Below are 71,378 nucleotides of genomic sequence, written 5' to 3'. Positions count from 1 at the left end.
GGGCTCCGGAAGGAATTCCAGAAATCCAGAAGATTTTTGTTAATTAAGGTAACACTCCCATCCGCTATATACACCTACAGCGGGAGGGTGAGGGGGCGATCCGCTCAAAACTATCAATTAAAACCGGCCAAGCGCGGTATCCCATGGGAAACTTCTGGTCGTACCGGGATAATATATTACTATTGGGACGAGTGAAGCTTTCCAACAGTGAAATAATTTGTCATATCGGTTCAGTAAGTAGTTGTCGGGGCCCTTAGGGTACATAAAGCAAACGAACAAATAAATGATTTCTCTTTATTATTCATATTAGTATAGATAGAAGTATAAGTATAGATAAAAGGCAAACACAAGGCAACGAAAATAGTAATTACCTATTTACGCTTCAACAGCAACTTCTAGGAGCTTAGTGGCTAGGATCGAAATTCGTGAACGGCGAAGTCCTGGATTCAAATTAATCTGCTTTGAGATTGCTTTTTTATAAACTTTTGTAATATATCAATATATTGTAAATATTTCAATCCACCTTTTTACCTGTTGCAGATATCAAAATAGAGCCAAAATTTGCTTATTTTGTTCTAGTTTCTGATATTTTTTGTTATAGGGGCAACAAAACTACACCAACTATCACAGTTCATGAGATATAGCCCGGTGACAGGCGGACAGCGAAGTCTAAGAAAAAGGAACGTTCGTTCTGGGCGTTCCGAGAATGCCGGAGATAGGACTAGCCTGTCCTAGTGGCTGGGAGTGCGCCTGCTCGCGACGTGTTGCGAGTTCGACTACTTGCTCTGGTCTGTCCTTATTCACTTTGTTAATTTTTCTTCGGAACGGAAAGAAAGCTGTAAAATTGTACACCATCGAAATGTCGTCCATCTCACAGTCCACGTAGTGACTTTATATATTTTTTTATAAGAGGCGGATGTTAGAAACCTCTAGCCTAGATCTTGTTATGTTGCTAGGACCGTACAATAAGGAATAGAGGTGCCAAGCTAAGAATATTAAATACATTTAAATATCTGCCAGGAACTTACGTTTGCTAGAAAGCTCTTGACAGCATAAATAGGTATGTGCTTATGTAGATCTAATATAGTTATCGGTACGGATAATGAGCTCTCGGCGGAAGAGTGGGGATCGCTTTGCGCGGTACTGTAAAGGCAATAAATCAATCAATCACTTCTTTTGCCTTGCCGATGATTATAACAGACTGATATTTTAACAATCTTGCTCTGATAAAACCCCCATTAGTACTTACACTGAAAACTTTTAGCCGGCCGATAGTTTGATCAGGTATATAAATGTTTTTTAATTGTATGATAGATGAATATTAGTATGCACAATCACATAACAACGATCAGATCTAATAAAACTGTTGTTTTATTAATTCGGTCGACTTTTTTCGACATCTCGCAGTTCAGCCTAGGAAGCTGTTGACTGCTTAACCGGTCAAGTTCCTTGTGGATGCCAAAATTTAAGGTCTCCAGCCGGGGGTAGGCCAACAGTTTAATCTGCACTATTGAACTCAATTTTACTTAGATTGCAACCCAACCCTCTCAAAGTGTGGGATAAAGCAAGGCCTATAAGTTAAGGAAATTATGTATGCTCTCATAAAATAAGAATTATTTTGATTTTAAATATTTTTTTAATTTTCTTATAACTAGATCACATTTTGTACAGTTGGTGACTAGAGTGTTCACCACCAGCCGGAGCCGCCGTGTCCGCCGGAGGAGTAGCCCGAGGAGTAGCCGATGGAGCCGGAGGAGTAGCCGCCGCTGAGGGAGCCGCCGTACCCGCCGGAGACGGGCACGACCTGCTTGACGGTGACCACCTGCGGCTCGGAGACGATCTTGCGCACGTTGACCACCTGCGGCACGATGACCTCGCGCTGCACGTTCACCACCTTGTTGACGGCGACCACCTGGGCAGCGGGCGCGGAGTAGCCACCGGAGTAGCCGCCGGAGAGGCCGCCGGAGTAGCCGCCGGACAGGCCGCCGGAGTAGCCGCCCAGGGAGCCGCTCCAGCCGCTGCTGTAGCCGCGCTTCTCGCGCACCGCGGCGCTCGCCGCCACCGCCACCAGCGCGCACAGGACGATCTGGAACAGAGTTACATGCTGAGCACTGCACCGCACACTGCGCACCACACGCCACACACTCTACTCACGAAGGCTTTCATGTTGACTTGCTTGTTGCTGCGTCTGTGCTGCCGAGCGCTCGCCGCCGCGCTATATACTCGCGCGCAGCCGCGCTTGCGCAATGCGCCGCCGCGAGAGCACACGCAGCGCGTAAGGATTGCTCTGGGCGAGCTTCGGTTCAACGACACTTGCTCATTGATGACACTTGTGTATCGGGACTCAGTTACGTACAACGTGTCTGCCATTTGGTGTAGGGAGACATTGGGTGGTCTATTTTTAATTACTTTAATGATAGGTACCTAAATAAATAGGTGACAGGCTCTCTCGATAATTTTCCACCGTGAAGTAAGCTTTTTCATCAGGAAGTTAGAATTTTAAAGGCACTGGCAAAGGAGTGTTTTTCTTTTGCTCATTAATTGCCTAGCTACATCTTGTAAGACACATGTAAAATATTATGAAATGAAGTGGAACCTGTAGATAGACGAGCAGCTATTACGACAGACGTAACCGGAGGCGCGTCACTCTGACTCATCGCACGGACGCCCACGACTGAACTATATTACTGTGACGTCACAATATGTGTCGCATGCGTTGTTACTTTAAACTTAAGACTTGAACTTTTTTAGACATGAATTACAAAGAGAATATCAGATATCGTATGAGCTTAAATCTTTAAGTGTAAGGGCCTCTTTCACCATCTCAAAGTAAAGCGTTGATTAGTTACTTTCCAATTAACGTTAACTGGCAAGTAAAACTTACGAGTATCTTCTACCAATTTCACAAGCGAATAAAGCTTCGAGTAACTACTTGCCGGTTAAGTGAATGACGTAACAAATCATACGTTACATTCCTTCAAAATTACGTCAACGTTACTCGTCAAACGTCATTGACAGGTTAGCTGTCATTTCATTTCGTGTGGTGTTTTTGTTGGGGTATAATTTAGGCGATCACCAAAATATTTTTAAGACTCTAAGCTGAGGCACCAAATAAAATAAACAACTCCAAAAAAAAATAAATTGACTTTATTAAAAGGGCACTAAAGTATATAATATTATGATCCAAAAAAAAAAAAATAACATCAGAAAAATCGCAAATCTCGCACAAATATTATTTTTGGTTCCCAAAATGGATTAATGGTCAAAAAATTCTATCCAACTAAAAGATTAATATTACTACCAAAATCAAAGTTAGTGACGAAAACGAATCGCTGCAAAACCGACTCCACGTAGTCTTGTCTGCCCTACCCCTGGAGTGCTATTCAAATCCGCGTAGGCGCAGAGGGGCGAGGCGGCCTGCGAGCTGAGGCGCGACGATAAGCTCGCATGGGACCGCCGGAGCCCCGCAGTGCCGGAGCCGTGACAGAAGCCATGCTTGCTGCATGTTTCGTGCTTACATTTTACTACTGAGTTACACACAAATTCATATAACAATAAATAAGCGACGTACGTTTGGGAACCCCAGTATATTAATTGGTATTTGGGAAATATTCTAGCGATCGTTAGCTTTTTTAGTCTAACAAAAATGACCAAATTAGGAGTCATGGTATTACATAATTGGTAACATCTAAGTAGTGACAATATATAATATTTGGTCTAAAGTGTATTTTAAAGGCGTCCATATATTTTTTTAGTAGTCAATAATACGAAAAAATGGTTTTACCTAATAATATTTTTGGAAACGTTATTTGGTGACCATTTATCCATTTTGGTAACCGTTTAGAATTTTTTTGGTAGTAAAATAGGTACTTTTTTGGGTGGTGTTTAAACACAAGCCTTTTTGTTGTGTTTTTTTCGTTTGTCACTTCTTAAGTAGGATCCAGTTGCGAGATACGTCAATGTTAACAGTATGCTTGTTTTTGTTGAAACTGCTTGATTCTTGAAAACAAGACTTGTTTGTTAGATAAGTACTTCTAGGTACCTACTAATGTAGGTTATTGAGAGAACATCGTATTAAATTTTTACATGTAAGGTGTAGAATTAATAAAAATGATTTGATAGATTATCTGTTAGTAAAATCATTAAACTTATTTTATTTTTATGAAAAAAATGATACTCACCTTTGCGTTTTAGAAACTATTTTATGTTTTATTAAGTTATGCACTTGGTTGACTGCAAGCTTTGATAGACGAAATCTAGCCAAAAAATCAGTTTCATCTAAGTCCGTAAAATAATCAACACGGATTTTAAATACAAGCATCCTCGGTATCCGTTGCAAGGTTAAATACACGGATCCTCGGTATCCGTTGCAAGGGTAAATAATCAAATTCATCCGATTGATGATCAATTAAATCAAATAAATCCATTTTCAAACAACAGTTATACAAATTTTCAATAATCTAAACGCTGCGATATTTAACTGTCAAGTAAACACGCTAATCAGTAGAAGACGCGGCAAATAAGTTACTAGTCAGTTTAATCATATGATTAGTGCTACTCGAACATCGTGAAATTGACACGTGCAGTTACGGGTGACTTTAACTGGCGATTAGTCTACTCAATACTTTACTCGAGGGTGGTGAAAGAGGCCCTAAGAGTTGGGTAGGCAGGTATGCCTGTGGGTAGTTTGTTGACCTAAAACATCAAGACATGAGAAGAAGTGTATCTGAGATATTGTACAACAAGTGTATCAGATTGACTGGTAGTAATAAGCGGGGAAATTAAATGTTGCATGTAGTTGGCTGTTGTATTATATTATCAATGAACTCCGTCGGTGTCGGGTGGCAATTACGCAATTAAGCAGAGTTTAATCTAGAGTACAAGCAATTAGTACAAGTCTGAGTATGTTTTTTATTTGTTGCTGAGCGGCGCGGGCGCAGTTGATCAACAGGAGCAACTTACAGGTTGTATTACTTGTATTGCACATGCGCTATGTGTGGTCTCATTTGCAAATATACTGCTCTATTGCATCGGCCGGAATGCCTCCGAGTACAGGCCGACAATTGTGAAATTAATTATAAATAAATAATTTACGGCAAATCTTGATGCATTCCTGGAATTTAATGAGTAACTGTTAGTTGACTCAAATATATAATGATAATAAGAGGGTATTAAAGCAGGTTCGAAGGTTTCCTCGCATCTCACAGTTAGTACATAATGTTTGGTTGTATCACTCGAGGAAGAGAAAGGTTCTGGTAGACGTAGTTAGTGCGTCATCAGTACAGTGATTTTTTCGCTAATGTTTACATTCCCACAGAGGCCTGAATCAGTTCAGTATCAGATTCACCTTCGTCTGTGAGATATACAGCTGTGTGGCAAAGAGGTAGTATGTAGTGTATATTGTCGAGATATTTCGGTTATATCGATTATATTATAATTTACTCTAAATTGCAATTTCAATATTGCTCGTTTTCGAATATTGCTCATTCAATATGTGGATAATTAGTGCACAAAGCTTTTGCCTTTAGCTTTTCATAAACAACAAAAAATCGGCAAAATTAATTATGATGTATAAAAAATATTAATTATACTGTTTAAACATACATGAATTTAAATTAGTATAAATGTAGTGCATCTTTAATGTGGTTTTAAATTGATCTTGTTTTTATATTTAGACCTTGGCGCTCGCGGATAAAAAATATTAAAATACAAAAGCCTCGATCGGTTTGCATACGAGTAACATCGGAGTAGCTAGCCCAAGAACCAGTTTTAATATTAACAACGTTTATTTCAGCACCTTTTCTATAAATAATGAAAATGTTTATTCTGAGTATGTATTTAAATAGGAATCTTATAAGCCCTGGCGCCAGAGAATTAAAGTTTTTTAATACATGTGTGGTGTGATGAAATAGCCATGCATGGGAAGTTCCTATTTTGCAATAATTTGACTATTGTCCAGAAGCTTGTCATCCGCATAGAGAAGGCACGTCACATTCTATCGCATCTGGGTTCACCTACTGTGAACCGACCCCAGCCTAGTTAAAAACAAAGCTTCTAGCTATCTTAACAAATGCATTACAAAAATAATCATGTTAAATTAATCGCATAATTTAAATGAACTCACCTCGTTCGTATGCCCCTCAAATTTTTAAAATTATTATAATATTTTTACATTAATGGGTTTCTAAAGGACTGAATAGCGACCGAAGAATAGAATGAACTCCTCATCTTCCGCACACATAAGCTGGATGATAGAAGTGCAGTGTGCATTCAATATCACACATGTGTGCGTGACCTCTGCGCACGCGACCACGTCACGCGCGAGTTGAAGTTCGTGCGCTTGACCGCCGCCCACGCCGCCCGCGCGCGTAGTGAGGCTTTTACTGAGATAATTGTTTTCAGTAATCATCAATCGGAATCAGTAGGAAATCAGGTAGGGTAGATAATTAGTAGTAAATGAAAATGGGATTAAATAATTTTTTTGTATATTTTATTCATTATTAACATCAGCAATTTATAACCTAGGTATGTAGTAATCATTGCTTAATGTCAGAAAACAAAAAAATAGGTACTAAATAAAGATAAATCCAAATAAATACGAGTTGCATTCACCAGGCGCTGGCGTATGCGGCGCCGTGCTGCGCGGCGACCGAGTGTGCGCGCCGCACCGGCACCGCCAGCCACGGCGCGGTGCTGCTGGGCCAGTAGCTCGCCGCCGCGGCTGCATGCCTCACAGGCACGGACTGGCTCACGTCTGGCAAGTAGCTCGCAGAGGGCGCCGAGGAACTAATAGCTGATGCCGAATTACTAACGGCCGGGCTAGAGTAGCTCACAGTAGGCTTCGAGTACCTGACGATAGGCGCTGAGTGCCTGACCGCGGCCGCTGACTGGCTGACGGATGGCACTGAGTAGCGAACCACGGGCGACGAGGTACTCACAGTGGAAGTCGAGTAACTAACAGCCGGAGAAGAGTAGCTGACAGCGGGTGTTGAGTACCTCACAGCGGGTGCAGAGTAACTCGTTGTCAGCGGCGCATATCTCACCGAGGGAGAAGAGTAGCTGACAGCTGGTGCAGAGTGCCTGACAGCTGGCACTGTGTAACTTGTAGCATATCTTGCTACAGGAGCACTGTAGCTTATGGAAGGAGAAGAATAACTGACAGCGGGTACCGAGTTGCTGACAGCCAGTGAAGAGTAGCTGACAGCTGGTGAAGAGTGGCTCAAAGCTGGTGCAAAGTAACTGGTAGCGTACCTCCCTACAGGAGCACTGTAGCTTTTGGAAGGAGAAGAGTAGCTGACGGCAGGTGACGAGTAGCTGACAGCCGGCGCAGAATGCCTGACAGCTGGCACTGTATAACTTGTGGCGTATCTCGCTACAGGAGCACTATAGCTTATGGAAGGAGAAGAGTAACTGACAGCGGGCGCCGAGACGCTGATAGCAGGTGCAGAGTGCCTCACAGCTGATGCAGAGTAACTGGTAGCGTATCTCGCTACAGAAGCACTGTAGCTTATGGAAGGAAAAGAGTAGCTGACAGCTGGCGAAGACTGCCTCACAGTGGGTTTAGAAAACCGAACCGCTGTGTAACTTGGAGCCAGAGGTGCGTACCTCGTTGCAGGAGCGGAGTATATAACAGACGGCGTCGAGTAGGTAACAGCGGGGGTTGAGTAGTGAACCGCGGATACAGAGGAACTGACAGCTGGTGCCGAGTAACTCGTAGCCAAAGGCGCGTATCTCACGGAGGGAGAAGAGTAGCTAACAGAAGGTGCCGAGTGGCTGATAGCTGGTGCCAAATGACTGACAATGGGTGCCGAATAACTGACAGCGGGTGCCGAGTAACTGATGGCCGGCGCTGAGTAACTGATGGCCGGTGCTGAGTAACTTGAGACGGTAGAAGAGTAACTTGCAGCAGGAGTGGAGTAGCTCACTGCGGGTGCAGAGTAGCCAACAGCTGGGACCGAATTACTAGTTGCCGAGTAACTTGAACCCAGAGACGAGTAGGTTATTGCTGGGGTGGAGTAGCTGACCGCTGGCGCCGCGTGACTGACGGCGGGGGCAGGGGAGCTGACAGCGGGGACCGAGTAGTTCACAGCAGGAGCTGAGTAGCGCACAGCATTGGCGGCGGCGCCGTGCCCGTGGTGTCCGTGGTGTCCGTGCAGGAACCCTCGCTTCTCGCGCACGTGTCCCGCACTCGCCGCGCACGCCAGCACACACACCAGCACCTGTAACAGCTGCCGTTACTCCTCCATCCTCCACATCTCCCACACTCCTCATGTCACACACACTCACCAGGTTCCTCATCATGTTGTCTCTGTGCTGGTCGGCGCTCACTGATGCGTGCTGTCGTCACTACGCACGTATATATGTCACTCTTGTCGTCACGACCTCGTACCGCCCTACGATACGCATCATTATGCTGAATAATATCAAATTTTTAAATATTATTAGGTTTTTTAATTAAAGCTTTTATTTATGGGTTACATTATTATAATATCGGAAGCAAGTTAAAATACTTATAAAGATATGCTAACTGCTCCATAGCTTCTCTTCAGATTTGATTGTATACTGGTAAGCAACTGATCTGGTGGGAACAATCGTAACACAGCAGGTAACAAACAAGAAAAAGATATGTACGTCAAAAAGAAGTACATTGAACCTTGTTTTCATTTGAATTATCACTCTGCATGCACATAACAATAACACTAAACTTATTGGAAGCCGATCCCAACATAGTTTTCTGAAAAAGCTTGGAGGTTGATGATGGAGTGGATGATAAACTGCTTATTTCCATTTGTGTATTAGAGTTCTCAAGTTATTCTAGCATAAACATCGGTACCGGTTCCGTTATCGGTTAATACGGAGGTGACACAAATCTATGTATTATTTCGTGATGAATATATTAAAATATCGCCACAGTTCCGCGGCGTCCCAGAGGCGGAACAGAGGCGGGGACATCACAAGTTGCGTATAAAGTGCGTAGTGACGACAGCATGCATAAGTGAGCGCCGACCAGCACAGAGACAACATGATGAGGAGTCTGGTGAGTTCCTGTGATATGTACTTCAGGAGAAGCACGGCATATGCCACGAACCAGCCAGCGTCACATGTGCTCATAGTAATCACTGCTAGCTGTAAGCTAGTCGGCGCTATCAGTTCTTCTTCTTTAGCCTTTGACCTTTCCACCACGTCCAGTTAACCAGCTCCAGTCATCAGATTTTCTTTTCAGATTCATTACATGGACGGCGAACGCCAGCTCTTGAAGGACGAATTAAAAACTCGTTCATTGAATTTGATTACTTTTCTGTTTCGGTCTTAAAATTATTATTATTTGTTTCGATCAGCATCTGATTGAAAGGGAAAGGGCTATTTGATTGAATGACTAGCGTGTTCATTGAATAGCGACATAAACTTGAATAACTTACGGGCAACTCATCAAGTCGTTCAATGTAACGTTCAACGTCTTATTTATATTTACATACTAAAAATAGCTCAATCAGTATCGTGACAGTATCGTATAGGTTCTCGAAGATGTAGAGACGACCAGTAGTTTTTATTTTTAGGGTTAAGAACCCAAACAGGTAAAACGGGACTCTGTTACTAAGCTGTTCGTCAAGAACCGTGATAGATAGACAGTCAAAATCTCAGAAGATATAATATTATTGCCGCAATAATAGAAATAGAGGCTCCCATACAACAATCGTGATTTTTTAAGGATAAACAAAGTAACCCTTCGTGCGCGAGTCCGACTCGCACTTGGTCGGTTTATTTGAATCGGTAGGTGTCTTTAACAGTACTATGGCTATTAAAATATTTTATGAGGTAACAATAGTACAAAGCATCTATTATGCGTTATTATCACAAACTTTCGTGTATTGAGTCTATCATTTAAGAATGACTGAAGGTCGTCCCAAACATGCCGGATATTTGCATAGGAAACTCATTGAATACATACGAGTGTGTGTTTATGTAAACTCACTCACACTCATGTATACGTTTATAGGTTCTAGTCAAACATTTGCGCTAACGATTATGACTGTTGACAAATCATACATAAGCTGGTACTCGAACTTTAGAATTACTAAGGATTTCCCTTGTAAGACAGTGAGCACACACACTTTATAATATGTGTAGTTAGGTACTAATCATAACTGAATGTGGCAATGTCTATCCTGTTAATGATTTATCGATGAGATTTCATGAATAAAACATTTGTGTTCTTTATATCGTTTTTTTATTGTTAAAAATCAAGTCGGCAATTTAACATGCATATCACTGGCAACACTATTCTTTACAACAAATACTAACAGAATTAGGAAGTCTATGACGTCACTGTTGGATCACATCAACACCAGGAGTTGTCGCTGGAGGTGCCCGCGCCGCTGTATGCGCCGGAGTACGCGCTGGCGTATGTGCCGGAGTAGCCGGCAGCCTCGCCGGTGCCGTAGCCAGTGCCGTAGCCAGTGCCGTAGCCAGTGCCGTAACCACTGCCGTAGCCGCTGGATCCGGCATTGCTATAGCCTGTAGCACCTCCGCTGCCGTAGCCCGTGTACCCGGTGGCGGGCACCACTTGCTTCACGGTAATGACCTTGGGCTCCGTGATGATCTTGCGCACGTTGACCACCTGCGGCACGGTGACCTCGCGCTGCACGTTCACCACCTTGTTGACGGTCACTACCTGTGTGGCGGGCTCCGAGTAGCTGGACGCTGCGTACGAAGATGCAGGGTACGCAGCTGGTGCTGTGTAGGTAGGCGTGTAGGTCTGGGCTGGCTGAGAGGGGTACGTGTACTGCACGACGACAGGCGCGGGGTTGCTGTAGTACCCGTGGCCGGCGCCGTAGCCACTGCTGTGGGCAACTCCGTAGTTGCTATGGCTGCCACTGTAGCCGTAGTTCTTGCCGTTCCCGCCGCCGTAGCCGCTGCTGTAGCCGCTGCCGTGACCGCTGCCGTAGCCGGAGAACCCGCCCAAGAAGTCTAAACCTAACCCTTTGAAAAAGCTGCGCTTTTGTCTATGCTCCGCAGATGTGAGCGCCGCCAGGGCGCACAGGACTAGCTGAAAGCACGATATAAGTTGTAATACCGGTGATGTCCGTAAAGCAAAATGTATGTAGGTATTTTTATTTATTTATTTATTTACAAATTTTTGTACACACACATAATAAAGAAAGATGACAGGAAAGAAAGAATTTACAAAGGTAATGCTTATTTCTAAAGAAATCTCTTCCGGCATACCTAGGTATATGGTGAATGCTATGATGATTACTTACTATGTAATATAGTAATGCCGTTGAGGACGGTTACAAATTAAAAATTTCTAGATTCACACAGATTTAGATAGGATTAACACAAAAAGCTATTTGAAGGTGACCGGCGCATCCTTGACATTCAATAGTCACATAAAAACCCATTTGCATTAATTAGTATTTGGTCGCAGGCTAACACGCGCCCGTACGCTTCATATTGTGAGAGAAGGCTTGGAGATGGTGAGTGATGTGACAAGTGATTGATGAGTAGATACTACGTGGTACTTACTAGGGCTCTCATGTCGCGTGGTGGGCGGGTGACAAGTGATGCGCGGTCGAGGTCGCCGCGACATATATACGTGCTGGCGATGACGTCACTGGCTCGGGTGACACCGCGTCCAGCTCTGCAGGGCACAGGGAAATTACGACCAAGCTATTGTAATGTTAGCACAGAGCGCTGCGAGTGACGGATGCACCGACACCAGTGAGCAAACACGGCGCGTCGGATGCGCGACCAGCTCTCACACAGATGCTCCTTGACTCTTGACTTTTGCGTCGTGGCGCCGCTCTGTGTGACAATACTACATCCCGCCTAGTAATAGTGAATATCAAGAGAAAGTTACAATATCAATGCACTTACCTGATTCTAGTGTAATGCGTTTTTCCCTTCAGCAGGATTACTTACATGTTATTTCGAAGAGTCTTCGGATATGACTAAACTATTATATGTGCGTTCACCTTGGCGCTGCAGGTTACAAAATATTCTCGCAATTAGTACATCCCACTGTTTACCAATTGTGTTCAAATTGTGTAAATACTGCGTTTTATTTTAGCTGGCAAAGTGCGGTTTATTTAAATATTTTCAACCTTTGAAGAAATTCTAGGAACTATTCAAAGGATTCATTTATTCATCTCTACATTTTGTGTAGGGCCAATAGTCTCGCAGCCCCACAGTCCTTCATATTCAGATAAGTATCATTGTAATCCTGATGAATTGACGTCAATGGGACACTGCAACATTGTCGTGATCAGATCTGCCAGTATAAAGGTAACGCTGGTGAACGCTTTCTTCATAAAGGCTGAATTCCTGCGAGACACACTGCGGAACCCGTTTTCATTCTAACCGCAGTGTGACATTATGTTGCTAAGCGCGCTTCACCGTGCGCCCGCGCCGATGTGCAGCGCATTTCACTGGTGCCTGTAACCATTCACATATTGAAAAAAACGATAACTCATTTTAAAGTAATTTAGGTATGTATAAGTTGACCGACGAGTATTATCAACTTTAGTTGAACCTTAATTATCAGTTTTAGCGGCATTCTCTCATTTACCATTAATACGAATTTATACGAAAACTTAGCTTCCATTAGGTTGTGCAGAACATTTGAGTACGTTTAAGCTGTTAGTTACAACTAAATATTGAAATAGAAATATGGTTATAAGAGTATTAACTGCAGTTTACAATCATCCGTTGCCATAAGTTTAAGTAAACATCTTAACTAACTTACTTGGAATCATCATTATATGCACTAGTCACTTGGGAGCTATGAACAACTTCATCGGTATCGTATGAAGCACTTTAACGATGTGTCTACAACATAACTAACGTGAAACTTCAACTGTAGTTTTGAATCTGCATCGTTAACTTTTATAATAATATATTTTGCTGTGTACAAATGCCACTGATCTGTGGGACGAAATAAAGGATCTTTAACTTTGACTACAACAAATCTAAAACAGCTTCAGAACTTTTATGTGACCTGTGAATCACAATGCTGATAATACAGGACTCAGTCAGCTGAATATTTTGACCACACATAGTGCGTCTGGTGAAAGCTGATATTTTACCTCATTAGGTACCCATTGTGTTACGCATATGGATGCACTTCTATTCAACCGATGTAACTCTTTCAGAGTCTTTTTGTCAAAACATAAAGCCGGTAGGATTTCGTCAAGTATTGTGGAGTGCTCAAAAAATCTGAATAGCAAAAAGAAAGCCAAATCCTATTTATTTTGACAAGCAACTAATAATGATGTATTGTCTCATGTTTGAAAATAATTTAAAAACTGGCTGTAGATAGGTACTATGAAAGTACTCTAACATAATCACAAATAACGTGACTTTTATTGGCAAACAAATTTTCAAAATTGGTTTAAGCATATCCAGAGAATGCACCATCTTTTCTTTACCGTGGAATATCCCTACCAAGTCACAAACACATCAGCTTTGACTCTTTATGCCAAGTTTAGATAAACTCTTTTACTACTCTTTTTATTTTACTCTTTCTTTTAGATATGTTCCTCATCATTGGCCACAGAGCATCTTGGTCAGATGATTGTGGCAGTGCTTGTCTAAGCGGTTATTAGTGCCGCAAGCACTTTCTTTTGTGGCTCAATAAGCCAATAGCTGCACGACACTTCTTGCCGCATTTGATATGTTCCTATGTACATACTTACAGCTCGACCCAGTACTCTTGACCTACGAGTTATTGTGACATAACCACGGCCAAGCAATGTTGTTCAACTTCGCATAACTCGAGCGCATCAAAAGTGCAGTTTTGTTAAACGTTGAATATTTTTGTAACGGTGGCAAGATTTAAATCAACACTTCAAGCTTTAACCTAAGGTGCCTAATTTTTGAACAAATCGTGCGTTTTCGCACACGCTAGTATCTACTTAAATCAGCAGATGATCAAGTAACGCAGGTATGAGGTGTTGACTCTGGGCGTGTTATTTGCACGTACAAGCAAATACCGCGGCGCTGTCTGTAGCCTGTACTAGTGTTTTTTCCGTAGCCATGGCGACATCTCCTCTATTGGCGAGTTAACGCACGTCGCGCGCTGATGTCACGGCACGCGCGCGACGATTCTAATCGTTCATTAAGACGATAGGTGAAGGTAGTATTGTCTAGTATGCGATATGTAACTATTTGCTAGTATCAAACGATTTAGTCGTACAATATAGCCTATTTCGGTTGTAAGTTTTCAAGAACAGGCAAAATATTAAGCTAGTTTGGAGGACAGGTATTACTTACTTATAGATTTAAAAAAAAATGTTAGCGTTGTGTGTTTTATATCTAATAATTGCTCAAATGTTTGAGCCAGCGGATTTGTTGTTGTTTTAACTTCTATGAAATTCGCCGAAGCAACTGAAGGTTTTATGCGGAGAACCGCTACGGAACCCGTTCACCGCCGCAGGATCGCCGCATGCCGCAATGTTGTCTATGACTAGCCAAGTATATACCTAGTGTTGTTGCAAACTTCCTTTATCCAAAAAAGTTTTTCTCAAGTACGCCGTGTCGTAGTGGACTCGTCACCGGTTACCTCATAATGACATACCAGTATCCTAGAAAGATAAAGTGGAACACTTAAGATTTGGGCTCATTATGAAATACTACGTTTTGTGAGTTGAGCGGTGTTGTTTTGACGACATCTTAGAACATCACATCGCCATACAGATCATGCCGCGCCCTACATTTCGTAATTACCTACATGTTTTACAATGTAAGGAAGGTTTACTTGAGGAATTACTTAGAAAACAGCAACAACTTAAAAGTTACTCAGAGTAAGTAAGTATATAAACGCCAGTAAGCAGAACTTCTTCGCAGGCTAACATAAAGAATCACAATACTCCATTGAATCATAATAATACTCGATATAACTGTGCTCCAGTCTATTGAGCTATATTGCAATGTCTTCATCTCATTTGTCATTTACCTATAACTTTAACGATAATACACGGGCGTTAATAAGTCAAATAAACGGCCTCTGGCAAGCGCTGCCTCGAAACTGACTGATTGATTAGACCACCATAATTGTATTATGCTGTAAAAAAACCGCAAAGATTCAGATCTACCGTCTTAGTATTCATCAACCAATGTTTGACATTGCCTCATAGTTGCTGATCATGCTAAGTCTATACATTTTTTGCCTTGGATGTTTACCTTTCTTGTTAAGTTTTTTGATGCTGTTTTATAATTATGCATTATTTAATTATTGAATTTTCCGAGCTTGCTTTGCAGATTAATTGTGGGAATGTTAATCTGAAGGCCCCCACGCTATAGTCAACACATTATAGATTCGCGCTTCACATTAGGACTGACAATATTGACAATGTTTACATAATGAGCTACATACATAGGTATGTAGACGAACACCGTTAAAATTCCCCACTGTGCTGCCAATGAACGTGCCTTGATTGCCGAGTTCTATGGGTATTTCTCTCCTGGATTTAATGTATTCATGGTTTTTCGGTGGACTTACCATAAATTCATAATTGCTTTTCCCAGTGCCTTAGACAGACGTGTATGTATTTTTATGAATAAACCATTTTAAAATAGGACAGGTTGACTGAGCTGTTTTCTAAATCTGTAGCTGTAGTGTTTCTAAATTAGGTTTTGCACAAAACAGTTTTAATATTGACCCAATACATTTTTATTTAATAAATGAATTGTGAATTATAAAGACTGCGGTGATTTAGATCTAGACGTGTGAGGCCTCATCATTGACCCGCGGGGCGAGGACGCGAACTTTGTTATTATTAGGCTCAAATCATTTATACTAAGTAGGTATCAATCAAAATCAAAGGAACTTTCGAAACTTAAATAGCGTTATAATTTTGATTTGATTTTAATTCTATACCTACAAACATTCACCGATTTTCATCATTGGCGTACATGGTTGTAGGCCTTTATTTATCTTTTGTGACATATGTATTTACGAGCTTGTGTTCTTAAAGTTTTCATTAAATGGTATGAATCCAATAAAAGCTACAATTAACAAATTAAATTCACATAATACAGATTAAGATTCTGCTCATATAGGTGAACCTAAAGTGGTATAATTTGTTTAAAGTTCAAATAGTTGACCTTTATTTGTGTGCACGAGCCAAATACCGCGGGTTTACTTAACGAGCCTGCCGTGTACATACAGTGTATGAGAGTGTGTGTTTGTGTCTGTGAGTGTGTGTGTGACCCAGTGAGATTGAGATGAATGAACATCAGGTCATTTATGCAATTTACATTATTTTTGCAGTTGTATAATTTAAATAGCTTATCATCAATAGCAGGTCACTATTTCTGAGTATTCTTTTGTGCATGATTTATTAATAGATTATTGGTTTTACTTGAAGAACTTATTTGAGATTATTGGTTTTACTTAAAGTTTGCCTTAGTTTTCAGCGTTAATTATTATCAGCTCAGTTGTAGAACCTTTGACGGAGTGGTCGTGCTAAACATTTGAGTACTTGTTATTACAGGATGTTTCCTGCTAGCAGACATTTTCCACTCTAGTCTTCTTCTTCTTATCAAGAGAGCTAAAGATTAAGTGCCTAAGTTCTGTCAATACCTCCTGATGATGCTGCTACTAGGTAGACAACAAGATGTTCTACGGAGTCGTTGCTCCGCCTCGAAACTTGTTCCAAAATAGGTACGAGTTTATATTATGATATTAAATTCTTGCAATATAAATACATTATAAATATTATTAGCACATTATTTTATTATGCCCATAAAGCATTAAATGCATTAAATTCTATTATAGCATATTGCCTATTACAAGTTATTCACGAGGCAGTACAAACGGACGCCACTCGTAGTTAACGAAATAATTGCTAATTGACGAAGTTTGAAGGACTTCCGAGAGACCGCGCGGGTAAATACTTACAGTTTAGCAGAATACATTCTAAATATTAATTGTTTTAATTAATTACTTAGTAACCTAGATGATGTGCATCATGTGATACATATATTGTTGCGCCACTTCTTCTTCCCAGCAAAGACACACATAAGAAGTGGTGAAGGGCGGTTTGGGGGCTGTCTTTTGTTTTCGTTTTCGACGTTCAGAAGTGCTGATTTATCAGCCTGATTAGAATAAACGTTTTTGAGTTTGAGTTTGATGTAGTATTCAAGTCGTGTGCTTCTCTTACAAAAATGATATTTTGAGTAAGTTTATCTGTCTAGGCTCGGTCCGCATCTCTCGCAGTGAACGTATTTCGGCTCGGATTTAGATGATTATGAAATAGTTTTCAATTCCAAATGGCATAACAGCGCAATAATCATGATTTATTGTTTATTCATTCATAGCATTCGCAGTTGTCCCAACTACTTGATCTGGGTTATCTGGGCAGAGACTGCACATCAGTTACATAAGCATTGTAGGTTCGCCTACTGAAGACAGACGGACAGACAAGCAGACAGCGTCGGCGGTGCACCGTCAATAGCCTTTCACTCCCCCCCCCCTCCTCCCCCGCAGCGCGCCGTGACCGTGACCTTGGCAGTGAGATGCGCGCGCGCCGCTCGCGACACACGCGCCGCCGCACAAACACTCTCGTCGAAAATGTATTGTTGTATAGTTGACACTGATGGTCCGTTAAGTGTTTGAACGTTACGGATGAAGAGGGAATATTATGTTTAAGGCAGTAAATTATGTAGATTTTTGAAGACTCAGGTACCTAATGAAATTCTGTCTGATTAATTTAGCATACCAATGGTTTGTTTGTGTGTTCATTAATCAATTTGATGAGGAAAGGTTTATTTATATCTTTATTAACTAGAAATACATATTTCAGTATTCTAAACTTTTGCTTGTTGGAAAACCCATCGTATTTTTAACCGCAAGGACAACAATTAACACACAGATGTGTATCCGGGACGATTGGCGACACAGACGGCCTTCGAAAGTTTACTTTATCTAATTTTAAGTAAAACAAGTAGTTATTTAGTAATCAGTCGAAGCGACTGCAGATAATTGCATATAGTTAATTATTAAATTAATATTATAATAGATGCGCGTTCCTCAGTTTATAGACACAATAAACAGTACGTGGGATGTCAGAGGGGATTACTTAAGATTCGCAGATTATCCTGAATAATGTTATTACGTGTTAGATTTAATTTACTGATAGTGCCTCACCTAGTTAAGTGAGAACGAAGGCTCGTTCTCACTTAACTCTCTCTCTCAGTTAGAATAACTCCGCCATGGTCGCCGCGATGTTAGTAAACATAGCGATAAATCATATAAACGCGAGATCTGTTGGGATCAGTCATATTAGTGAGCCGACCTCGCACACTTAATTACCAGTTATAACCAATTTATTGTTGACTGGTTTATTCGTACCCAGATAAAATATGACTTAAGTCCGGTGGGGGGTAGTGTAGTTTCCCAACACTGAAGGAGTTTTCTGAATCGGTCCTCCAGGTAGTAAATAGCTTCAGATAAAAATTAGTTTAGACAGATGTAAGCTGAACGGAAAATAGAGGTGTGCAGGAAAACCTTGATCAAAATTTTCCAAATACATATTAACATTGTTTTGATGCCATACTTTAAAAATAGTGTTATTTAACATTTCAATAAATTATTCAGATGTAAGGTAATTTGAAAATCAGCAATGATAATTAAAATGATTAAAATTAATTAGTTTCCTTTCGATCTAGAGATGATCTAGCTTACAGCGTGAAGGCTGTTTTTTTGAACAAAATAACTGAAAATCTTGAACATAATTACATGTACACCTTTCATCAAGTAGGTACGTTGCCCTTGCATTTTATGTCGGTTAACAGAAATTACAGTGACGCTGTGAGACTACAAACGACTTAGTATTACTAACTAGATATTCGTAAACTACATCTCATGAGCCAAGACTTTCGTCAACGTGGGTTATATTCCACTGAGTCGGCTAGATCCGGCGCGTGGCGCAACGTCTCTGTTCTAGAACACAGCCTGATGCATTCACATTCACTCTCTTTGGCGAAACACTCCGGGTTACACTCCACAGGTATCGGATTCAATATATGATGTCAAAAGAATATGACAGCTAGATGGTAACACCATGTTGTAACTTTTCTTGTCCGTCATTAGCATTGCATGACATTGGATACATGAGGTAAAAAGTAAAAGCGTGTCTGAATCTTATAGTGTAACCTCTGCGGTTACCGATTAGTACAGTGATCGGTAACATAGACCCCATGGATCAGTATCAATGGGGTTTATGTTACGGTTTCGATTACAATATAAAATTACTAAAAATGTTGAACGTATAAAAGTTCTTTAAAAAACATAAAACAGAATACTAAGTAGCGTTCATAATCAATTTAAAACGCAATCGCCTCAACAGAGTGAAAAAATACGAGCGTGAAATCGTTTTAGTGTTCTTCTGAAGTCTCATCAACTAATGTCTAGCAATAACATCCATCTGACTAACAGCTCAATTAATTCACGACTATCAATCAACAAAACATTTATTCACGAGCTGCATAATGTTCTCATTATTACAGCTCAAGTGATTAATACTGACTTGTTTTGGTCCATTTTAGCAAAATAATGCGTTGTTTGGTTTGCAAATATGATGCGAGTGTTCCAAGGATGTGATGCCGAAATAGTTTGTGGTTGAATATTTTGTGTTTGTTGAGAGGATAAAATGCGCAGTTTAACGCAATGTCCTTTTTGGAGAACAGTTATAGGTACCTATTGGCACAAACTTCCGAGCCATTAACTGCTGGTTACTGCACTATAAACTTGTGTTTATTCTCCACAGGGCTCGTGAACTGCGTCTGTATCGAGTTTTGAAATCAATTGAGCACTCAATAGTGTTGTGTTACGACTGCCCTTTCGATTTTTGAAAAATAAGTAGAGGATATAAAGGTTAAAGGCAGCTGAATTACAATAATGTACAGTAGACTGCACATCAGTGGTAACTGTCATGCACCTTAACTCAATAGTAATAAGAACGATTTTCCTGTAAAACTGTTACCACTGACCTGCAGTTGACTGTACGTCGGTAATTGTATCAATTTAATGTTCTGTGCAGATATAAAATGTGAACATTTTTTCGTGAGTCACAAGTGTAGATAATGTTTTGTACGAAATAAATGAACGTATGGAAAGATAGTTATGCCTATTTAGGTCAAGTAGATGTGTTATCCTTTCATATCTTTTCATATCACGATGAGTGTTGTAACCGAAGTAAATTCCTTATACTGAAATTAATAATGTTTTTACGAGCACAGTTTATCGGCTAGACTACATAAAGGAGGTTTGTACCTAATTGCAGATTGCATACAATTCGAGTGCAGCCGTCAATATGCAGCAGCTGCAGTGGCCGGCAGTGTGGCATTACTGCGCATGCGCGGGGCAAGTAATGTTTCCTCTTAATTTTCCCGTCAATCGAATCGTGTACGCAACTCCAAGTTAAAGTGACTCTATACTGGTTACTTGTTTATTATGAGGACACAGGCTTATGTTTATTATGAGGACACAAGCTTATGTTTATTATGAGGACACAAGCTTATGTTTATTATGAGGACACATGCTTATGTTTAATTCAGGGACTGTAACTGTCAATTTTTCATTATATTAGAACGTCAGGTACGAAGGTAAAGTGCAAAATTAACCCTTGAAATATTACTCCTCAAGTAAATACAGCGTAAAATATGATTAAATTAGGTACAAAGGAGATTAAAGTAGATTTTTCCTTAAAATGTAACTTACAGTTTAATCTGAAATAGGTATTTCTGTTACCAGCAACCTAGAAGTGAAACAAGACTCATGTCATGACTATAGCATGTAGCTATTTGAACAAGTGCAATTGTGCACGTTACTTTACAGTTGAGTAACCACCGATTCTAATACAAGATTAGCTGTTATAGCTAGAAGTGTCTGATCGAGGGAGGAGCCACGTGACTCACCGCCATTAACTGATTACCATCTATGCGAGTGCGCGCCGCCGGTTGCGACAACCGCGCTCCGGACCACTTGCCAAACAACTGTAGCACATCTAGATGCTATTTTGTTTTTGTTTTTCTAACTACAAGACTCTATAGGGAAAATGCTTTAGATATTGGTAATCGAATAAGCTAAGTGAACGGAATGGTTTTAATCAGTCTGTCAGATAGACGCTTCTGATAATTCCCATGATTTATTATGTCACTAGATCTCCATGCAAACACTGCGTCTATCCCCTCTGTAGATCAGTTTTAATGAATTGCTAATCTAATATAATTATTGCATTTTATTTTTTGGTTACATTATACTCAAAAAACAAATGAAGAATGTATTAGGCTATAAAGTGTTTCTACATATTTAAGCCTAATTAAGCATAGATAGTAGATGTTTATTTCAGTTTCTGATGCAAATCAAGTAAACATGTTTCTGATGCAAGGCTGATCACCGGCCTATCAGCCGTCAGCCGTCGGCCACATTGTAACCGCAAATGTCAACATTTGTGATCATTATAGTTTTTGCAATAATCACACGTGTGTGTCGCTAAACACTTGCTTTGCACATGTTTACCAATAAATCGGTGCAAATCTATTCAATGTTGAGATTTATCTACAGCATCTCTTGCATCAGTTGATTGCAAGTAATTAGTGACAATGTTCTCACGCTGCAACTGTTGCTTCATGTTGCTACACATACTAGTGCATGACATCCGAGACGTTTCCTAAGTCTAACTGCCAATTACAAACACAAATGTCTCGTATGTTAATATGTTACTCACTTGACACTTATTATTTCAATAACCATTATATGTTGAAATAGATTTTAAGAGCAGTTTATGCTGAAGGTTCCAGACGTGTTAATATTCAGTAGATACTGAAAGTTGTTTATCGAAATTATAATAACAAAATAATTTTAGTGGAACAGAATTCCGTTTATTAATACGACATTAAAGATAGTAATTTACAAATTTATATACAGATGAGAGAGTTATAATATACAACGGCCTCTTTACTCGTGATCCTGCCTCAGGGGGATGGGTGTTCACCACCATCCACCGTGACCACCAGACCAGCCACCGCTGCTCTTACCGCCCCATCCACCGCTGGAACCGCCCCAACCGCTGGAACCTCCCCAGCCACCAGAGCCGCCCCAGCCCTTGCTGGAACCTCCCCAGCCGCCGGATCCGCCCCAGCCTTTGCTAGAGCCGCCCCAGCCTCCACTGGATCCACCCCAGCCCCCACTGGATCCACCCCAGCCCCCACTGGATCCACCCCAACCCCCGCTGGATCCGCCCCATCCGCCGCTAGAGCCTCCCCAGCCCCTGTTGATGTATCCGGCGGACGCCATCGCCAGCACGGCGCACAGAGCTACGAGAGTGACCTGGCGACAGGGAGATACATATCAATTAGCATTAATAACATTTACAGACTTCATCACATTTTTATTAAGGTATTGAGCTCGTACATAACTAATCATCGATCGAAGCGCTATCGTTCATACAAAAGACATCAACGCGCTAACGAGTTTACGCGTTTACTCAGGAATTATTTTCATCATATTTTATAATTATTATTTTATACAGATAATGAACTACAAAGCTGCAGTATAACAAAGAGTTGCTTAGATTATTATCAACTGTTTTAAGACAATTATCTTATCTTCAAGGTTTGTGGAAGTAACAGGCATTTGGATTGTATTGAGTTTTTTTAAATAATCGGATAATCGAACTGCATAAAGTATAGACTGCGTGTATAGAGCGCATATATTATTCAGAAGGTGTTCCCTATATTTCACAATACCACTACTATGTACATAACGCCCATATTTCGTAAAACTATAATTCTCTAATCATTGGTGGAGTATAAAGTATAACCCTACAAGCATGTTCTAAATAATTAGTAATAAGTTAATGTAAGGCAGGCTGTATGTCGTAATACCTCCCGGCATCAAACCCGTACAGGTAACGCCTCACTTGCGACACCTCGTCATAAAGTCCTGTGTACACTCTCGACCACAATAGTTGGTAAGCAATAACTTCTTCTTAACACACTTTTTAACTGACTTACAAAAATGGAGGTCTTCAATACAGTTATGGGTACTTTATTGATTTTCATTACTTGCCTTGTATGCAATATTGTCTTTAAATTAGAATAATGTGGTGAAAAGGAGAGATGTTACATGGTTACAGAGGGCTAGGCATTTATTAAATTTTAGTAACACAAGCTGATTGGCCCAAATTAATTGTTCTCAATTCCATCTAACGTGTCTCGTAATATTTGTCAGTGTGCTATTACATAATGCGACGCGATGCAGTGCGTGCACTTCTAGTGCAGTCGGGAACATTGCACTTCACTCGCGAAGGACGAACTCTCTTATTTCTTCCTTGTTGAGCAAATGCATTTTATAATCGTCTCAAATGCGTCAAAATTATTGTGAAATAAACATTTCGAGCACTTAGTACTGCAAGTGAAATCTTATACTTTTGATGTAGTTTCATATTTCCGCGTTATTGTGTAATAGTAATAAAAGTGATGTTTGACAATCATTTGATGAAATTAACTAACTTCCCTAATAACAACGTTATAATTTGATGCAGTTTTTACCCGTTTTTACTACTCGAAGAAAAGGGTTATCAGAAAAAGAAAAATTCGCTTACGATCAATATTAATTTTTACAAATATTTTAAACATGGACCACAACACAGCAAAGATGTTGAATAAATATTAAGAAATAACCTAGCCTGCTATAACTCTAACGAATCATAACTGGTCATTGCCACATATTAGACCAGACCAATATCAGTAGAATCACAAAACAAATGAGAGTCAAACACGACGCAACACATATTCAGTACTAGAACCGAAGCACCGAGCACACATACATACATAGTGGCGAAATAACTAAATATCATTATAATAAATTGCAACTAATCAATTTTACGTACAACTATGATACACTAACGCTATTATTTATGAGCGCCGCGCATGCGCCGGTGCATATTACTAATTAATTCGCGCAATACAAGAAAAACATCGACCAATGTAATTATTGTCTCTTATATGTAACAGACAGACATGTGTTGCTGGGCAAATATGTGTAAGAAACTTCATCCCAGCAAATACATAGGACCTGGTAAAGGGCAGACGGTATGGGGCTGTATTAAGCAATTTTACTTCATAACTGCTGAATTTCAGTGGATTTCAAATGTTGTGATATGTGTTCCAATTATGACACAATTAAAATAATGATCGCATTGCATCGGACGTGGTGTGATGCACTCGCGGTTAGTTATTGTGAAACAATTATATTTGGTTCACCTTGAAGTTGAGTCATTGCTGAAAGTGCTAACTCTTCACGCATTGCCTCACGATGGGTTTTTTACAAAAAGTTTGCGTTTCCTCTGAACCTCTTTGCTAAATGCGCAATTACTCATACTTGATAACTGTTATGTTACAAAACATCAAGTGATCCTATTCGAAGAGTTGTTTACGTATCACATTATGTCTGTACAGTGTGAATTATAAGCTGAATTAACGCTAGGTCATATTTTTGGACTTTAACCTGTCAATACCCGCATGACCTAGCATGGCGGCCTAAGTTCGTGATCAACATCAAGTCTTGCAAACAATCAAAAAAGACTTGGGACCCCTTATTCTTGAAATTGATGAGAATATCAAGGTGAAGAGTAATTACAAGTAATTACTGCCCTCGATGTAATCATGACTCATTAAGTTTTGTATTTATTTATTGTTAAAATGTAATCGTAATACTGAGCTGGACTCACCAGAAACTTCATGTTGTATGTGTTGCGACACTGCAGTCGGTATGCTGAGGATGCTGCATCTTCATCCTTTTATATGTCTAACACACCCATCTCGTGTCAAACTTGAACTCCACAGTCTAGCTGAGGTTGTTCGGTTCACACCTGCAGTTGATCGGGTCAGCTGCACTTTGCATCAAATGTCGACGAATTCATTTACTCTGTGGCCTCAAGCCTGGAGCGGAACCAAGCACGTACAATTTGAAAAATTGCTAATCTCAAAGTCCGGTGTTTACTGATTATCCATTGCTGGCTTGGTAGCGAACTTCAGTGTAGCGCGGTGTTGTGAGCCAGCGATGTACAGTGAAAGTGCTCATCGCGTCTCGTTTGTTTTTGTGTTGGTTGAAAGTCCTCATTGATATTTGGAGGCGAGCAGCTAATGCTCCTGGGTCACTGACTCAAAACTGCATAATCTGCGACATGCATACTGATGCACTACTACACCGCCGACCTCGACACACGCTGCTTTGTTTCACAAATGTCAATATTGACCAAATTATCTATCTTAGAACGCAGTTAGTAATCTGTATCTATCTATGCATATGCTGCAATCATGCATAATAAGCGACCAGCTGTATAAATATTACGGTTATTGTTTTGGACGCTTATTTTAGAACAGATCTTACGACAGATTTGGACATCATTACATCAGCTGATCAAAAATATTTTTATAAAAACTCCCACATGTAACATACCTAGTAGGAAGTTGTAAAATGTACATCGTTGATATTAAGAGACTAGTCTATGTTAATGTAGATCAGTTATTTCAATTGCTAAACAATAAGCATAATTTTGATATAACTTAGTGCCAAATATGTACATCGCTATTCTTTACATTCCCTCCGGTAACCGCTGACCCTGCTTTCAATGTTCTGTTCGGCCATAACTAATGGTCTCGTGGTTGATCAAAGTCCAAACTACAATCTCAATGGCGGCTTTATGTAAATTCTTCATTGGAACAATTAAATTATGCTAAGATCGCCATAGTTGGGTGACCTTCGCAGAATAACCAAAACATTAGTAATATAAACACATGAGCATTATGAATGTATATCAATGAGGCCAGACGGTGTTATTAATGCATTTTTACAAATTCCAGACAGAAGTTTTATTTATCGGCTTTTTCAGTAAGGGTTACGTTAGGACGGTTTTGTTTGGTGCCCCTTAGTACGCAGAGATAACTTCAGATGGTACAAGGGTAGCTGTTACCTATTACGTTGTTATGTCATACAACAAATAACTTTAGCGTGACCCAGGCAGGTCCCAAGCCCCTCCTCTGCTGTATCCCTGGAAACACAACTGAATTATAAATTTTTCATGCTTCACTGAACACAAGTGATTCCCGCGGTTTCGCCATCCAACACTTCAATAAATTTTCAAATCACTACTGTACAAGCTGTAAAATCTAATGCGTAACCACATGAACAATAAACTTATATTAGGTATTACAGAGATTCAGTAGCAATAGTCTACCATCAAATGATATTACACTGCTGAATAATTACCGTATACGTACAACAATTAACCAGTAAGTCAGCTTTATTCGCTATTGTAAAGCTCGTAAATAATTAATCATTACGAGGTATAAATGTCCGTTATTATTTGATTAATTGACGAATTTATTATTATCTGTCCAGCAGTGACGAAACGCGAAGAAATACAAGACAAGGACGATACATAATTATAAAGATATTCGTAGGTACATTGTTTATAATAAGGGTTGATCGATTTTACGGTCTTACTACGTATAGCTTTGGGATGTAATTTACTGTGAGATATAGTTATCTATGTGTGTACTTTATTTTGAATTTCATTTTTAATGCGCTTTATCTATTAAAATTTTGAAAAAACTAATCATGTTTGTTACATGGATCTAGCTCACAGTTCATGAGATAGGCATTTATTTACTGGCTAGTTGCTTACAATAGTTAAGATGGACAGCGGAAAATTAGTTTAAATTAATAATACTGATATTTAGGATAATCAGGTATTTTTATTCCTGAACCAATGAATTAATGAACCCTAAAAGAAGCACTTAGCGTCAGCTAAATAAAACAACATATATTTTCCTGAATCAAAAACATTTCGTGTTGGTTTTTACAACTGTTTTTGTTTATGTTTCAGGAGTTTATAAAAGCTTCCTAATTCTTAGCTCGTGCAGGTAAATGTCAAGGATCTTACATTGATTATAATTTTCATACACTTGAACTGTTTGTGGTCAATGTAGGGTCTTTTGAAGAACTTCTAAAGAACCAATAAGTGGTAAACATTGAGGGGTGATGAAGCACTTTCTAACCACAAATGGAACATAATAGTTTAACATGACCTTGTCGGGAGGTCTCGCGGACTCCAACGGACGGCAATTATGTACCTCTGTGGGAACTGCAATACAGATCGGTATCATATTATGTATTAGCAATAACTATGTGTTTGTATTGTAAGTGCACTTGAGCCGGACTGGGTTACGCCATGTGCAATAACAATCGAGCTATTGTTACAGTGGTCTTAAGAGCTACATACAAGATGCGGTTTTCAGCAAATAAATATGTTAAACCTTCTATAGTTATTTTATGAATCCCAAAGATCTCATCTCGTTGACAGACAAAAGATAAGTTTCAATTCTTGGTTTCTCTCATTGATATAAAGTGTCTTTATATGAATTTGCAAATGGACAGTAAAGTCATCTTGTTAGTATAATATCGTTGGAATAAGCTCAAAAGCAATTACCATAGTAATGAAAAGCGCTTCATGTACATCTCATAAGTGCATCCTAACTTAGCTGCAGCGTGACAGGTCATTTGTTCACGCTGATTGCAATGATTTGCGGCACCGGCGCAGGCGCATCCAGCTGGTCAGGGACGACATATACGGACTGGGCTATTCAAACCAAAGCTAAGTAGCTATTCTATTGATTTTAACTAGGCATTATGGCAAAACATTATGAGGTAAACTTGAGTAGTAATAGTACAGCAACGTTATTTAAAAACCAATAGGAAAAAATAAACTAATTTGTGTCTGGAAGCTCTAATTTCCAACTACCAGTAAACTAGTTCATTCATCAACCAGGAACTATTGCAACAAATACTACGTTATATTTCTTAGATTTCTGTGAAACTAGCTTTTTGTCACTCTCGATGTATGTCAGATGCAACAGAACTAACTGTTACATAAGGATCCCGTTAATCCTATCACCTCATCCATTATGCATGATGCATCACGCCTTCATAACATTATGAGATCATCATCCAAAAACTGAATTAAAAATCATTTTGTATTTTTAAAATACGATATTGGCATTTGCAGATGCGGTTGTAGTATGTAAAAAACACGGAATCTATATAAATTAAATTATGGGCTACGTAATTTATAAATGATATCCGAAAATGTAAGACTAAGGTTATTTAGTGGTCTGGGTTAAACCGTCGAGATCCTCAGCTGATCGGAGTGTGGGAGGTGCTACGCTAATGAGGAAATAAGCATCATCACGACTGATTTGTTAGCGGCTGTGTCACGGGTAGAGGTAGATACAATTCCTGTATGACAGTCGAGTTGATCATAAGATGTTTTACATTTGTTCTGGTGCGCATTTATATTGGCAATGAGAAGCATTCTGAAAAGTCCAAAATAACGGCCTTTTTTTGAGATCCCTTCTACCAGAAACCGTATACAGGCATCAGATACAAACATGAAAAGGAAAACCAATCCCAAAGTAACTTGAGGAAAGGAAAGAAGAAAAAATAAGAGACTTCTCAGATAGCAGATATAGTAGTCCTTCTGTGTAGCCACCATGTGCCAATACAACGTTAATGATGATAAATTGCCGACAAATATGATTAGTTCATTACAAACAAACCACAGTTAGCAATTATCTGCATACATCTAACTTTATTAACGTTTTCGCGATTTAATGCGGCGATGCGTTCAGTTTCCGTTCTCATAGCATTTTATAGCGTTATTTATTGCAATATCTGTATTAATTAAAAGAATTACATGTTATTTGTATCAGCTGTTCCATTTTCGAGGTTTTTCGATAATAATTTATTACCTCCACTTAAACATCAGTATGTTCTTATCGGATTAAGTAATAAAACTCAATCAGTATATTTCTGTGGAACGCCATATTGGTCTAGTTTTTGATTGGTTTAGTTTGATGCTCAAGTTATGGTTCTAGTTCGGAGCAGATTTTATAAAATCTGACATTTGAGGTTTCTTACATAAGGAAATATATACTCTCTATCATCAGTAGACTATACTTTATATGACTTTCGAAGCTGTTATCTAACTCTAGCGCTAACGTCAACTATCATAAAAGCTTGATTTCCTGTATAGTAATACTATGACGTGGTTTTGCAGTTGAACGTCATGAAATACATTTAAAAAAGTCATAAATAGTAGAATAGTGTGTCTAGTTTTGTCGAAATATCCTCATTAAGGTGTATATCCTGATCAGTGCTGTGCCAACACCTCTCCGATGGAAAGGCAGTCGCTTTCACAACCACCAGCTCTAGCGGCTACTTACTAATTACGCACCACTAACCTTTCCCGCTTGAATTGAGTTAATTTTGTGTTCGAACTGGGAGAGGTTGAGTGTTTCCTAGATATGATGATTACTATTTATTAATTTAACGCTATTTTGCTCCTTTATTATTTGTGGGTTCTTGATACAAAGGCAAAGTATTAGCAATTTACCATCTTACGGAATACAAATCTGAATTCCTTCAGTCCCCTTCAATTTGCCTTTGTGAATATAATAAGAGGCAGACCTCCTATTGGTCAAATAAAAAAAAAAAGAACGTAATAATATATTCTTCAATTCCATCGCTTGCCTTGGATTGCGAGAGGCGTGCAGTGAGCTACACCTATCAATCAAAATTCTAATAGGTGTCTATTAAAATTTACATTTTGAAAAATCGCTAATCTAATCAATTTAAAGATGTTTTTATATTAGATCAAGCCGCGGGGCTCAAAAGCATCCTCTATTTTGTGCCTTGAGGCGATGAGAACCAAATAATGAACAAATATCAAGGTAAGTGCAGCAGTTAGAAGGAGAGCGTGGTTTCCTGTTCGCGGGTTCGAAGCCGTTGCGAGACTCGGCCTCCAACTGTAGGAGTTTTGTAAAATGTTTGTTTTTGTAATTCACATCAACTAGATTGGAGCAGTTACGCGAATGTCTGCGATAACTCGCGATGATCTAGAATCTAGACAGGTAACCCAGTTAATAACATAACTTATTTGATTTTACGACTTTGATATTGGGCGCGTTTCGTTAACTAAGATAAGCGCTAAACTACTACATGTTATTATTGCATATTTTCAGATGACATCATGTAGTTTGGCAAACGTTACTTGTTAAGGTGAAAGGTTAATCGTTTATAATAATAATCATGTAGTCAGTATGTGTTTATAGCAGCACTTTATTGTTATCGTAATACATCAAATTATTTGTTGGAAAACAGACACACTTATTGAAAATGGTAACTATCTGATTTATTAGAGGATTTTGTTTTGGCACGCTGTTGATAAAAATACTAGGAATTATAAAATAAAATAAAGCTAATGCCGTTATCAAATTGCTCGCTTTAGATAATGGAATGTGAACAAAAATCTTTTGTTGTATTCTTACCAAAGACAACAATCCCAAATGTTAATGAGAATCAGTGATTCCGCAATATTGCCCTATTTACAAGGTCGCCTGTCAAACGTGTATGAATAGTAGTTGACTTATATGGGGAGAGATATAACCGTATGTAAACTATGTGGTATTTTGTAAACGCGAGCCTTTTGAGAGCAGGGAACTGCCGGTGATGTAAGCTTGGACTCCAAATATCTTCGTGTTGAAACTATTTAGAACCTACCTATCTTAAGAATGTCGGAGCATGTATGGTGGATATAGGACAAGTATTATTCGAAATGAAATTCCAAACCCATGCACAGTTATTTAATTTAAATGTAGGTATTTTAGCTTTAGGTAAACTATTTTCTAAGTTATTCTAGATGTGTTTAGATTATTTACATACCAACTTGGACAGAATATATCTAGCAGTTATAGAAATGAGCCTTTAGTCTTCTCATAAAAGTAGACAATTTGCAAACTTATTAATAATTTTAACAGCAGCCAGAACAAGACCAGAATAAATACACATGAATTTTCGTTTTTTTCTTCTCTTTATTATTTTACTCACAACATCAGTAACAACACCCGTAAACTCCATCAAAACAACAAATACCAAAAGTTTCATAAATATCATGTTATTAAAGCTATGTCACACAAGCACTTCACCACCAGCCAGACGCGTACCTTGGTGGCGCCTTCACCACTTTCACGACCACGGGGGCGTGGCTGTGGTGCCCGCCGTGGCTACCGTGGCTACCATGGCTGCCGTGCCCACCGTGGCTACCGTAGCTACCGTGGCTACCGTGGCCGCCGTAGCTGCTGTGGCTACCATGCCCGTGATGTCCACCGTAGTGTCCACTGTGGCTGCCGTGCCCATGGTGACTGTGAGATGGCGAGTAGCTCGAGTAGTGAGGAGCTGAGTGGCTCAAGCTCAGAGGTGCAGAGTGACTCAAACTCAGAGGTGCAGAGTAACCAGAACTCAAAGGAGCTGAGTAACTTGAGCTTAAAGGAGCTGAGTAACTTGAGCTTATGGGAGCAGAATAACTAGAATATTGAGGGGCGTACTGGCTTACACTTATAGGAGCCGAATGCCTTATTGGTGCAGAGGAAATTGAGCTCAAAGGGGCTGAATAACTCGAGCTCAATGGAGCTGAGTAACTCGAGCTAAGAGGAGCTGAATAGCTCGAACTCAACGGAGCAGAATAGCTCACAATTAGAGGTGCAGAGTAACTAGAGCTTAAAGGTGCAGAGTAGCTAGAGCTCAATGGAGCTGAGTGACTCAAACTAAGTGGGGCGGAGTGACTCAAACTAAGTGGGGCGGAGTGACTCAAACTTAATGGGGCGGAGTGCCCCAAACTTAGTGGGGCGGAGTGACTCAGAGGAGCAGAATAACTAGAAGACAAAGGTGCAGAATAACTAGAGGACAAAGGTGCAGAATAACTGGAGGACAAAGGCGCAGAGTAGCTAGAGCTTAATGGAGCTGAGTGACTTAAACTTAATGGGGCGGAGTGACTGAAACTTAGTGGGGCGGAGTGACTCAGAGGAGCAGAATAACTAGAGGACAAAGGTGCAGAATAACTGGAGGACAAAGGCGCAGAGTAGCTAGAGCTCAATGGTGCAGAGTAGCTAGAGCTTAACGGAGCTGAGTGACTTAAACTTAGTGGGGCGGAGTGACTCAAACTTAGTGGGGCTGAGTGACTTAAAGGAGTAGAATAACTGGAGCTCAATGGAACTGAATGACTAGAATAACTCGGAGCGTATTGACTCACACTTACTGGAGCTGAGTGGCTTAAACTTAATGGTGCGGAGTAACTTGAGCTCAATGGCGCAGAGTAACTTGAACTCAACGGAGCAGAGTAACTGGAGCTTAAAGGGGCAGAGTAACTTGAGCTCAATGGAGCTGAGTAACTCGAGCTAAGAGGAGCTGAATAGCTCGAACTCAATGGAGCAGAATGACTAGAATAACTCGGAGCATAACTGCCTAAACCAACAGACGGCGAATGACTCACACTAAGAGACGAGGAGTGCAGGGGAGCTGAGTGCCCCACGTGTAATGCTGCATGACTTACAGGAGCAGACGCTATCACAGGCGAACTTAGAAGAGGAGCTGAGCTAAGACTCGAGTGAGAATGAAGAGGCGCAGAATAAGAGACGGAGGGAGAACTTAATAAGGGGGCAGAGGAGAGAGAACTGGCCAGTGGAGTATACGAGCTGAGGGCTGGCGCTGCATGATGAGAGTGTGAACTCAATAGTGGTGCAGAGTAACTGGAGCTCAATGGGGCAGACTGGATTGGGGCTGAGGAGTACGATGATAAGGGAGCCGAGTGCAGCGAGTTGTGTGAAGGTCCATGTGAGTGGTGCGCAGCCCCGTGCGAGCTAAGGCCGGAGAGGCCGCCGCCCCCGCTCAGCAGGCCGCCTGGCTCGCCGAAGATGCCGCGTTTCTCTCGGGAAGCGGCCGAGCTCGCCACCACTAGCGCTATGCATATCTGTGGGATACAAATTGTTTGAACTTATACCACATACTGCAGTGTGTTATAATATAAGGTATCTTTTATGTTTTAATGTAATATGATTTTGATTTATATAACTAGGTGAAAAATTTACAAAACAAGAGGCAGTCAAAATGCAGAGGCCAGTGTGTCGCCTGACCGCAAATCTATTATACCACAATCTTCGATGCTATGCTTTACTATAAATTATAATAGTGTGCTAATAACGGATTTATTTCGGAGTTGCCTCACTAATAAATCAAAATAATATTCATATTGGCCAAACGATATAAATAAATAATAAATGTAATGCAATCGATTAGATGTTGAATGCGATACGAATACGATACGATGTTGTTTATTCTGTAAATAAAATACTTTAAATAAGGTCAAAGACGTCGTAATGCTGAGACACGTGCGCGTAATTAAATTGTAAACATAAACAGAAGACGAGCTAGTTATTGAATACACTTGCATTTTCATTTTACTACTTGTGCTAGCATTATAAAGTTATACTGCACGCGCCATCTAGCAAGAAGCTATGCTAACTAATGCTAAAATACTAGCACAGTGTCTAAACATCGCGACTGGCTCATTGCTGAGAGTAAACATCGCGACTGGCTCATTGCTGAGAGTAAACATCGCCACTGGATCATTGCTGAGAGTGGCTACCGTATAGTATTTTATGTGAGCCTATGGTATAAATAACGAGCCCATGTAAAAACTCCAAGTCATCTTCTTGCTTGTATTATACTCAATTTTTTTGTTTTAAAACTATTTTGCCTTTACTCAACACTCTCCTACAATGACAGATACCTATTTTGTTTATTATACTAATATAATAAAGAGAAGACATTTTTGTCTGTTTGTACTGAAAGCTCTGAAGTTTTTGAACCGACTTTTAAAACTGTTGGGAAGCAACACTATTCCGAGTAACTTAGGCTACATTTTATACCGGCACGAGAAGAAATTTATCCGGGATGCGCATGAAACTGCGTTAAAACCGTTAATTGTTATACGCTAATAACATCAAAGAAAAGGTTTACTCACTATTAGTTTCATCGTCAGCATCTCCACACCACACTGTCAGCATTGACCGGACCTCCGGGCTCCAGCACCATAATATATACACATCATTAATTAATTCCACTGTTGCGCAAACTGCCCTCAGCCTCACCATGTGTCCCCTAAGGTCCGTGACGTAACAGATGTCATTATAACTAGACATATATCATTAGTTACTACTCATCAATATAGGCCTACTAATATGATAAACGAAAGTTTGTATGTATGGATGTATGTTTGTTCCTCTTCCACGCAGAAACTACAAGATGGATTTTGATCAAACTGGGCAGTAATGCAGCTTACATATCAGAACAATATATAGTGTATTTTTTATCCATGTGCAGGTGGTAGTTAACAGGGTATGCGGGTGGAACCGCGGGTGGAAGCTAGTAATGAACACATAAACATTTGAAGCTCTAGTTAATATGCGTGACCGTGGCTGTCTCATCAGATGCTCTTGGATCTATATTCATGTGTTAATTACTATTTAAAATATTCCTCATAACGATTTAATTCTAGATGAATACACTGCATAATATGGAGTATATTTTGGTATAACTGCGCAGTTGAATAAGTACAAAGATGTTAATACAATGATCAGTTGCATAACAAATGACTATTATTTAGTGCCTGTTGTCGCGCGTGTGCCGGGGATCGATTCCGTATGCAAGTGTGTCACTGAACTCATTGACTGTCTCCCTCGTCATAGAACTGGTCTCGGGTTATCTCACCAGGTATACCACCAGGTAACAAATGTTATGTTATGGTGCGTTATATGACTCACATAATAAAGTCAAAGGGCATGCCCTTAACACAATGAATTAAGGATTATATCATCCCAAACCGGTCTCCGTGCCCAAAACAAACTATCTAGTAAGTGGAAAATAGATATAAAAATGCAGTAAATATGAAAATTAAGTTTGAGTGTCACTCAATATTGAGTTCCAAGCATTATGTTATGTTCACTCCGTGTTGTTCACTTATTTATAAGAACAGTCAATGTTAGCGCCTGATGTTACCATTAATGCAATACACCAGTTGGTGTTTACGCTGTACGAGCACCATTTAACATGTAGGCGCTGCAATCTGAACAAGGCTACTTAGATCGTTTCAGAAATATACTACTGTTTTATACTAAAACAGATATTTAACTTAAATTATCTTTCAACTGTCTTCTTGTCGAAACGTTTTTTAATTCGACTTTGGAAACCTATTCACCTACCTAGTTTGACTTCAGTGGCACTTAAATTAAATTGTCAAGGATATGGTCGATTGAGGTATTTAAACTGGTATTATTTACTACGATATATTGTGTACTTCGTAATTAATAAGGTCAGCTTGAAGTTTGAAGTAAGTCAAGCTGTGTCGGACGCGGCGACGCTGCTCGAGCGTCGACGCGTCCTGCACAAATGTCAGCGCGACCTTACTCTTCTATTTACTTACAATCTAAATTCATTGTACTTACTTATAAGGGTCAAATATTATATGCAAGAGAATATAATACAAATCGTACATTGTAACACCTCCTTAAAACAATAACCTTTATTAACCTGAGTGAATCACGAAGTAAACAAATAAATTCTACTAGAAAAATCTGTTCTTTAAAAATGATAATTTATTAAAATCAAATTTAATGTTGTTATGGATTTACAAACGATTGCGGTACTTAATCTCCAGGCGCTTAGCTACGTGAGCTCTGCTACGAGCTACGAGAAGCTACGGAATTTTCGGGATGCACCTACGCCGCGGCACAGATTACTAGCCGCGGTCAGTGCGTAGCTAGCCGTCGGCTACGCCCTTAGTGTTCCACCCGCGTTTCGAGATTACCCTTCTGGCGCGAGGATGCCTATGCCCTTAGATTCTCCTTTTGACTATCTATGTACTCAATTACATTTAAATCGATTAAGCAGTTACGGCGTGAAGGCGCGACAGATAGGCAGAATCAATTTCGCTTTTATAATTTAGTAAAGATTGTATTATATAGTACTTACTAACTTTTGTAAGCTTTGAGTACTGCTTACAAAACAAAACAAAGATTTAAACCACGAAATTACCATTATTCAGCTCGATTTTTCTTAGTCGTGAGCTCAATGAACATTTTTATTTAATCGGGATTAAAGGACAATGCCAGGGTGTGGGCTCAAAGTTTGCCCAGCAGTGGGAGTAGTTTCAGCTGGTTCCATAGTGCACTCTGAACACGAAATCCAAATATTTTTGAAATCGGTCCCAGAGGTCCCGAGAAAAACCGGTTCAAATGTTCTCCATAGATAGTCACTTAACAAAGCCTGAGCCATTTGCCCAGTAGTGGGAATGGTTAGAATAGGTTCTTTACTTCACTGTTATCACGAAATCCAAATATTTTGGAAATCGGTCCCAGAAGTCCCGAGAAAAACTGGTTCTAATGTCAAACTTGAACAGTCAATTAATAAAGCCCAAGCCATTTGCCCAGTAGTGGGAATTATTAAAATAGGTTCCATAGTGCACTCTGAACACGAAATCCAAATATTTTTGAAGTCGGTCCCAGAGGTCCCGAGAAAAACCGGTTCAAATGTTCTCCATAGATAGTCACTTAACAAAGCCCAAGCCATTTGCCCAGTAGTGGGAATTATTAAAATAGGTTCCATAGTGCACTCTGAACACGAAATCCAAATATTTTTGAAGTCGGTCCCAGAGGTCCCGAGAAAAACCGGTTCAAATGTTCTCCATAGATAGTCACTTAACAAAGCCTGAGCCATTTGCCCAGTAGTGAAAGTGGTCGAAATAGGTTCTTTGCTGCACTGTTAACACGAAATCCAAATATTTTGGAAATCGGTCCCAGAGGTCCCGAGAAAAACCGGTTCAAATGTTAAACTTGAACAGTCACTTTATAAAGCCCAAGCCATTTGCCCAGTAGTGGGAATGGTTAGAATAGGTTCTTTACTTCACTGTTGTCACGAAATCCAAATATTTTGGAAATCGGTCCCAGAGGTCCCGAGAAAAACCGGTTCAAATGTTAAACTTGAACAGTTACTTTATAAAGCCCAAGCCATTTGCCCAGTAGTGGGAATGGTTAGAATAGGTTCTTTACTTCACTCTTAAGACGGAATCCAAATATTTTTGAAATCGGTCCCAGAGGTTCCGAGAAAACCCGGTTCTAATGTCCAACTTGAACAGTCAGTTTATGAAGCCCAAGCCATTTGCCCAGTAGTGGGAATGGTTAAAATAGGTTTTTTACTTCACTCTTAAGACGGAATCCAAATATTTTTGAAATCGGTCCCAGAGGTCCCGAGAAAAACCAGTTCTAATGTTAGCCAGCCATTGTTAGCAAGCCATTTTAAGCAGCCACAAACCTAACAACCTCTTTTCTTGAAATAACATTCAGATAGATAGTGGTTTTACTGTTAACAGGATAAAAAAAAAAACAGAAATAGACGTTTAAAGGTAATTGTTGTTTCTCTTGCTTTTCAGTCTCTATCTACCTCAATCAGTCCTAAGTTCGAGTAGCGTCATGCAAATCCTTAATTGGAAAAATCTTATCAAGACGAATAAAATAAGCTCAAACACGAGGTAGTAAATAGATACCGTTGAGGAGTTCCCTCGTCTCACTGTCGTCTCCATCGTCAGGTCAGGTCTTAACCTCCACAGTTTTGTGGTGTCGGAGACATATACCCGAATGACAAGTTTTTATTCGATATGTGCTTACAATTTCCGAGAGTTCCATAATGTTTTAAGGTTTCTATCACCAGACCCTGGACCCTGGAACTATTTGGAAAGTAAATCCTTTTAAACAATAAAATGATTGTTTAAATCGGTTGGTAAACGACGGAGTTATGCACGTACTTACGTAAAAAGAATACAAACGAACTGAGAAACTCCTCCATTTTTTGAAGTCGGTAAAAAAAAATCTCGTTCAATACCTCGTATTTGTCGATTAATATTATAATGCATTTCAATTAAGGTAATAAAAGTGGAATAGTTAAGAGTTCGTAAGCATATTTTTCGTAGTATTGAATAAGAGTCAAACCAGTTTTTCTCAGCACTCCTGGGATAGATTTCGAAATATTTCGGTCTGGGACCTATTATAAGCCTATGGAACATAATACACTATGCAGTTACTGTGGGCAACACTTGAGCCCAACTTCCATACAAAGAATAGCATTGTCCTTTATAGCCCGATTAACCCAGTTCGCCATAGCAAACACAACACCAATAAACGAGGGTTTAATCGATTGACCCGACTTGTCCCCATCTCGTCAAATAGCCCCATTAATTATTCGCGGTTTGCTTTTTAATATTATTTCTCTTGGATACCATAAAGGTACGTTTTAAGTTGTTGCTCGCACAGGAGTATCTATGACAGCCATTCTACATCAAATAAGGAAGCAGTTGTCGGCTTATATGTGGGGTATTGAGGTAATGTCGCAACTCGACGCGACTTTTTGTCGCAGTCGGCGGAGCTTTGTGTGCGGCGTGCCCATTCCGAGTGCCGAGTGACGTCACAACACATGACCTGCGATTATCATTGTAACACCGTGGAGTTTTTGTCAACGAATATGTAATTATAATTATTCGGCATGCAGGCGTTTATTGAATTATTCGTTGCGACACGGTTAAATGTCTGCATTTTTAAACATTGCTGTTAAACAATTATACAATTAAGTGACATTTACGGTAATTGAACTATTCCTGAGGGAATTTGTATTAGTATGGAAAAGGTCTTCTATAAAATTTAATTTGTTCTTTTTAATAATAAATTGTAATTTTAAAAATTGTTTATGGGTTATGAGTTGGTCAATATAAAGTTGGCAAGTTCACCTCCCCATTTATTGGCACATACCTATGTACTTTTAAATCAAACTACAAAGACAGCTGTATACGTTATACGTTAGTGTCAATTACTACACATTCGCGGTTTTCCCTTAAACAGTAGTATTTACTGAGTAACCGACAAATGTAGGTGAATTATGAAATGGCATAAGTTGACCGTACGACGTACTCACCACGCCTTGCACTATCTAGTATGTACTATGCACTATCTAGTATATCTTGTTGCGCGGGAACTAGATCTGTGTGCATACCTATAGAATGTGGAGTTTACAGACACTATATAAAATATATAAAACACTATACATATATAATGTTTTCCCACAGTTTCAACGTATGCAGAGTTTTAAATAAATGTTCTTCCTGTATAAAATACATATTTCCTCTAGAAGGAAGACTTCCTTTAAAAGTTTATCCAAGAAAATTATCCATTAGTTCAGTGGTTTGGAGCCAGAAGAGAAAGCTGAATAGACAAACTGAATTATGCATCTGTTATCTCAGCAAAACTAGAATTATATAACCCTTGCCTTTATAGACTGAAAGTTTTCAATTTTATTTGATACATTTTCATGTACATATCAAATGACAACTTTATATACTAACTAATGAAAACTTTAATACATTTGATACATTTTCATTATTTTCATTATCAAGTAAATAACATTAAATAAGAAAGCTCGACTGATTAGTTGAAATCAAAGATTATTTTGAATGACCACTGATAAGTTAAATAAACGTTAAGTAAGCCAGTATCAATAAAATTACAGATAAATATCCTTATTTCCCAACAGCAAGTTACTTTAACTAGGTAAATGACCCTACTTCATTCACTGTTGGCAATTAATTCATTTCTACTCAGATTCAACCGAAGTTGATTCAACCGCATGTATCGCAACTTCCGGTCGGCGCCGGCGCAGCTTCCGGTTGCGCCATCTAGCGGCACGTACAAACATCAATCAGTTATCCGCTGGGATGTATTTAATTTGATGCGATTGAGGATATCGCACTCCGGTTTATGAGTCAACAACTGCTGCTGTCCTTATGAGTAGTAAGCAAAGGGTTCAAGAAAACATTACCCTTTTTTGGCAGTCGGCTAAAAAGCGCAGTGACGCAGTTTGGTAATGAGGCGTTAGGGCGGTTTCGAAATGTCACTTGATATTAGAGGTAGTTGCAAAATGTGCGGTAATTAGAGATCAACGTATTAAATTATCGTATTTTAGAGAAATACAAGGATGTATTAGGCGCTCAATAATACCAAAGGTATTGGTTACAATTTGACGCCGATTTTCGTTAAACCTCCTACGAGTTTTTATAGCAGAAATGGTCTTCATGAGCAGAACAGACAAATTATTCCGATATATAGCTATTTAAACCCTTCGGGTTGTAATGAATAAAACCAATTTAAATGAAAAATAAAAAATATTTATTAATTAAAAATTTTGCGTCGAATCAACCTTCAAGTAAACTAATTTGGCACTAAACAAACACATTCACAGACAGGACTTATATTACGTTAGCTGTGGGCTCAATGCCAGCCATGGCCCAGCCCCAGCAGCGGAGCTCCATAGTGACCGCCGAGGAGGGGGGCAGAGTAGCCATGTGACACGATGGGGGCGGACGCGATGACCCCGTGGCCGAGCCCCAAGCCGCCGTAGCCGTGGTCGAGGCCGCCGTAGCCGCCGAAGCCGTAGCCGTGGCTGATGATGGGCGCGCTGTGGCTGATGATCGGCGCGCTGTGGCTGATGAGCGGCGCGCTGTGCGAGTACAGGCCGAGCCCGTGCCCGCCGTAGTACCCGTGGCCGAGGCCGCCGCCGAGCCCGTAGCCGAGGCCTAGCAAGCCTCGCTTCTCGTTCTTCTTCTCCTCGGCGCCCGATGCCAGGGCCACCACCAGGAGGACGACGCACAGCTAGAAAGAGGAACATTATATGGAAATTGCTTGTGTGTGTTCGTTACGGTAAAACGATGGATGCTATTTGGAATATCTATCGGTGTGGGTATTGGGTTGCCCGGATAACTGTGTTGAGGAGGTCAGATAAGCAGTCGCTCCTTGTAAAACATTGGTACTCAGCTGCACCCGGTTAGACTGGAAGCCGACCTCAAAATAATTGGGAAAAGGCTCGGGAGATGATGATGGTGATCGGTAGTTGGGAAGACTTTTACAAGCAGCCTTTAGTACGCAAAGTGTTTTCTTATGTCTCCTTACCTAAACAGCTATAGCACCCTATTTTTCACCATGTGACATTTGGCAACAGCAGTGCAATCTCATCAATCGTGTGAACTGCACTTCGGTATCTCCGATCGTGTGCATCAGGCAGACATTAGCATAGAATCGTGACAATGTGCCGTGCGCAGGCGCCGCGTCTCAGGTTCGATCCCGCGGCAATCGCTTGGTCAACCCTACTCATTATACCTTAGATAACTGAATACATTGCAGCTTGGGAAATCTATGAACTTTTTGCTGAGCTGAGGAAACTTTTACAATTAAGCTGAACTAAATTAAATTCGCTTTACGGGTTAACAAAATTAAGATATGATGTAATATAATGCAATGATGATGGTAGTATGTCAATCGATTATAGAAATGTCATTAGGTGCGATAATGATTTCGCTTAGATTAATAAATTAATCTATGTTGTGTAGTAATTTGTGCTCGTTACCCCTGGATATAGTTTACAACATACTGTAAAAAAATATCAAGTGCTGCACTTAATATCAACTCGTCCCATGTATTGTTTGAAATAAATTGACATAAGGTACAGGACAACCCTTTAACCATAGCAATTTTTTTCCAAAGAAATTGTTATTTCTGTCTTTTTCAGCTTGAAGGGCTATGGGATTAAGTACAGATAAGAATGTTAGTCGATAAGAAGGTCGAATCTTGAGTTATACACAAACCATTTTAACTTCAAATTAATTACACTATAGTTCGGCCATTCAGAGAATGCGTTCCTGACACGTCGCGATTGAACTGACGACGTAACTTTGCAATGGCGTTGCAGTTACGATAAAAATATTTTTGCTGGTTGTTTACCGTTTTAACAATTGAGGAGCATTAAAACAACATTATTATATCAATAATCAATGAATGTAGTTACGTCGTCAGTTCAATCGCGACGTGTCAGGAACGCATTCTCTGAATGGCCGAACTATACCTACTTACAATCTAAGCTCTGTTTATAAATAAAAGGTAAACAAAAATGCAACTTACAGCAGCCTTCATGTTAGCAATGTGTTGGTTGGACAAGCACTAGTCCTGCGGCGGCGTCTGCGCACCTTATAACTCCTGGCGGCCCGCGTACCACGCGAGTGTACCTGTACACTGACCCGTGTAGACCCTGTACCATGGTATTCGGCCACCGGGTAGTACTGCAGGGGTGGTAAACCTTTATAGGTGAATATTTAAACAAAAAGGTACTGGTCAGAAAATATTTACAGCTGCATAAAACAAATAAGAAACTATTTAATTTTATGAAAATTTAAGTTCTACGTGGATTCAATCACTTAAAGATGGATAGATGGTCATTAAAGGAAATTATAACTTATATTGAAAAGAAAACCGTGCGCAATTTGTACTGCTGCATGCCACCAATATTCGCCAGCGGTTGTCAGCCCCTGCAGTTCGGGGTACCACAGCCTCCCAACTTGTATTATTATCATTTTTGATTACCACTCGCCGGTGTGCAACGTGGCGTTTCCTTTAATGTATGATTATTTTATCATTTTGTCGCGCAGGATGACGACTTATAATCAAGGCTGTGGTGGTGACTGTAAGGACATTGTAAATAGTAATTAGGTGGTAATTATTTAAGATTTAATTTATAATTCCTCCTAAGTAAGAACACATTCTCGACAATTCACTTAGGGATTGATGCTGATCTAATTTCTAACTTCATATACTAAGTCTGCTTAGATAGGTGCCTTACACAATAGCTATCGAAAAAATAATGTAGGTAGAGATTGCTTCAACAATCGTAAAGAAAATGAAGTTCAATTAAATCCTTACTAATCAAATTAGCACGAGTTGCAGTAAAGCTGTAGGTTGATTAAGATTATGCCATCAGCCCCATTTTGGCTACCATTGCTACAGAATGCCGTTAATTGATAATCTACTTGATTTACAAAAGCGTTTGTTTTTCTCGGTGACTCCCACATTCATGTGCGTTGTTTGAAGTTCAACCCTCTTTCACCAATAGATCAAGTCATTGATATTATCCCTATACTCCATTATATTTATGCGTTAGATACCACTATTTTTATAAAACTACTTGTAATTAACAAATAATTCCAGCAAAAACTTTGTCAAAACAAACTCTGACATACGACTTTTCTAACTTTTTAAGGCTTTTACGCGTGTTTTTCCAATAGTTAGCAGCACCATTTAAGCCCTAAAGGTAGTGCATTACCGACTGATCTGCCTAAATAGTTTCTTACTCACATTACATTAGTGCGCTTACTTCCGCAGCGTGATTGGGTAACTGATATCCTTACCTTATTGAAAACCTTTGCTCATTTACGTTAGAATTAAATCATAGTATACAACAAAAACTTAGCGTTTGGCCTTTCAACCGTCAACAATTGTAATACGCTCATAATGGTAAGTTAGGACTAGGGCACACACACTTTGTTAAACAGGTCGTTAAAAGTATAAATTAATTTACATGTAACATCGCACATTCGTATCCCCTAATACCTAAACCTTTAAAATTAATTTATGTAACAGTTTCATTACCAAAAATTACTTAGTCTTAAATGCTTTACAGTGCATTCCGCCGCGACCATAGCGACGAAATACCGACGAAATACCGACATACTACAACTTACAAAATACGGACACAATATACACCTAACTTTAGGAGAGGGTTTTCCTAATGAAGGTGAGCCACTACTAAGGGGCTTTTGTGGTGTGTGTTGTGTCCAAGCCCTTACCCCGTGCATAGGTTCAGCTTGTCCCACAGCGAGCACAATGCGTCAGTCGTGAGACCACGCCATTGTCTAGAGCGCCTTATTGATTGGCCAACCTCACTGCTGATACCCAATCAATGAATCCAAACTAATTCTATTGTAATACTTCATAATCCGACTTTTTATTGCCTGGTATTGTAAATTGTAAGGTGTTTAGATATGTTTTGCTGCACTACCTATACCTTTGTACCTATATTATAAGTTGGTAGTCGCATGTTAGATGTTATCTTCCTAATGTAAATGTGTTGAATTACTAGAGAAGCAGGTTTTCCAGCCGTCACATTTTATGATCGATGTCGAGAACAGTGTATCCTATGTATATAATGTGTAACCTATACATATGTTTACTTTATAAGTTAACTTACCCTTACCATTCATAAATCTAGGTCAATTTTCTCACTACATGTTTGCGCACTTGCCGCTCGTTCTCATCATAATAGTTTAGCGCCTGACAACAATCTAGCTACAAATCGTCTTCATACGAGTTGCTATTTCATTTGCTTCTAAAGCTAATATGAGCAGTATGTCCGGAATGTATATTTTCCTTCGTATGAGTCAAAAGTACTGCACATAGAATGTTTAGTAATAAACAGTCGTATATGGCGCGTATGGTTACCACACGCCGGTCGTAATGTTCACGCCGGGGAGAGGGGGACATTGAGCTCAAGTTATTTGTTAGGGCATATTGCTGTGCAATTGGTTCTCATAACGTTCCATTAATGCATGCTTCTTTTCACTGAACGTACTAAGTAAGTAAGACTAGAGCATGGTAACACTAGTGTATGGCTGGAAGGCATAACCAACCAACAAAACTCCGAACTACTACATACTCTGAAAATAGGTAGTGCCCATGTAAAACCCATGTAAAATTTAAATATGTATTATTCATCTACATAATTAAATATTTGGCATTAGTAACTGTCCAGACATATAGCGACTTGTCACTTTGCAGACAAGCGCAGCCACCTGAACATCCCTAGACAAACAATCTATTATTTTCTGCTGACAATATCATAACATCTGAATGAGTAATATACGCCCAGACGACATATAGATAATTGCGTGTATCAGCCTTGTGTTTAATAACACGTGTTGTCTCACACCTTTCTAATGCGCATCCTGGCAGGATATGAGCCTGCGCCCGCGCCGATGACGTCACCAGCCATGAGGGTACGTCTATTGGCTATGGCTATGTTTCAGGTGTTTGGGTCGTGTTAATGGTGTGCTCACGACTTGAATTCGTCAGTGTATGTCCGTGTCTAAAAGTCGTTTATTTGACTACGGATTATGTAAGTACGTATATCATATAGGAGCAGTGTGCAGTGCCGAAAATAAGGTTCTGCTAGTTTTACTCAAGTTCTCAGCGCAGATGTTTTGGGGCTGAGTGACTAATGGCATAGAACACGTACTAGCCTTGTAAAAAAGGAAGCTTAACTATCCCAATGAATTTTGATCACATTATTCCTATATTTGTGTATACTTATAGCGAAATCAAATTGTATGGCAACCTGTAATGTCCATAAACTGACGTATAATTGTTTTCAATTACAGCTATACACCTGCTTACGAACTACAATTTCATAGATACCTACTCCTATAATCTTGATCTACTTACTTAATTGCATATGCAAAACCTTACATTAAATAATATGCTATCGAAAGCCAAATAATATTTAAAATCTAAAGTGGGTAAATAACCCAATCATATTTAAATGCAGGCTGTTGGCCGGAGCACGCGCGTACCTAGGTCGTACTTAACACTACTTGGGCCTACGTAGGTAGTACTTGGTACATAGTAGGGCTACACGTGTGGCCCACATTGACAGCTAACTACCACATGTCCGGCGCGTTGCCTAATAGCGGCTCGGTATCCCGCAGCTGTAGCACTAAGATTTATTTACCGGCAACTGAAATATTACGTACTTAGTTACGTTACCAGTGTTTTATTAATAAATACCTGTTACAGAGTTCATTGAAATCAATCAAACGTATGAAGCAAGGTGGACGATTGGACATTGCGCCTGCTCAATGGTTTATTTATTACTAGCTTCTACCCGCGACTTCGTACGCGGATCCTGTCCCTTATGCCAGCGACTACGGGGTCAGCAAAATCAAAGATCTGAATAGTCTGATATTGAATTTTAAGGGCCCGTTGACTTGAAAACAATGGAATACGCATAACCATTAGAAACGTTCCATATATTTAATTTTTGGACTTTAACGGCAAAAGGACAGCAGACTAAACAAAACGCTGAGAACTGAACCGCAATAGACGTGACCATAGGGATAAAAGTAGTGATTCTAATTAGTCCGCATTTAAGTTGTGTGTGGCAAAAATATTACACGTATTATTACGTAAAAAAAGATTAAATAGATGACAAAGTCGTGGTGACTTAGTGGAAGTCGTGGTGGTTTAGTGGGTAGAGAACCAATCTCTCAAGTATGAACGTGCGTCTTTGATTCCAGGTCTTGCAAGTGCCTGCCAATGCTTTTCTAAGTTCGTATGTACTTTCTACGTATATTTTGGATACCAATGACCGTTATTTGGAGGGGATTTTAAACTGTAGGTTCCGGCTGTCATTGAACATTCTTGGCAGTCGTTATGGGTAGTCAGAAGCCAGTAAGTCTTACCAAGGGGTGTTGGGTTGAGCGGTTAACCGGGTTGTGGAGGTCAGATAGGCAGTCGCTCCTTGTAAAACACTGGTACTCAGTTGCATCGTGACTGGAAGTCGACCCTAACATAATTGGGACAAAGGCTCTTAAGATAATAACGACAATAATAATGAGATATAGGCACCGCAGGACAGCTGAGGCTGATGACGGGGAGTAGCGACCCCGCGGGGCTATATATACTGAGTTCTCCAGGGAGAGTATACTGTCCCCCATCTCCGGCCGGTCGGAGTGAACCATGACGAGGGTAGGTCTCACGCGTATGGCTTGGCTTGGCCGTCCAGAGTGGAGTCGCTAGAGCAGGATTAGTAGCCCTGCTCGGAGGGTAGGTGCCTCATGGTAAGCACAGGGAGCGCGTAATCTGCGCTTAAAGTCCGCCGAGGTATCCTCACCCTTCAGCCGCTCATGTCCCTGTTGCCCTCTTGTTGCAATTCAGTGACTGGTTCCCGGGGGCCCAGTAAGTGAGGTGGCCTGTAATTTTTACATGTACCTAATACATTGTCATCCACTAACATCCCATCACAATAGCCCAAGTAGTTTTCCTCCATAGTTAGCAATAGTTTAGCACAGAACCGGGGATTGTCTTTTTTTTAACGACGTCCACCAGGGATTGTCCTTGGGTTCATTTCTATAGTGTATAAAGAGATAATCGTCGGTTTTGTGTCACCATTTCATTAAAGTTGTCTCAAAAAGGCTTCAGCGTGTTGGCTTCGGCCCCACGTTTGCCTCCCAAAAATTCGGAACTCTGTAGTCCCGAGGTCTGGAAGAGACATACAAAAATAATAATGAGATATAACGCAACAAAGTCGGAGAGTGGGGGCTCGTGACGCCACGTCTAGGTATGTAAAATTTGTACTAAGCAGTGACTTAACACGAAATTCAAGCGTTGTTGTATCTTCGTTATTATTTGTTTGTGAGAGAGAGAAAAGAAAAATACATGTCCATTATTTTAGGGTTATCTAAAAGACGGACTAATTTGTTTTTTTGATTCACCATACCTATTTCATAACATTCATTTCTATTCATTTCAAGTGTAGTATTGCTCTTGAAGTTCCACATCAGGTGTTCCAGATCTTCGATGTTTATACGTCAATAGAGAGTGCTTATCAGATAGAACCACTTTTGCTAAAACGTCATATCTTCATATGCTATAGTCTAGCTGAGCTCCTGGAGTTCCACATCAGGTGTTTTACATCTTCAATTTTTATAAGTCAACAGAGAGTGCTTATCAGATTGAACAACTTTTGCTAAAACGTCATACCTCTATATGCTATAGTTTAGCTGGGCCGATGGAGTTCCACATCAGGTGTTTTAGATCTTCAATTTGTATAAGTCAATAGAAAGTGCTTCTTATCAAATTGAACAACTTTTGCTAAAACGTCATACCTGTATATGGTACAGAGAAGCTGGGCTCTTGGGGTTCCACATCAGGTGTTCCAGATCTTAAAATTTATTATCTCAGCTGAAAATGCTCAACACATGAAACAATTTTTGCCATGGCACCATTTTTGTATCTCTTATAGTTTTGTTGGTCTGTTGGAGTTCTGCATCAGGTCTTCAAGTTTCGAAGATAAATTATAGCCTATATGTTGACCAGGCTTAATACTGATACAACCAAGAAAAAATCATTGAAATCCGTTCAGTAGTTCGGAAGATTAGCGTGTACAAACAAACAGACATACAGACATACAGACATACAGACAAAATTTTTTTTTTGGATTTATGCTCCATTACTGTTTCTAAACCCCACCCAATTGTTATTTTTTTAATATATTCAATGTACAGACACAGTTTTTTTACAGATTTTTTATATGTATATAGATAATTGCGTGCGTCATGCTTCCCCCTTCGAGCGTCCATGTCAAATAAAACAACTGTTCAACGTTACAAAATATTTTATTTATAAAAAAATAAATAAATCTCTCTTACAACTATGTTAATAACTTAAACTATTTACTATTATTAGGCAATTCGTGAACATAAACTTTATCTACACAATATACACAGCGGTGGACGCGAGTGGCGCTATCTAGCGACAGATCTACTTAACTACTGACTCGCAACTGTTGGTTCGTATCTATCTTGTAATGTTTAAAATATCTTATTAATCTAACATTATAATATTACAGCCCGTATTTGCTTTTTAAACTCATTGCTACATGTTAACACTGCGAGATTACGATCAGTAATCGAATTTCGGTGTCGGTTTTGTACTACGTTAGTTTGGTAACAAGGTTGTAAGGTAAATCGAAGCTATCTTGAGGTTGCTAGACAGAGTGTCAGTCAGTTGCAGTGTCGCCGCTCGTCGAGGTAACTGATAAATGCGGTTCGCACACGCGGCGAGGCTATCGGAAGTGTTCGAGCGGCCTGTCCAGCGGCGGCTGCAGCTTCAGCGGGATGTGGTTGTGGAACTCTTGCTCCTCCTCGCCCTCCGCGCTGCTGCGCCCCTCCGCGCCCTGCGGCACTCCGTACTCCCCAGCAGGCTGCTGCTGGTTAAAATCCTGGCCGAAGTTCTGACCTGCCTGGCTAAAATCTTGGCCGAAATTCTGTCCTGGTTGACTGTACTCGTAACCTTGCTGACCGAAATTTTGCCCGTTCTGGTTGTAATCCTGACCAGACTGACCAAAGTTTTGACCTTGCTGTCCGTTCTGGCCGAAAACGTCTTGCGGGTATTGTGGAACTCCATAGTTCTGTCCCGGCTGATGTTGTTGCTGGTTGTTTATGTGTTGCTCGTACTGCGCCTGATCCAGTTGCTGTTGGATGTGATGCTCCAACTGAGCCTGAAAGTCGTGGTATTGTTGATCTCCGGTATGCTGCTCATAAACCTGTGTACCTTGCGTTTGCGTATACTGATGGTGGCCATCTTGCCCGAATTGTCCTTCATTACCAAAATGTTGCTGTTGTCCGTCTTGACCGAAGTGACCCTGGGCATATTGACCGTCTTGTCCGAAATGGGTCCCTGGGGCAAATTGTCCGTCCTGATTAAAGTGGCCTCCTTGTTGTCCTAGATCATGTGGTTGTGCCTGTACAGGGTGCCAGCCATCTTGGTCTAGTGTAGGTTGAGTGGGCTGCAAATGTACGGTTGGTTGAGTAGGCAGGAGACCAGGCTGAGCTGCCTGCAGAACGCCGGGTTGAGCAGTGTGCAAGTGGACTTCTGGCTGAGCTTGATGCAGATGTACCTCCGGCTGACCCTGGTGAAGATGTACCTCTGGCTGACCCTGGTGAAGATGTACCTCTGGCTGACCCTGGTGGAGATGTACTTCTGGCTGTGTTGGGTGTAGGTGGTACTCCGGTTGGGTTGGTTGAAGATGAACCTCTGGCTGAGCCGAATGCAAGTGGACTTCTGGTTGGCCGGGATGCAAGTGAACATCAGGTGACAAATGCACACCCGGTTGTACTGGTTGCAGATGAAGAGTTGGCTGTGTAGGCTGTAGATGCACAGCGTGTTGCGGAACAGGTGCTTGTAGGAACGTTGGCTCTACATGAGCACCCGGCTGCTCGAGCACTACGCCTTCTTGACCTGCTGGTGGAGCCAGATGGAAGTGTTGTCCCTGAGGACGCTCGTATATTACCTGATTGACTGCTGGGGGACCCAGTGGGAAAATAGGGCTTTGATAATTAAGCAATGGATATCTTGGGTATGTCGCGAAGAATGAAGTCTGCACTGCATTACCTGGTCTCAAAACATAAGGGAATTGATGAGCGTAAGGCAGGAGTGGAGTATATTCTGGGTGCGTGGGGAGGGGAGCTGCAGGCGCTGCAGGCCGAAGGTGAGCATGCGCCTGAGGGAACAGATGAGTGTGAGCTAAAGCTGCTGCTGAGAATAAGGGTGGCCCAGGTATAGGTTGAGGTATCGGCGCAGGTATCGGTGCTGATTGGATGAGAACTGGTGGAGAAGGTGCCGGCACGGGGTGGGCCACTGTTGCTGTAGGCTCATGTACAGGTATCACGGGAGTAGCAGGTACAGGCGCTGGCACCACAGGGATCACTGGCTTAGGAGAAACGTGATGGTGATGATGATGGAAGTGATGGTCTGGTTTCGGCAATAAAACGGTTTTCGTATGATGCGGAAACTTGAGACCGTAATGAGGATGAGGCACTGGAACTTTATGTCCTACTGGCACAGGGTAACGCGTGGTCAGGGGGTGAGCGAGAGGCACTTTCACAGCGGTCACCGCTGCTGCGGGAGGGTACGACACGACGACCGGTTTGACGACGGAGTGCGTAACGACGGGGATGTCGTATCCTAGCTTGTAGGGTGGCACTGCCGATAGCACTCCTCGTTTGTGCGGCTTGCCCTTCGCAAGCCGACCAATCAGCTTCGCCTTGGCAGCCTTCAGATGCGCGACATCTCCGGCCGACAAACACACGCACGCGCACAACACCAACGCGATCTGAAACACACCACGCACCATGTTAATTATTCCGCACTGAGATAACACGATCACTGTCACTGTCACCAGATTCACTTTTGTTCCCAAACTGGATACTTACGATTGTAAGTCTCATATCGATGCGGTCGCCCGGTCGGCGCGACATCCACTCAGAAACCGATTGACATCGGACTCTTCCACCCATACTTATAACTTAAAACATATCGAATTAGTATGTAGCCAGCGTGCAGGTTTCACTAGCCGGCCGGACGTGCCAGCTGCGAACTTCGTCCTTACGCGATAATGCTTTCGACCGTTCCTAAACGAATGCACCTAAAATTCTTCTTCCGATTCAGCGTTACGCGACGTTCAATTCTACGGCTTGTACTTAGAGTAGAAACCGGAATACACTGAATTTGTTTTAGGTAGCACGTCGGTGACTGCCGTCATTCCTGTGTAACAAGTGTGCGCACGCGCATACCAATTGATCAAGAAACGTAATAGGGAGAAAATTGTACCAGCGGCTCCAGGGACGAATCAGTTCTCACTTGCACGATATTTTTAAGTCATAGAGTCCACGCATGGGACGACTATGCGAAGTAGCGCGAGTTCGATACTACTGTTAATTCAGCAACTGCTTGTTTGTTTACATTTTCTGTAAACAGTAAACAATGTGCACAATACCTCATTCAATATACAATGATAAATATTGTCTGTTATGAAAGTTAGTACTGGAAGTATTATTGTGTAGATTGTAGATAGTTTTACTTTGACGTCGAGACCTTGCTGGGAAACGGTCGAAGATCAGTCTTATGGATGTGAGAATGGCTCACGCTTAGCTTAATTTTGTCCTGTTAATGATGCCTTGACTCCGTCCCTGGTGCGCAGGACATTGATATGCGGGCACACGCCCAGCGGTTACCAAATGTACCGCGATCACTTTCCTTGGCTCTCACCGCGCCGCGCCGCGCCGCCCGCCGCGAGTTCGCATCACTTGCCATAGCCGCCCGGTATCAAACCTTATGCTTACGTAACTTTATGCTGGCCTACCCACAAGATAAATAACAGCAGAAGTCCCTTTATGGTAAATACAGATAGATATACCACTGAATATTGAGGTATGAGTAATAGATTTATTGTACATAACATCGTGCACCTATAGTGATTTGTTCTTTGGTGAAATCCTGACCGTAAGTACTATTAGAGTGTGCGAACTAGCAAGCATTACCAAAACAAATAGGTACTTACATATAATTATATACATACAGCATACTACTATCTCTACAATTTATTTGGTACTAGCTTTCCGCCCGCGGCTTCGCCCGCGTGGAATATAACAAATTGTACGTCATCCCTCGGGAATTCCTCATTTTCGAGGATCCATTATCGTATCATTTAGCTTCTAAATTTATATGTTCATATTCGTTTGCAATATATAAGTAGATGTAAAAAAAAAACAGTTTAGACGATTAAACAAATTGTACATCATCCCTCGGGAATTCCTCATTTTCGGGGATTCATTATCGTATCATTTAGCTTCTAAATGTATATGTTTATATTCGTTTGCATGTTTATATTACCTTGTTTTAAACGACACACAGCGCCATCTACAATCCATCCATCAAGCAAACAATATTTTTGTTTTCCCTCGGGAATATCTATTTTTTCGGGATAAAAAGTACCCTATTATTTAATCCGGACTTCTAACTTTACGTCTGCAAAATTTCAAAGCAATCGGTTCAGTAGTTACGGCGTGAAAGCGGAACAAACAAACAAACAAACAAACTAACTTTCCGATTTATAATATTAGTAAGGATTTTGTACTTTGAATTTACTCAAGTACTTTCTGATAATGTAGACCTTCTGCAAAAAATGTGGGTTTGTCTACTCCAGACGATCCAACTACCGACTTCTGTCGAATAGAGATGTCAAACACGTAGCAAAAGTGGTTTTACCTACTCAGTTCGAATAAGAAGCCGATGTAGGTATTAAATGGAATTTTAATTCCACGTTAGGTAATAAGTAGGTAACTGCTTTTCATTTCTCGACCTACGCAATTTGGGTTAGGTTCACAAGTCTGTGGCACTTTGCCATGTATTGCACTATCTTTGTTCTGCTTTATAGACAGAGGTAAACCGACAATTTATTGTTTTGTGTTGAGATGGTGTCGGACGGAAGCTAGGAATTGATAGTCCGACACCATCTCAACACAAAACAATAAATTGTCTATAAAGCAGAACAAAGATAAATTAATCTTGGCAGAATGAATGAAATGTTCAGGCTCACTCTTGTAATAAAAAAGTTATACTGACACTGGCTTGACGTTAGTGCGGTCCAGATCTACAATGTTAGTCTTTTTCAAGCATAGCTTTGAAGCTATCCTGCTTGCTCTTATAGAAAAGTGATATATATCTTTTTCACTTGTTGCGTTGTTGTTGTATATAATAACAAACTAACAATCAGTCAATCAGTCAAAAAAGCTCAATCGAACTTTAGCTAAAGCGTTAATATACATAAAATAAGGTATTCAAAGAATTCTCTACGTAATTACGGTTTAAGAAATCAAATAGTACTTAGTATTACATAATGGAGAAGTTTAGTGACGATACTATGTGCAGAATTTGTTTTAAAAAACAAGATTCAGTATTTTCATTATTTCGCAAACGAAAAGGCATTTCTCCGTTCGAGAAACTGATAAAAATTGGTATGAAAGCTGCTACAAACGATACCGGTCCTACCTGCATCTGTTGTGATTGTCTGACAGAGTTAGAAACTACTGTTAACTTCTTGGAAAAATGTCAGAAGTCTAACCAGGTACTGGCAGAGTATTTAAACGTCAATGTGGACAAAGTAGAAGAGAATAAGGTTGATAACTTTGAGAACAGAGAGGGAGAGGTCACAGTAGAGTATGTGGAGTCTAGTCTAGCTGGTGGTGACGAGCTGCATGGTGTTGAGGTGTCAGGGCCTGAGGAGCCGCGCTGCGAGGAGTGCGGCTCCCGCAGGCGCTGCCGGCACTGGGCGCCGCCGGCGACACACACATGCCCTCAGTGTCAGAAGGTGTTCACTAGGAAGTTTAACTTCAAGCTACATCTGTGAGTATGTGCAGAATAATGTAGACTAGTTTCTGAGTAATTTTGGCTGCTGAACTATTATCAAATATTAGTCTAATCAAAGTAATAAACGAAACACATATGGTGCCTTATGAGGTACACTGCTTAGTTTCTTAGCTAAACTGTATGTAATATATTCATAAACACATTTGTTATTCTGTGTGAGTACTAGAAATGTGGCACTCATATAGAATTATTTAATAACTGGCATTCTTGCTGGTCTTGACATTGTAACTGTTGTACATACAACCTTCACAAGGGCAATGCCATCTATATTCTGAATCCCAATCCTATAATGTTCATTCATATTTCTTTCTCATCATCATCATCATCATCTGATTCTGATTAAGATAAAAGTGATTTATGTTTATTAAACAATAAAACAGGGGGAAGCCTATGTTCAGCAGTGGATGTCCTATGGCTGAGATGTTTAACTAATCATCATTAATTTAAGAGCCCAGCTCTTGTCGGTGCAGCTCCTTCCATTTACACCTATCTAGCGCCAACTCCTGAACTTCCTTATACGTCACAACCTTCACCTTTTCTTTAATTTGAACCAATAAAACATGGAAAAGATGTTATAAAATATTTATTTCCACCTCGGTAATGCTACTACATAGACAAGAAATATTAGTAGCATACAAGTTTGGAAAGCTGCAACATAAATCATATTCTGGCACATGATATTTCACCACATATGTTAAATCAATATGCATAATAGTGTCATGATTATGGCGGTAAGCCGTTAATGTTGCACAAATATAAAGTGTTTGCCAACAATGCATGGGACATCAAAGAAATGTATGATTCAACAGTCAATGTGAAAGTGAAATTAAGTATGTACTGTGAATGCTATAGCAGTAGTTCATTGTCTAATGGGTGCGGTGTGGGAAACCCTGGTGTTACGGACCACCCAGTCACTCATTGAGGAAAAGCCTTAGCCCTTTAGTCAATTATATAAGCCTATTTAAAATAATCACAAGTACTGTAAAGTAGTTGAATGTGAGCACTTCATACTAGATGAATAGTGAACTACGTGTAGTAGTCTTTCAGGGAATATGAATACCTCACCTCCAATATGTGTTCTCAACATTCCAAAAATCTTCGTTCTTCAAATAATCGTCTTCTGCACTGCCCTACTCACCGTTCAGACATCATTCATTCTTCCTTTTTCGTTAAATCCATTCTTCTCTGGAATGAGCTTCCTCTGGAAATCAGGATGGTTAACAGTCGATATTCTTTTAAAAAGAAACTACGCGACCACATTCACAAGAAATTAGCAGAATCGCTACCATAGCTTGTTTTCTATTCTTTTTTTTATTCCTTTGTCTCTCATGGCAAATGTAATATGTATGTATGTATATATTTTATGTATTATTGTCCATATATTCTATATATATATATTTTTTCTTTGCATGTAGATTATATTAAAAACTGCACCTACCACTGCTATTTCCCCACCACCCAAAGGTAGACTGGGAGAAAACGCCTAAGGCGTTAAGAGGACGAATTGGAATTTTTGGCGCCAAGGATCTCAATTTTTCTCAGTAAATACAATACGGATCAAAATACAACTTGGTTACCTGAAAGTTCATGATATAAACCTTATTCTGTTAGACGTAGAAACATGATTAGGTAACTTTTATAACAGAGAAAAATATATCAAACATACCTCTGTTTAAAAAGAGATTCACATATTATGGGCACACGGGACCGATTTAAGCCTCTTAACTTTTTTAGTAGTTGAGTGTATATGTTACCGGCAATCTGTATAATCCGGTATTGTATACAATACCTAGGCAATGTATAGAATACCTAAAACGTGTAGGTAATGTATGAAATATTATTTATTTTATACTTTTCCTAGGTATTGTATACAATACCGAAGGCGCAGCCGGTAATGTATGTAAAAGACAAGTGCAGGGAAGGATCGTGCGGGCAGGATCGTGTTGCGACTTGTTTAGAGTACCTAGCGAAATATCTTACTTGCTTGTATTTCATTCTGCTGCGTGCGACGCTGGCGGGAGGACGCGCGTAGCATGTAATGAGTTCATTGAGTAATCCTTACGATACTTTTGTTACTTTTCGTTAGTGAATTTATTTCATTAAAAATGACAGCCGATCAACGAATATCTGAGATGAGAGAAAGGTTTTGTTCACAATTGCGAATTAAAAGACACGCAGCAAGTACTAAAAATCGCACATTTATTGACGATCAACGGTATCAACAATTATTAGAAGAAATAAAAAATGCGAAAACAGCCGAAAAGAAGTCACCCCGGGATTACTGGTTATTGAAGCATTATCATTTTATAACTGTTGGTCAAAAACATAAGTTGATATTTCCTGTGAATACACCGAATACCAATATTATATACTACGTCACTGATAGTGAATTATTCCAAGTACTTCACGACGCACATCAGAGTATCGGCCATGGCGGACGAGACCGAATGCTGAAGGAGCTTTCTACACGATACAAGAATATAACTCGCCACGATGTTGAACTATATCTGCAACTTTGCGAACCGTGCCAGCAAAAACAAAGAGGAATAAAAAAAGGGATCGTCGTCAAGCCCATACTTTCATCTGAATTTAATTCTCGCTGTCAAGTAGATTTGATTGACTATCAGTCTCATCCAGACCGGGAATATAAATTTGTTATGGTATATCAGGATCACCTGACGAAGTTTGTAATTTTAAGAGCACTGAAAACAAAACGCGCGGAGGAAGTAGCGTACAATTTACTGGATATTTTTACACTGATTGGTGCACCAGCAATCCTACAATCAGACAACGGTAGAGAATTTTCAAACCAAATTGTAAGCAGTCTTAAAACATACTGGCCAACCTTAAAAATTGTGCATGGCAAGCCTAGACATTCCCAAAGTCAGGGGAGTGTCGAAAGAGCGAACCAGGACATCGAAAACATGCTAACAACTTGGATGCAAGATAATGATAGCGAACGTTGGAGTGATAGTCTGCGATTTGTCCAACTCATGAAGAATAGAGCGTTTCATTCAGGTATAAAAAGAACACCTTATGAAGCTCTTTTTGGATCTAAAATAAAAGTCGGTATATCTTTGCCTCTCGTTGATACTTACAACCTAGAAAGTGAAGAGGATTTAGAAAATGTAATTAATTCATCACCAAGTATACCCATTGCTTCAGAATCTTCAGGACCTGTAATAGTAGATCCAGCTGGGGCACAAAATCAACCTCTACAGGCTCAACACCAACAAAGCCCTGCCATCGAAAGTGCTGAGATCCATAATGAAGCTTTAAATGTTCAAAGTGCGCATGATGAACACATGACTATACCAAGTAACGAGATTTCTGATAAGCCTGCGAATGTTGAAGATGTTCCTTCTGAGGTAAATGATCAACCGTTAAATGATCTGAGTTTTAGAGAGTTAAGTACTCCACTCGTGTGCTGCGTTTGTTCCGAAGAGACAACAGGTGCTCATTCGTGTAGAATGTGCAATAGACCTATTCATGCTATTTGTGCTGCTCCGGAAAAAAATATGGCTGAAGGCTGTGGTTCTAAAGTTGTTTGCCCTTTATGTGCAAAAAACGCTTTAGCTGTAGAAAACCGCATCAGTTCCAAAGATAATTTGACAGAGCAAGCTCAGAAAATGCTTAAAACTTCTGAAAAAAAATTCCCCCCAGTAGCGTTGGGTACCACTGTAAGAATCCCTGTTCCGGAAGTCGACAGAGGTCGCGGTGATGCTCGCAATATACTAGCTGTAGTCCTACAGAAAACAGATGACGAACTTTATCAACTAGGCACAAAGCAAGGCGTTGTTAAGACATTGTATTCAAGACAGCAGTTTACAGTTTGTCATCAAGAATTACTTAAAAAAGAAGACGTACCTAATCTAGAAACGACACTCCGTACAGTTGCGACTCAGCAATCTACGGGGACAGGTCAGGGATTTGTCAAATGTAGTTGCAAAAAACACTGCGATACTAAAAAGTGTTCTTGTCTTAAAAGTAAGATTTTATGCACTTCGAAATGTCATAATAGTTCCTCATGTAAGAACAAATAGTTTTTTAACTTAATTTTTATTAGGCAGAAGACCTACTTATTATGTTTACAGAATTGTTTTGTTTCTTAGTTTTTTATGCTTATTACGTACAAAATGTCATGATAGTTCCTCATGTAAGAACAAATAGTTTTTTAACTTAATTTTTATTAGGCAGAAGACCTACTTATTATGTTTACAGAATTGTTTTGTTTCTTAGTTTTTTATGCTTATTACGTACAAAATGTCATGTAAGAACAAATAGTTTTTTAACTTAATTTTTATTAGGCAGAAGACCTACTTATTATGTTTACAGAATTGTTTTGTTTCTTAGTTTTTTATGCTTATTACGTACAAAATGTCATGATAGTTCCTCATGTAAGAACAAATAGTTTTTTAACTTAATTTTTATTAGGCAGAAGACCTACTTATTATGTTTACAGAATTGTTTTGTTTCTTAGTTTTTTATGCTTATTACGTACAAAATGTCATGATAGTTCCTCATGTAAGAACAAATAGTTTTTTAACTTAATTTTTATTAGGCAGAAGACCTACTTATTATGTTTACAGAATTGTTTTGTTTCTTAGTTTTTTATGCTTATTACGTACAAAATGTCATGATAGTTCCTCATGTAAGAATAAAGATTTTAAGAATAAAGATTTTTTTTATACTTAATTTTGATTAGACATTAGACCTATCTATCCTTGTATAGGGCCTAGTAGGTAAGTTAAGATTAAATAAATCTTTTGTAGTAATTCTTAATTCTTCTGAAGAACAATTATTTTAAGGAGCACTTTAATTGTTAATTTTAATAAAGTTGATTTTAAGTAATGGAACATGTTTTATTTGCACGTCATTTTATAGGTAGGCCTGTCAAAATTGATAAATATAGACCAAAATCGATTTATTTTACACATTGCCGATGCACCATCAGGTAATCTATACAATCCCTAGGAATTATATACATTACCTAGGTAAAGTATCTAATGAACAATAATATCCATAATATTTCATACATTGCCTGGACGCCCCAGGTATTATATACATTGCCTGGGTATTGTATAGAATACCTGAATTATACAGATTGCCGGTAACATATACATACTCTTTAAAATTGTAGAAGGAATTTTTATCAAATTATCATTTCTAAATATTAAAATTACAAAACCATTTTGTCGCTTACGACTTTTAGTTATAAGCTAGCGCACGTATTGTTATCCTCGCCCCGCTCAGACGCTCCGACCCCTTTTGGCGCCTTAGATGCGCGTGCCGGTTATGGAATTATTGTTGACCAATTCGTCGCCTTAAGTCCGCCATTGTACTATTTGTGCAAAAAGTATTATAAATAAATAAATAAATACCTACTTATCTATACTAATATTATAAAGAGGAAAACTTTGTTTGTTTGGTTGTAATGGATAAACTCAAAAACTACTGGACCGATAAACTGTCACCATTAGGTGAAAGAATATTTAAAAGCGCTATATTATCTGCGAGTAACATAGGCTATATTATGAAATAAAATTATTTATATTTTATTTCATAATATAGACTGACATAAAATTTTTATGTCATTGCGGGCAGTAGCTCCCACGGGAAACCGTGGGAAAATGGCTAGTGGTATAATAAAACTCATTATTCTATTATTTATTTAGAGAACTAGGGCCCATAGAAAATACAAATACACATCTGAAACACAAATATCTACATTAATATAATCATAATATAATCTACATTCATAAATACAACAATGTAAACTAAGACATAAAATTGTATTATGTTACATACAGGCAACAGGTGTTCAATCAAATAGCTAGCCTTTTGATTGAACAACACCATTGAATCACACAACTATATCTGACATATTGAACTGCTCATTTCCATTGCTGACAAGTTTAGAATAAATACATTGTGTTTTACTGATCTACACTATTGTTATAAAGAGGAAAGATTTCATTGTTTGTTTGAATTTAATAAATAAGCTCCGGAACAACTCATTTGAATAATTCTTTCACTGTTAGGAAGCTACACTATCTGCGCTGAACGTAGGTTATGTTTTGTCCGGGTACGGAAAGGGTAAAAATCATCAAATGACCCCTCCCTCTGTGGGTTAGCACTGGTGAGGGAGTGTCAGACTTTTACTGACTAAAAACCCATCGTGTTCTTTCGTAGGCCTTTTATGTACCAGGGCCGCGGTAACTCTCGAACCATCGTGCAACTAGTGTGAGCTTTCATAGGAGCCTGCAAAGGCCTATTTGAAATAAATACATTTGACTTTGATTTTGAATCCCGCAGCCCCGGATAAGTAGCCCTTCATCTAGAATTTACAGTAAACTGAGTACGTTGTTTGTCAGTGCTCGTCACAGCGGGTCGCGTGAGTTTTGGTGCTCGTCGTGCGGGGCGGGCGCGGCGTCGCGCTGGCTGGCGGCGCGCCACTGCCGGCCGCGCGCGCGCCGCGCCTGCCCGCTGCCGGGCTGCGGCAAGACGTACTCCTCCGCCACCAACCTCAGCGTGCATCTCAGAGCACACAGCGGTATGTCTTCTTGCTTTGCAGCCACATATTCACAGGAGTTCAGACAATTAATGTATTAGAATTTTAAGTCCTCTTAAGACCAAAGCCTGCTGCCTGCAAAGAGTGATGTTCTAAGCGGGTTGGTGGGTTAAAGTCCTTCTTTATTGTACCCTTTTCTATTTATTAATGTTATGTATTGTTACAGGTGAGAGACCGTTCGAATGCAACGATTGCGGGAAGAAGTTCTCGAGTAAGAACACGTTGCAGAACCACATCAGGATACACACGGGTAAGGAATACACGACTTTCAACATCGAAAGATGTGTTCAATAAATTAACCAATGACGGAAACAGTCACTTCAGTTATCTGGATTCAGTAACTAGATGATCTAACATTGTGTTGAAACTTGAGAGAGCTGTCTTTAGCTGAGAACTTCAGCGAGTGTGTAAGAAAGGTGTAGTTTTTATTTGCTGTTTTATATGCTGTGATTGATAATGTCAACTTGGATGGAGTAAAAAGTGGTAAATGCGTATGTTTAGGTGCGTTACCGTATATCTGTGCGATATGCGGCGCGCAGTTCCGCACCAACAAGCTCGCCGCGCACATGGCGCGACACGCCGGCGCCCGCCCCCGCCGCCCCCGCCCCGCGCCGCGACACCCCGCCGCCCCCGCGCCGCACGCCTGCGCCGCCTGCCCCGCCAGATACCACCACAAGCAGTCCCTCAGGAAACACGTCAGGAAGCACCACGCTGTGGTATGTACACTGGGCAAAATCAACAGCCAGGCAGGCAAGTGGCTCCACCCAACGCGGCGCGGTGATATTGAGAGAAACATACATGTTAGTGTGCGTAAAGCAAAACGTGCAATTGTGCAATTGTGGGTTCATCGATATGCCGATACGGGAAACATTGATCCTCGCCGACCGGGACCGAAGGCTGGATTTGCATACACAGAAGCCAATGCGCGGCACCGTGATATAGTTTCTGCGCATATGGCTGAGCCTTTCCTCAGCATTCGTTACACGGCGACTAAACATGATGTGACACTACAAACTATAAGGAACCACTTGCATGCAGCTGGCGTGAAATGTAGGCCAGCTAAGAAAATTTTACTATCCGACATTCACAAACAAAACCGGGTACGCTTCGCAAAAGAATATTTGGATTTTGATTGGTGCAATAATATAGTCATATTTAGCGATGAAAAATGTTTTAAGCCGGACAAGGATGGTCGCAAAATACGGCGAAAGGATGGTGAGCGCTATAACTCAAAAAATGTTCTTCCATGCAGGTCTAGTGACCGCATTAGTTTGGGTTATTGGGGATGGATGTCGTCAATGGGTCCCGGTGAATTGGTGCAGGTAGGGGGTCGCAATAAACGTGATGCTACCGACTGTGCGTGTTGCATACCCGCAAGAACACATTTACTTCGTGCATGATAATTGCGCTGTGCATCGCGCGCGACTTGTGCAAAGTTGGTTAAACGTGCAAGATAATCTTACTGTAATTGAATGGCCATCAAAAAGTCCTGACCTGAACCCCATTGAAAACCTGTGGTGCTAAATTGGGATTCAGAAAGTCAGATCTAAAAAAATTTTAGATGATGTCGTTACCTCGACGTGGGAATCATTTCGTGGCACTGACTTGTGTTGGAACATGGTTGCTAGCATGAGGACACGATTGCAACAAGTAATAGACAGTGAAGGCGCACCAATTGGCTAAATAAAAATATCAAGGGGTAATGAAATTTGTTTTAGGTGAGTGATGTTTTTATTTTCATTTATTTGTTCTTGCACATATTTATTACATTTTTAAATAGTAAATATAAAAATAAAAATCATTTAAAAATATAAAAAATAGGTTGCCACCGATATCGGGCACAGGGTCCAAGGTACCGGTGGTTAGGGTCCCAAAGACAGAAACCTCCTCACAATACGTGCCGTATCAAGGAGTACTGCCTTCTGAATCAGTCCCTTGATCCAGCTGCCCAACGAGAGCCTCCTGAGGTGTTGGTCGAGGCACTTGGCTATTAGACCGTTGGCCGTAACGACAATCGGCACAATAACTGCCGTGTCGACACTCCACATGGCGACAACCTCGTGCGCTAAGTCGAGATACTTTATTTGTTTCTCTTTCTCTGCTTTCACGAGGTTCTCGTCATGCGGGACGGCGACATCGATTATCATCGCGCGGCGCGCTAATCGATCTATCACCACTATATCAGGCTTATTGGCTACAATAGTCCTGTCAGTGATGATAGATCGATCCCAGTACAACGTCATATGGTCCTTTTCGAGAACTGGGTCGGGCGCATACCTGTGTGAGTGATGTTATTGTTAGTAAGATTACAATTTAGGATACTTGAATCTTAATAATTATCTAACTTACTAACATGTTTATTCATATCACTAATAAATAAATAATTACCCACTGAATATGAAAACGTGCCGTGCCGGGCCGTGTAGCGACGGCTTAAGAATACACATGTCGCTACCCCTTCTTACAGTGGGTGTCGTAGAAGTCGACTAATGGAGTCAAAAATGCACCGAACACCGTGCGAGAGAAGGAAAACTCGAAAAAAAACCCTCTATCAACCCGTCTGGCCAGCGTGATAGCAGTAGGCTAAATTCCTCAATGTGCAGAACCATAAAGCCACGGCCCCTAGTTCCCGGCAGTCCCGCTATTCCCGGTCACGGTGGCGACCGTGGTTACGGCGGGACAGGGGGTGCGAAGAATCTCCGGGTTACGGGAGGCCACCAAACACAACTGACTCTTGCGACGTACAACGGCCGCACGCTACGGCTTGACTCGCATCTGGCGCAACTCGAGGTGGAACTTGGGAAGATTAGGTGGCATATATTAGGGTTATGTGAAGTTCGAAGAGAGGGGGAGGACACCATAACCCTCGAATCAGGTCACCTAATGTACTTCCGAGAGGGAGACCAACAATCATAAGGTGGCGTTGGGTTTCTGGTTAATAAGTCCCTAGCTGATAACGTTGTGGAGGTGTCTAGTGTGTCGAACAGGGTAGCGTACCTTATCGTAAAGCTCACCGACAGGTATAGCCTCAAGGTAGTGCAAGTGTACGCACCGACCTCGACACATTCAGACGATGAAGTGGAGGATATGTTTGATGATATATCAAGGGCCCTCCACTTCACTACGAAGACCCATTACACCGTTGTCATGGGGGACTTTAACGCTAAAGTGGGAGTACAGATTTGCGGCGAATCGGCAGTAGGTATCCCATGGATTTGGAAGCAGGAATCATAGGGGGCAAATGCTCGTCAACTTCCTCGAACGCGAGGGGCTCTTTTTGATGAACTCCTTTTTCAAAAAGCAGCCCCAAAGGAAGTGGACGTGGCAAAGCCCCGACACTATGACTAAAAATGAGATTGACTTCATCATGACGAACAAGAAGCACATATTCAGAGACGTCTCCGTGATCAATAGGTTTAATACCGGGAGCGATCACCGACTTGTCCGAGGCTCTCTGAATATCAACTTCAAGGCCGAACGTTTCCGTCTGATGAAGGCCAGGCTCCGACCAACACTGCTCCAAACCATGACAGGATCTGAAACGTTCCAGTCAAATTTGGAGAACCGATTTGCCGCCGTGGAAACCACAACAGACGTTAACCAGAACCACGAATATGTGGTTCGGATCCTCAGGGAGGAAGGTTCGAGATTCTGTAACATGCAGCGTAAGGGCAAGAAATCAAAGCTTTCGGAAGAGACATTAGGGCTTATGAAGAAACGACGTGAAAACCCGCCTGTCACTTCGTCAGCTCAGCGGGCTCTAAACCAAGAGATCAACAAGCACGTACGACGCGACCTCCGGTGCTCCAATACTCTTGACATTGAAAGAGCAATTGAGCTGAATCGGGGGTCAAAGGTGTTCGTACAATCTCTTGGAAGAAGCCACTTGACGAAGCTGACCACAACAAGTGGAGAAGTCGTTTCTTCGGTGCCGGCAGTCCTTTCGGAAGTGAAAAATTTCTATGGCCGGTTATACGCATCGCATGCATCTCGACCTGATCCCGGAAATGAGGATTCTAGAGCCACATTAACACGCCATTTCACCGAAGACCTGCCAGAAGTCAGCAGTGGCGAAATCGAGATCGCTCTGAGACAGCTCAAAAATGGAAAAGCCCCTGGCGAGGATGGCATTACAACAGAGCTTTTAAAAGCAGGAGGTAAGCCCGTACTGGGGGAGCTCCAGAAGCTTTTTAATGCCGTCCTGTTTGAAGGGAGAACTCCAGAGGCGTGGAGTAGGAGTGTTGTCGTCCTGTTCTTCAAAAAGGGAGACAAAACCCAGTTGAAGAACTATCGACCCATTTCCCTCCTAAGCCACGTATACAAGCTGTTGATTTGCATCCGTGCCATATTCAAGGAGGTAATAATGCTAATGATTCTCGACCCAAATCAATAAAAAAATTGGTACGTAATTTTTTTTCTTTAATTTTTTTTCGGAATTCCGTAAATGTCTTCTAGCCTTATTTAAACTTGGCGCGTGTGTCAATGGCCTTAAAACCGTGCTGCGCCCTCACACAAACGCAAACACAAAACATACGCAACGATCACTCATAAATTTCATTCATAAAATTGGATTACTTCTGAAATACCACGACATTACGATGACAAAAAAAGCAGTGCATATTAGTTATTTCCCATCTACTGTAATTCCAATCGATTATATACGTATTGTATGTCCTCCTCCTGAACTATGGCACAAATGCAAATCAACAGCTTGTATAAGCTGTTCTCAAGAGTGATCACGAACCGTCTTGCGCGAAGACTCGACGAATTCCAACCACCGGAGCAGGCTGGGTTTCGGAGCGGATACGGCACCATAGACCACATTCACACAGTGCGGCAGATTATACAGAAGACCGAAGAGTATAATCAGCCCCTGTGTCTAGCATTTGTGGACTATGAGAAGGCCTTTGACTCGGTTGAAATCTGGTCTGTTCTGGAGTCCCTGCAGCGTTGTCAAGTAGATTGGCGATACATCCAAGTGATGAGATGTCTCTACGAAGCCGCTACAATGTCCGTCCAAGTACAGAATCAGCAAACAAGGCCCATACCGTTGCATCGAGGAGTGAGACAAGGGGATGTTATTTCCCCGAAACTGTTCACTAATGCAATGGAGGATATGTTCAAGACGCTGAACTGGAAAGGACGCGGCATCAACATCAATGGCGAACACATCTCTCACTTGAGATTTGCTGACGATATCGTCATCATGGCGGAAACGCTGCAGGACCTACAACAGATGCTGAACGACCTGGCTGAATCTTCTCTGCGCATCGGCCTACGGATGAACTTGGACAAAACCAAGGTCATGTTCAATGAACATGTTCTACCGGAACCGATTGCGATACACGGCGCCGTTCTCGAAGTTGTTCGGAAATATGTATACCTCGGGCAGACATTGCAGTTAGGTAGAAACAACTTTGAGGACGAGGTGAATAGGAGAATTCAGTTGGGTTGGGCTGCATTTGGGAAGCTACGTCGAGTCCTAACATCGTCGATCCCACAGTGCCTAAAGACAAAAGTCTTCAATCAGTGCGTCCTACCTGTCATGACTTACGGAGCCGAAACGTGGACATGGACGGTACGGCTGGTCCACAAGTTTAAAGTCACTCAGCGGGCTATGGAAAGAGCTATGCTCGGCGTTTCTCTGAGGGATCGCATCAGAAATGAGGTAATCCGTCAGAGAACCAAGGTCATCGACATAGCCTACCGAATCAGCAAGCTGAAGTGGCAGTGGGCTGGCCATATTAGCCGAAGAACCGATAACCGTTGGGGTAAACGAGTTCTAGAGTGGAGACCACGCCTCGGCAAACGTAGTGTAGGACGTCCTCAGGCACGGTGGACTGATGACTTGCGCAAGACTGCTGGCAGGAGCTGGATGCGAGAAGCCGAAAATAGATCTCAGTGGCGTGCACTTGGAGAGGCCTATGTCCAGCAGTGGACTGCGATGGGCTGATGATGATGAATATGAAAAATAACGCTAATTCTTGTCCGACTTAGAATAGTTTTGTCATAAGTACATAAAACTTTTTAATTTGTGATTATAATATAAATAAACCTAGTCAATAAATATTGTTGCTTTCTTATTACAAATTGTTTAATTTATACTTCCTTATTAAAATCTAGATTAATATTCTTATTTTATTTACAATAATAATAAAAAATACCTAATGAAAATAAAAAATGATTATAGTTATGCAAAAAGTGTATGCAGATGTGAGACTCGAACTTAAAACTTTCGACTCACTAGACGAACGCTTCTACGCCTCGGCTACGAGCCTACATACATTAACTTTTAACTTCATATTCTCATCAGCATTATAGTGAAAAGAAATTGCAAGTGTGTGTACGCACATTAATAAACAGGCGAAGTAATACACGCGTGAACTTTACGCACACTAATTTGCTTAACGCACACTAACATGTACCTATGTTTCTCTTAATATCACCGCGCCGCGTTGGGTGGAGCCACTTGCCTGCCTGGCTGTTGATTTTGCCCAGTGTTCACCCATCAACCACCCCGACTCTCCAGCTCATAATTATTTATTCAAACTTGGACGCGAAACAGCACTTTACAATTACTGTGCCCAAAACGCCCTTCACTTCTTCCTATGTGTTTTGCTGGGAAGAAGAAGTAGCGCAACAAACTCCCAACTCCTCTGTCATCAACATCATCAGCCGTTTTATCGTCCCACTGCTGGACGCAGGCTACCTCTCACTAAGAGAAGGATGGAGTGCTAATCACCACGGTTGCTCGTTTGGGTTCGTGCTTTCAGACTGTAGTCCAAGTTTTCTCGAAATATTTACCTTCACCTTTTTCCGACAAAGAACTATGTTACTTTGAGGTCAAAGTAAAACTTGCACAAACAAAACGAAACTTCAACTTACTGCTAGGTGAACAGAACACCTGTTCATAGTGCCTTCTTCGACAGACCGTTTGTTTTGGCTAACTATTATTGTCTGTTGTTTCAGGATTCTGCGCCACCTACAGAAGCAGAAGTGGCAGCCAATGTTATTGCCAAACAAATGGAATGTGATCTATAAACCCTACACTAGGTATTAGTCTATAGCTGTCGCAATGGACAATGTGGTCAACTATGGACATTGTGGCGAAACGGGTTGCAGTTTCTAGTCCAAATTAGTCTTCTAAGAGAAATAAATAAGAATGGGCAAACGTGACCATTAAATTAAGAGAAATGTTATAAGACCTTATTAGGTTACCCAAGCTTCATTCAAGTATTGAATTAACTAACACCAAAGATTTATTTACCACACATACCCACTTTTAAGTTGACTCGTAGGAAGGACATTGACACAACGAATAAGTTTTTTACGAGTGCTATTTGAGCAAGCGAGTTAGGAATGATGCGGTTTAGTGAAACCTGTGCAGTGGCGGTCAAGGCCGCAGACTCGACGTGATAATAAAACTATTTGTCAGAGATTATACTCTTGTTTTCTTTGGCATTTCATTTAACAGGTCGTGATGAAAGTCTGTGGCAACTACCGCCGCAGGTCATTAGGTAAGTGTGATTGGAAATGAAAATTAGACGTAGATATTGCGTATTAAATATTTATATTTGTCGCCGTACAATGCGCCAGTCTAATTTCATTATGCGTTTACCTGTTGTGATTTATGATGTAAACATTACGATACAAGTGCTTGGGAAGGCGCGACTATCTACGCTGCAATGGTTGCAAGCCAACAAAAGGCTGCACTTTGCGAAAATCAATTAGGTCATTGCACCTGTCTTGAAACGGCCTTTTCAAGTAGTTTTCTAGTCGAGGTGGCACCGGGACCTTCACCCACTTGCGGACGGTCCCCGACCCCGCGATTTCACGCCCCAACAATGATTCGACTCGGTCTCTCAGTAATGAAATCGATTATTTAGAAACAGTTTATTTAGAAACTTATTACAATTCGCTAAAGCTAAGTATAAAAATAACAAGACTATCGATATACAACATGTAGGTACATTACAACTAGAACATCACAGGCAGCGCTCCGGTCACACAGACCAGTCTCTCGCAGGTCACGCACTTGACAGACATTCCTCTCCCTCTGCATATTCATACATACAGGTTAGGTACGTTCGAAATCGACACGAAATCCACGCGGACTTCGCCATTCACATAAAACTTTTCTTAGTTCGTAGTGCAGTTGTATGCAAGTGAATGTAACGTGCGCGTGTCACACACGCGTTGTCAAATGCGCGAGCTGCTTCGATTATATAATATTTGTTTACAACCGTTGCGAGTCGCATCTCCTCCCAATAAATAATAATTACAAGTATGGCGTGTGTGTGGCGGGTCACGCCTTGCCGGTGCTGGTGGTCCGCGTGACGGCGACGGGTGGGCGCGGGTCGTCCACCTGCACGTTGGTGGCGCGCACGTAGTTGGCCTGGTAGCCCGTCTCGCGCACGCGCGCGTTCGGGCTCAGCTTGTCCGTGCGCTCGCGCTCGTCTGCTCGATCCTCCTCGCCCGCTCTCTCCTCGGACCCCGACCGCTCCTCCTCACCGGCACGCTCCTTGTCTTCAGCAGACAGTTCCTTGTCCTCCGCAGACCGGTCCTTGTCCTCTACTAGTCGCTCCTTGCTGTCTGCGCGTTCAGACTCTGCGCTTCTGTCATCGTCGCGGATACGGTGGCTCGGATCATCCCGGATACGATGGCTCGGATCTTCCCGGATACGTTCGTGATCTTCTAAAAAGTAGCCGCTGTCTACCGGTTTTTCGTGCCTCGCCACATCAGCGTCTAAGGTCGGTGGTGGTACCGTTAGTTGCATGTAGAATTTCTCCTCTTTTGAGATGGGCACTTTGTTTCCGTAGTAATCGTAATTGCCGAAGTACTCGGCATCGCCTGCGGCGCGTGTCTTGCGGCTCTGCTTGCGGCGTCGCTTGCGCTTGGCGGGGCGCTCGGTGCGCGGCGCCAGCGAGCTGTCGTCGCCGTCCGAGTCCTGCTCGTACTCTCGCTCTTGGCTGCTCACGTCCCTGGGCTCTTCATTCTCCTCGTCTCTGTCCGGCTGCTCCGGTCGCTCGCGGTGCAACTTCCTGGGTCGTTTTTCGCGATATATAGGTGGTACTCGCACTGTTACTGTGTCGATTTGGTTCGGGTTGTGCTCGGTCGGCGGCAACACGCGGGGCTTTAATGGCTTCCTCGGGTCTTCTGTTGTGGTCGTGACCTCGGAGTCCTCCTCGGCTTCTGGAAGAGGCAACGGTATTCTGTTAGGACGGGCATGCTCGCTCTCGCGCTGTAGACTCTGATGGGACTCGTCAGAGCGACGGACCTCGTCAGCTAGATCTCGATCCCCGAAATGTACGTTTTGATAATGATTCGCTGGAAGCCTCTGAGCCCGATGTTCCCTCCTTGCCTCCCTCTGCTGCGCTGGCCTTCTCTGTTGTTTCTTATTTTGCCAGAACTGGTCGACGGCATTACCGAACTGGCGCACGGCTGCCTCCCGGTCGCGGGACTCCTGCACGTCCTCGTAGTCATCTTCATCGTCTAATTGTTGCTGCGCGGCGTCGTCATCGTAAGCGAGGAAGTCTTCGTCGGCGTTGTTAGCTCGCGCGTCTAGATGCTTGGCGTCGACGGTGTTTACGCGCTGTGGTACGCCGTTTCTAACAACAAAAGCATCGACATAAACTCGCGGTTGGCGCGGCTGAGTTTGCGGTAGCTTAGCGGCACGCGGTTCTATTGCGATTGGTACAAACTGCTCCTGACTGTCGAGTTCAGTTTGAGCCTGATTATCTTCGACTGCCTCGGCGGCGGCGGCGGGTGCAGGCGCTGGTGCTGGTGCTGCTTGTGTCACCGGGCTGCGGTTAAAGTTGAAGTTCAGCCTGAGATTCGAGGTGATCCTCTCCAGGTTATCAGCTTTGGGTGGTGGTGGTGGTGGAGGTGGAGGGGCACAAGGCGCAGGTGTGGTGGGGTTAGCCCGGGGCTGTGCGCACGGTGGTGGCGGCGGCGGCGGCGGTGGTGGCGGCGGGGTGGGCTTGGGTTTCGGTCGCGGCGCAGCTCTCGGTTTGGGACACGGCGGCACAGCTTTAGGTTGCGGCGGTGGTGGTGGCGGCGGAGGAGGCTTTGTGGCTCTGCAGGGTGGAGGCCCGGCAGCTCGCGGCTGTCCGCACGGCGGTGGAGCGACGGCGGGTGCAGGGGCTGGGGGCGGCGCTTGGGCTGGCGCGGCCAGCGGCGTGTCTATCCCGGGCACGGGCGCCAGTGGAGGCGGGAAGGCAGCCTGCGGAGGCTTCCTAGCCACGCTGTAGCCGAGCACGTCAGCCAGTCCTCGGAACACTATGTCGCCGAAGGTTCGTTTCTTGCGCACCACTTCCTCGGGGTCTCCGTCGAGTTCGATGACGGTGCCGTTGACGTCACGCAACGTGAGCGTGCCGTTCTCATTGTCCACCACGATGGTGTCGTTGCTGATGAGCGCGTCGATGGAGGTGTCGGAGTGCACGAGCGGCGGCTGCGCGGCGGCCGGGCCGGCCAGCAGCAGCAGCAGCAGCAGCGGTGGCGCGCGGCGCATGGCGGGAGTGCGAGTGTCGCGCGGGCGGACCAGCGCGCGGTTTTGTCGCGCCGACACTTGCCCAAACGTCACGCTCCACTGCACACCACACTTTATATTAACATCTGATTGATATACTAATGAATCGATAGATGAGATATTTTTTGATTGCATTCAGTAAACGGGCCCAACTTATTTGTCTCGATTCATTATAACTTCTATCCAATTTCACAACAATCTGTGTTAAGTTGTCCATAAACCGATTGCTTAGTTAATTTATACGGTAATTATTTTTTTCTCCAGTTTTCTCAACAATAGGAATTTGGGTTTTTTAAAATACTCTTCGTGTTGTTTACTGAAATGCGTTTGTGAAGGTCCAACTTAGTAGTTTACTCCTTGAACGATTCATGTGCGTCAGTACAAGGCCTTCTCACACTCGTAGACATGAATGTG

General features: G+C 41.2%; 9 protein-coding genes across 10 annotated transcripts; 1 reads left to right on the top strand and 8 right to left on the bottom strand.

Annotated features, from left to right (window-relative positions):
* Positions 1-1,616: 1,616 nt before the first annotated feature.
* LOC124636433 (chorion class B protein L11-like) lies at positions 1,617-2,202 on the bottom strand. Its single transcript, XM_047172523.1, has 2 exons — positions 2,155-2,202; positions 1,617-2,086 (listed from the first exon to the last, which is right to left on the bottom strand). The coding sequence occupies exons 1-2, from the start codon at positions 2,164-2,166 to the stop codon at positions 1,688-1,690; spliced, it is 411 nt and encodes a 136-aa protein (XP_047028479.1). The 5' UTR covers positions 2,167-2,202; the 3' UTR covers positions 1,617-1,687.
* A 4,389-nt stretch (positions 2,203-6,591) lies between these two features.
* On the bottom strand, positions 6,592-8,301 carry LOC124636696 (endochitinase A-like). Its single transcript, XM_047172858.1, has 2 exons — positions 8,287-8,301; positions 6,592-8,219 (listed from the first exon to the last, which is right to left on the bottom strand). Exons 1-2 carry the CDS (start codon positions 8,299-8,301, stop codon positions 6,609-6,611), a joined length of 1,626 nt encoding a protein of 541 aa, XP_047028814.1. The 3' UTR covers positions 6,592-6,608.
* Positions 8,302-10,211: 1,910 nt separating this feature from the next.
* Positions 10,212-11,660, bottom strand: LOC124636431 (keratin-associated protein 6-2-like). The gene is made up of 2 exons (XM_047172521.1): positions 11,527-11,660; positions 10,212-11,047 (listed from the first exon to the last, which is right to left on the bottom strand). Exons 1-2 carry the CDS (start codon positions 11,536-11,538, stop codon positions 10,340-10,342), a joined length of 720 nt encoding a protein of 239 aa, XP_047028477.1. The 5' UTR covers positions 11,539-11,660; the 3' UTR covers positions 10,212-10,339.
* Positions 11,661-21,861: 10,201 nt separating this feature from the next.
* LOC124636438 (protein FAM98B-like) lies at positions 21,862-24,774 on the bottom strand. Its single transcript, XM_047172529.1, has 2 exons — positions 24,738-24,774; positions 21,862-22,333 (listed from the first exon to the last, which is right to left on the bottom strand). Exons 1-2 carry the CDS (start codon positions 24,747-24,749, stop codon positions 21,995-21,997), a joined length of 351 nt encoding a protein of 116 aa, XP_047028485.1. The 5' UTR covers positions 24,750-24,774; the 3' UTR covers positions 21,862-21,994.
* Positions 24,775-30,697: 5,923 nt separating this feature from the next.
* Positions 30,698-33,974, bottom strand: LOC124636589 (putative GPI-anchored protein pfl2). The gene is made up of 2 exons (XM_047172745.1): positions 33,927-33,974; positions 30,698-32,873 (listed from the first exon to the last, which is right to left on the bottom strand). Exons 1-2 carry the CDS (start codon positions 33,945-33,947, stop codon positions 31,050-31,052), a joined length of 1,845 nt encoding a protein of 614 aa, XP_047028701.1. The 5' UTR covers positions 33,948-33,974; the 3' UTR covers positions 30,698-31,049.
* A 6,170-nt stretch (positions 33,975-40,144) lies between these two features.
* LOC124636590 (neuropeptide-like protein 29) lies at positions 40,145-43,005 on the bottom strand. Its single transcript, XM_047172746.1, has 2 exons — positions 41,953-43,005; positions 40,145-40,650 (listed from the first exon to the last, which is right to left on the bottom strand). The coding sequence occupies exons 1-2, from the start codon at positions 41,962-41,964 to the stop codon at positions 40,270-40,272; spliced, it is 393 nt and encodes a 130-aa protein (XP_047028702.1). The 5' UTR covers positions 41,965-43,005; the 3' UTR covers positions 40,145-40,269.
* A 5,248-nt stretch (positions 43,006-48,253) lies between these two features.
* LOC124636406 (glutenin, high molecular weight subunit DX5-like) lies at positions 48,254-52,041 on the bottom strand. 2 transcript variants are annotated; one of them, XM_047172490.1, is made up of 3 exons: positions 50,871-52,041; positions 49,610-50,770; positions 48,254-49,555 (listed from the first exon to the last, which is right to left on the bottom strand). In XM_047172490.1, the coding sequence occupies exons 1-3, from the start codon at positions 50,952-50,954 to the stop codon at positions 48,722-48,724; spliced, it is 2,079 nt and encodes a 692-aa protein (XP_047028446.1). In that variant the 5' UTR covers positions 50,955-52,041; the 3' UTR covers positions 48,254-48,721. The 2 variants fall into 2 exon arrangements, with proteins under 2 accessions (XP_047028446.1, XP_047028445.1); XM_047172489.1 differs by having other exon boundaries at positions 48,254-50,770.
* Positions 52,042-53,219: 1,178 nt separating this feature from the next.
* Positions 53,220-67,877, top strand: LOC124636408 (zinc finger protein 467-like). Its single transcript, XM_047172491.1, has 5 exons — positions 53,220-53,841; positions 60,240-60,418; positions 60,603-60,686; positions 60,938-61,152; positions 67,406-67,877. The coding sequence occupies exons 1-5, from the start codon at positions 53,336-53,338 to the stop codon at positions 67,475-67,477; spliced, it is 1,056 nt and encodes a 351-aa protein (XP_047028447.1). The 5' UTR covers positions 53,220-53,335; the 3' UTR covers positions 67,478-67,877.
* An 864-nt stretch (positions 67,878-68,741) lies between these two features.
* Positions 68,742-70,946, bottom strand: LOC124636695 (YLP motif-containing protein 1-like). The gene has a single exon (XM_047172856.1). The coding sequence runs from the start codon at positions 70,944-70,946 to the stop codon at positions 68,742-68,744; it is 2,205 nt and encodes a 734-aa protein (XP_047028812.1).
* Positions 70,947-71,378: the final 432 nt, after the last annotated feature.

The sequence above is a fragment of the Helicoverpa zea genome, chromosome 14, assembly GCF_022581195.2.
Source record: "Helicoverpa zea isolate HzStark_Cry1AcR chromosome 14, ilHelZeax1.1, whole genome shotgun sequence".
Classification (NCBI taxonomy): Eukaryota; Metazoa; Arthropoda; class Insecta; order Lepidoptera; family Noctuidae; genus Helicoverpa; species Helicoverpa zea.
This window is presented reverse-complemented; position numbering and strand designations above follow the sequence as displayed.

Coding starts and splice junctions, on each gene's coding strand:
- LOC124636589 (XM_047172745.1), bottom strand. CDS start 33,947: ATGCTGACGATGAAACTAATA. Junction 32,874..33,926: donor TGCTGACGATGAAACTAATA/GTGAGTAAACCT, acceptor TGTATCCCACAG/ATATGCATAGCGCTAGTGGT.
- LOC124636406 (XM_047172489.1), bottom strand. CDS start 50,954: ATGGGTGGAAGAGTCCGATGTCAATCGGTTTCTGAGTGGATGTCGCGC. Junction 50,771..50,870: donor TCGATATGAGACTTACAATC/GTAAGTATCCAG, acceptor GGTGTGTTTCAG/ATCGCGTTGGTGTTGTGCGC.
- LOC124636408 (XM_047172491.1), top strand. CDS start 53,336: ATGGAGAAGTTTAGTGACGATACTATGTGCAGAATTTGTTTTAAAAAA. Junction 53,842..60,239: donor TTTAACTTCAAGCTACATCT/GTGAGTATGTGC, acceptor GTTGTTTGTCAG/TGCTCGTCACAGCGGGTCGC. Junction 61,153..67,405: donor TCAGGAAGCACCACGCTGTG/GTATGTACACTG, acceptor CTGTTGTTTCAG/GATTCTGCGCCACCTACAGA.
- LOC124636695 (XM_047172856.1), bottom strand. CDS start 70,946: ATGCGCCGCGCGCCACCGCTGCTGCTGCTGCTGCTGCTGGCCGGCCCG.